The sequence below is a fragment of the Mesocricetus auratus genome, unplaced genomic scaffold, assembly GCF_017639785.1.
Source record: "Mesocricetus auratus isolate SY011 unplaced genomic scaffold, BCM_Maur_2.0 Super-Scaffold_100010, whole genome shotgun sequence".
NCBI lineage: Eukaryota > Metazoa > Chordata > Mammalia > Rodentia > Cricetidae > Mesocricetus > Mesocricetus auratus.
In genome coordinates this window covers 86,166,499-86,237,061 of record NW_024429194.1, presented here as the reverse complement: position 1 = coordinate 86,237,061, position 70,563 = coordinate 86,166,499, and the positions used below count along the sequence as shown (strand labels likewise).

The 70,563-nt window shown below is 54.8% G+C and overlaps 1 protein-coding gene and 1 long non-coding RNA gene across 4 annotated transcripts; both read left to right on the top strand.

Annotated features, from left to right (window-relative positions):
• The first annotated feature begins 20,330 nt into the window (after positions 1 to 20,330).
• On the top strand, positions 20,331 to 44,731 carry Cyth4 (cytohesin 4). 3 transcript variants are annotated; one of them, XM_013111032.3, is made up of 13 exons: positions 20,331 to 20,455; positions 26,036 to 26,118; positions 27,433 to 27,497; positions 28,556 to 28,622; positions 29,896 to 30,014; positions 31,117 to 31,197; positions 32,481 to 32,593; positions 34,099 to 34,247; positions 39,304 to 39,415; positions 41,337 to 41,413; positions 42,157 to 42,228; positions 42,571 to 42,725; positions 43,376 to 44,731. In XM_013111032.3, exons 1-13 carry the CDS (start codon positions 20,437 to 20,439, stop codon positions 43,446 to 43,448), a joined length of 1,185 nt encoding a protein of 394 aa, XP_012966486.1. In that variant the 5' UTR covers positions 20,331 to 20,436; the 3' UTR covers positions 43,449 to 44,731. The 3 variants fall into 3 exon arrangements, with proteins under 3 accessions (XP_012966486.1, XP_040610126.1, XP_040610125.1); XM_040754192.1 differs by lacking the exon at positions 20,331 to 20,455 and adding an exon at positions 22,539 to 22,648 and having other exon boundaries at positions 28,437 to 28,622; XM_040754191.1 differs by lacking the exon at positions 20,331 to 20,455 and adding an exon at positions 22,543 to 22,648.
• Positions 44,732 to 59,734: 15,003 nt separating this feature from the next.
• Positions 59,735 to 62,969, top strand: LOC121142950. Its single transcript, XR_005880109.1, has 3 exons — positions 59,735 to 59,940; positions 60,319 to 60,402; positions 61,626 to 62,969. It is a non-coding gene; the product is annotated as an uncharacterized LOC121142950 (long non-coding RNA).
• The last annotated feature ends 7,594 nt before the right edge of the window (positions 62,970 to 70,563 follow it).

The window sequence follows — 70,563 nt, the reverse complement described above, 5'->3', positions numbered from 1 at the left end:
ATCAACGTGATCAAACTCCAGGAACCACGTTCGGGGGCCCTTCTCCCAGGTGATTCTAGATTCTGCCACATTGACAGTTAAGGCTGAGCACCACAAAGTGCCATCCATTAAACAGAACTCTACCCCTCTTTTCTCTGTGAGTGGCAGTCAGGCTGTCTCATGCGCCAAGACTGTCCACTGCAAGCCAAGCCTGGCCTCTCCATCTGCTGGTCTACACGCCCTCTGGGGAGCCAGCACAAGCTTGCTTCTGTTACCCTAGCTAAGCCTTTACATGCGACAGGGGAACCTTCCAGATTGTTCTAGTGGTTGATGAACCTTTGCTCTTCTGTCTACATGGTGGAATAAGCTGAAGCCAATGACATCAGAATCCCAGGATGCTGCATCCAACCTACAGCAGTGAGTGGGAACCTGACATCTTTGAAACAGTCTGCCTGCCTATTACGGTAGCCTCTCTTTCTCCTTTATATCTTTCAATAAAATTTTGCCATTTCCTCCCAGAAAGGTCAGGCACATTTTTCAAAAGATTTATTTCTTGATTCCTCATTACTCTCAGCACTATTGTAGCTAATAATTTTCAAATTGAATTTCCTATCTGCTCCCCGTGTGTAAGGGAAATGTCAGCCTTTGCATACTAGATTTATGCATGTGGAAACCTGGGCCAAAGTCTCATGACAGCTTTTTAAACTTTTAAAAAATCACCTGCCAGGCTGCATCTGCGGAGGTCAGAGGACAACGTGTGGGAGTAGGTTCTCTCTTTCCACCATGTGAGGTCCTGGGGATCTAACTCAGGTCATCAGACTTGGCAGAAAACCCCTTCACTCTCTGAACCCTCTCACCAGCCCTCGCTACAGCCTCATCTGAGACCTGCTAAAAAGGCTAACAGTGGTCTGCAGTTTGTCACTAGTGGAAGAGTGACAGGGTTGTTTCTTCCTCCCAGTTCTATAATCTTCATTCCTTGGCTCATCTGGGCTCTCGGTAGAAAGGCTGAATAAGCCCACAGAGTCAGGTGTGGAGACTCAGCCCCCCCTTGAGCAAGACGCCTCTGATGTCTTAACGTGAAACACAGGGGACCTGTTGCCCATTAAAGACACTCGCTGCTGTTCTCCACAACAGTGGCTTTGGGTTTTATTCTGTTTAATTTTTCTGAACACTTTTCCATAGAACAGAGATGTTAAGGTGACAGGGACGTCTTCTCTGATGTCCTGTCACCCTGGTTAGTCATTCTTGACAGTCTGCTAGACTGTCTCCAGCCATTCTCCAGTTCACGTAACACCCTTGCTGTGCCTCCACGTGTGCTTATGGGGGGGGACATACACACACACATATAGACATGTATACACACACTCACACCTGCATGTACATGCACGTGTACACACTCACATGTGCACACATATGTACACATGCACACTCACACATGCAAGCACACACCTGTGTACATACACTCACATGTGCATGTGTGAACACACACATGTACATTCACTCACACATGCAAGCATGCACGCTGGTGCATATACACTCACATGTGCATGCACTCACACACATGTACACACATGTAAGCACACATTGTACACACTCATGCATGTACACACATGTGCACACACATAATTTACCAATTTTGACAGATTCATATGCTTGTGACTTTCTTCTTTATAACGTGCCATGTGAAAGTGTATTATTCACACCCTCAGGTCCAGGGAAGGCTGCTGCCTCACTGTGACACTTTTCTTACAGTAGGTCATGCCCTATGTCCTGCTGACTCCTGTTGGGGCTTGAGGGCCGGTCTTGTGGGATTTTTAATAAATAGACGTGAGTTGGCTCCACACCGTCTACCATCAGAGATGCTTGCCGAGCCTGTCCGGCCTTTGGTGATGGCACTAAGAAGACTGGCGAGAAATCAATTCAAAGGCCGGGTGTGGCATCCCTGCTCTGACGGAAGCCCTACACAAGTCCCTGCTCAGCCTTTGCTTCTAAACCCAGAGGCTATATCATCAGGCACACACACATGCCATAGCTCCCTAAAAATGTCACCTTAAACAGCCAACTGAAGTCTTTATCCCACATCTGTCCAGAGCTGACGCTCAAACTGTGGAAATAAGAGGTTTAAAAACATCACTTGGGGAAGAGGAGATAACTCAGCAGGGAGAATCCTCACCACACAGTATGAGAACCTGAACTCAGATCTTCAGAACCCACATAAAAGCCAAGCGGAGTGGGGCGATTTTGCAATACAGATGTTCCTACTGGGCAATGAGAGTGAAAGCAGGAAGGCCCCAGATGAGCAGGAGACAACAGATTCTGCTTCAAAACAAAGGGGAGATGAAGACTGACTCCTGCGCTTGCCCTCTGACCTCCACATGCGTGCCCCTACCCCCCCCCACTCATACACAGTGTACACACAGAGGTTAGAAATAATAAATAGGGCTGGCAAGATGGCTCAGTGGTGAAGGTGATTGCTGCCAAGCTTGATGATCTGAGATCAATTCCCAGAACCTATACATAGTGGAAGAAAAAAAATTGTCTTCTGAGGCAGGGCAGTGGAGGCGCACACCTTTAATGCCAGCACTTGGGAGGCCTAGGCAGGCAGATCTCTGAGTTTGAGGCCAGCCTGGTATACAGAGTGAGTTCCAGGAAATCTAGGGATACACAGAGAAACCTTGTTTCTAAAAAACCCAATAAACAAATAAACTTTAAAAAAGGAAAGTTAACCTACCTACCTAATATCCCCTAACCCTGATGGGTGTGTGATAGAGTTAGCGCTGGGCAGTATATGTATTAGAGTTCTCTCTACCATAAATGATCAATACAGAGGCTCGTGAAAAGAGGATGAGCAGCTCCAGGCAGCACTAGCCTGGCAGGATCTTCCCCAGAGTGCCTGAGTTGGTCCTCCTGACCCCTACAGCCTAAAGACCTCCCTCAGCCATGCTGCCATTCCAGTCACTCTTTCCTCCTCAGCTGAGCAAGAGACCCCATCTGGGAGGCTCCACTAGGAGCAACCAGGGCTCAGCAAGGGGACTTTCTCCCAGGAGATCCCCCTAGAAGAATGCAGGTCTTTCTCTTCATCAGGGACTTTCCTGACCAGAAACCTAGACATGTAACAGAGCCAGGAAAGACAGACTGGTCTCAGGGCCCTCTCGGCAGTTAGCTCCCCTAACCCACCTCATGAATGGACTGATGGACACACAGATAGATAGATAGATAGATAGATAGATAGATAGATAGATAGATAGATAGATACATAGATACGTAGGTAGGTAGGTAGGTAGGTAGGTAGACAGATGATAGATACATAGGTAGATATGTAGACAGATGTGTGGATGGATGAACAGATGGATAGGTTGCGTTATGATGTAGGTGGGAAGATGGGCGCATGCACACATGATGGATCAGATGGATAATGCACAGATGAATGAATACATGGATAGACTGATGGATGAGTGGACAAAGGGGTGGATGAATGGATAGACGGTGTACAGATGAATGGATGTGTGGATACACAGACAGATGCATGGATGGTTAGCTGGTATCCAGGTGCATGGATGGATGGATGGGTGGATGGATGGATGGATGGAGACAGACGGATGCATGGATGGTTAGCTGATATCCAGGTGCATGGATGGATGGATGGGTGGGTGGATGGATGGGTGGATGGGTGGGTGGATGGATGGATGGATGGGTGGATGGATGGATGGGTGGATGGATGGATGGATGGGTGGGTGGATGGATGGATGGATGGATGGATGGTGGGTGGGTGGGTGGATGGATGGATGGGTGGGTGGATGGATGGATGGATGGATGAGTGGGTGGATGGATGGGTGGATGGATGGATGGATGGATGGATGGATGGGTGGATGGATGGGTGGATGGGTGGATGGATGGATGGATGGAGACAGACGGATGCATGGATGGATGGGTGGATGGATGGGTGGATGGGTGGGTGGATGGATGGATGGATGGAGACAGACGGATGCATGGATGGATGGGTGGATGGATGGGTGGATGGATGGATGGATGGATGGAGACAGACGGATGCATGGATGGTTAGCTGGGTATCTAGGTGCATGGATGGATGGATGGATGATGGATGGATGGAGACAGACTGATGCACAAGTGGATGGATGCACATATGTATGTTTATATGCATGGATGGATGGATGAGTGGATTCATTCACGGATGGATGGATGATGGATGGATGAATGATGGATGGATGACAGATGGACAGGTGAGTGAGCTCCCCCTCTTCCGGGTACATCCCTTCCCTATTGTCCGTGTCTGCTGTATCAGCCTCTCACACTCTCTGAGACTGGTTCAGTGTGGCACCCCATTGACCCTCCACACTAGCCTTCACGCATCCATCCCAGGAAGGACGCCATCACTCCAGTACCCGAGTCGGGGTTAGGTAACTCTGATATTTCCCGATGACACTGAGTGGGGAGTATGATTGCACAGTCCAAACTCAAAGGTACTTAAAGGGCTGTGTTGGGAATGCCTTCCGGGGGCTGGAGAGAAGACTTGGAGGGTGAGAGGGAAATGGCTCCCGCAGGGAACCGGAGTTCAGTCTCCAGCGCCTTCAAGTGACTCAACCATCTGGAACTCCAGCTCCCGGGATGTCGCCCTCTTCTGGCCTCCAGGGGCCACTGCACCACCTCCTTCATGTATGCATACCCCGCCCCACATACACATAATTTAAAAATAACAAAATAAAATCTTTTCAAGAGAACGCCTCCGGCTAGTGTCCCCGCTCTCTGGGTTCCAGTACCAGGTGACTTCCAGGGCTGATTCCTCCGTCTAGACTAATCCAGGAGAATACAGCATTACTTCCTCCCCACGTCCTTCTCTGCACCTCCTCGCTTTCCATTAATCATTCACCCTGAACTTTGTTCCCTATTTGTGAATCGCTTCCTCTCTTCCCAGCCCCAAGTACCAGCGTGGGAATGTCTCAGGGCTTCCCGCTGGGCGAGGAGGTGGATCCCAGGCTGGCTCTGATGCAGGGCTACCACTGTGCACATGTGCACTCTGGCAGGCGGGGCTTCCGGAGGCGGCTTTCCCCCATTTTCTGGGTCACGGGATGGGGATCTGGGCCCTTGTTCTAAAAGACTTATTCAGGTTCCTGCAGGCAGTGCCTCAGCCGGGCCCTCCTCTTCCTCCTCTTCCCTCTCACCAACTCTGAGGTGTCCAGGCTGTTTTTGACAGTCGGGCAGGCAAAAAAAAAAAAAAAAAAAAAAAGAAAGAAAGAAAGAAAGAAAAATACGAGTGGGTTGGTTGTGATTTGCATTCGGCTTCCTCTCGGCTCGCATCCTTCCAGCCGGCTTGGAGCTCACCCAGTTTCCGTTCTCCCCCCAAAGCAGTGTCTTCTTATGTTTTTCCCTTGATGTTGGTCTTTCCCACTGATTTCCTTTCTAGGGAAATTCGCTGCTCTATCCCGAGTGACAGGTCCCGCTCTAGCTTCCTGGCGTGTGGGCTAGTTAACCTGCCTCTTCCTTACGGGTTTCTGGGCGGGAGCTTCCCCGGAAGGCTTCTGCCATTCTGGGCCATGTTTTAGAAGCATCCTTCTGTGATGCTTCTCCCAGGTTCCTGGTTTCTCATTTCACATTCGCTCGCCTGGGACAGCTCATATCATCCATCCGTGTGGAGCGCATCCTACTTCCTATTTTCCCAGATGGCCACCCATTAGCCAGCCGCTCAGCCTGGTGATGTATGTCTCCACAGTGACACGTTTCCTGCCTCCTACTAAACCGTATTTGAAGTCAGGCTGGCCTGGGCTACCCTTTCTTCACACTTTTCCCTCTGTGTCCCGGCACCCAGGACACGCGGGGCCCTTAAGGCGACTCTTCTTAAATATTTCCTTTCTTTTTTGGGGCGAAGGGGTGGAGTGAGGGTGGGGAACAAGGTGTCCCCACGAAGCCCAGGTTAGCCTCAAACTCATGATTCTCCTCGTCAGTATTGGGGTTATAGAGCGCACCACCACACCCGGATATAGATATTTTTGGGAAATCTCTCCTCTCACTGTGCCCCCCAAAATGTGGTGGGGGACAGGGCAGGTGCCATCAGATGAGAGGGGCCGGAGCTGGGATCCCAGGATCCACATCGGGTGACTTACAACCATCTTAACTCCCTCTCGGGGGATCCAGTGCCCTCTTCTGACCGCCACAGGTACCTTCATACACCCGCACACACCCACACACGGGCCCATCACCTAAAAACAACAAAGAAACGACCCTTCAACCGGGAATGAAGCTTTTCTTAGAGGAATGTGGAGAGGGCTTGGTGCTGGGGAGGGCGAGCTTTGGGTTTTCTGGGGGGTGAGCCTCCCTGTGAAGGCTGCCGGCAAGACTCAGGGCTGCCCTACTCTGGCTGCGTCAAGCCCGGCTTCCCTCCCCTGACCTCAGCCAGACCCTGGGACAGGTCCTTACCCAATGCCGGGGACCTTTCCCCAGCAACCGTGTCCCTACTTCCTGCTTCCTGCTCCAAGATAGTTTCTGAGGCAGTTGCTCACCTCTCTTTTACTCCAGCCTCAGCCAGAAGGTTCCGCGGGAGCAGAAGCCCCACCCCCAATCCGTCTAGCCACCCAGAAGCCCACCCAAGAGCTGCAGTAACACATTGAACCCAGGAACCGTCTGGATTTGCCGTGTGCAGAGTGGAGGCCGGGTGCCTGCGCAGTCTCCAGTGCACCTCCTCTTCCCTGCAACGCTTGAGGTCTGGGGCATCCCCCCCCGCCCCGTGCGCACTTCCCCTGTGTCCCTCCCTGGGGGCAGCGGAGGGGCTCAGAAGGTTGGAGGGGAAGGGGCCCGAAAGGATTGGTCCCCTGCCAGCAAATCCTATGTGCACCACAGAGCTAACACGCTGCATCTTCTGCTACATATTTAAACAGGCTCGCGCAGGGTCCATTTGGACAAAGCGGCATCTCTGTCCCAGGGAGCTCCCTGAGAGGCAGACAGACATTGCAGTAGGTCAAACTAACGAACCTCACTGGGAAAGGGAGATAGGGGGGCCGGCAAAGGGAAGTAGGAAATCAGCTGTAGGCTTCGGGGTGTCTCTTAGTTCACCGAGGTTGCGGTAGGCTGGAATGAATCGCATGGGGTGCACAGTCCCAGGTCCCAGAGGCACACACTTGATGCTTCTTTGTATTTTTTCTGGCACAAAGTGAAAAAAACCCCACAGGATGTGAATTCCATTGGCGCCCTCTGGTGGTCAAATGAGGGATAGGCCAGAGTGGGTGGGGGCAGAAATAGAGAAAAAGTCCCGGGGCTGCTACAGAATAGGGAGAGAGAGATGTGGAGGATGGGTGACGATGGGTGATGTGAACAGACTGGTAATCTGTATTATAGAGTCTGTGGGACTTGGTAGTGGGAGACTCTCCTACGCTGTGTCCAAAATGCCGGGCTCTGGCTGGGTTAGGGCACTCGCTGCCAAGTTTGACTACCTAAGTTCCATGTCCAGGACCCACACAGTGGAAGGAAGGAGCTGACTCCTGAGTGTGTGCGTGGTCCCTGACTGCGGAGCTGTGACCGGCCGTCTTCGTGTCCATTGCCAGCATAGGAAGGGGTGAATACTGTGGGATCACAGAGTTGCATTTTTAAGTTTGAGGAAGCCCCGGGCTGTTTTCCACAAGGGTTGCTCATTTGCATTCTCATCAGCACTTCAGGGCAACCTTCCCCTCATCCTCCCCCACAGATCTTACACAGGCTGCCTTCCCAGACTGACAGGGGAGGGGGGGTCTCCCTGCAGCTTTCATTTGGATTTCCTTGGCGACTTATGAAGATGAGCTTTGTGTTCACGTGTCTGGGGCCATTCTTGTCTCGTTTTGATTCTTGTCAGCTCTAGCCTTTGCCAGCTTTAAGATCAGATTGTCCTCCTGCTATTGATTTGGGTTTGCTCTTTATATATTCTGGATAGCAGCCATGGGACAGATGTGTGCCTTGGGAATCTCTCTGACTGTGTGCATCCTCTCCATTCAGTTGATGGCTGGTTCTGGCACCTTCCGACTTGATGCGTCCTGTATGTCTTTCTTGCCACCATTGTTCTCTGACTTTTCACGACCACATTCTAAAGGCGTCACAAGATGGATGCCAAGGTGGACAAGACGATGCCAGGAGCTCTCTCCCCTTTTCTCCTAGCACACCTACAGCCCCACACGCATGACCTTTATCCATTTTGAGTCATGACGAAACACTGTGTGAAAAATAGGTTCATTTCTACTCTGTATTATTAGTATACATGCAGTGGTGTTTTGCCTGTATCTGTGTCTGTGTGAGGGTGTCACATCCCCTGAAGCTGGAATTAAATTACAGACAGTTGTGAGCTGCCATGTGGGTGCTGGGAATTGAACCTGGGTCCTCTGGAAGAGCAGCCAGTGCTCTTACCCACTGAGCCACCTCTCCAGCCCCTACTCTGTGCATGAGAACATCCAGTGTTCCCGGTATAATCAAGAGACTGTCCTAGCCTCCTCATGTGTTCCCGAAAGCTGACTGGCTCTCGATGTGTGCACACTGAATTCCGGGCTCGCTGCTGTCTTGTTAGTTTGTGTGTCTGCTTCTGAGCCAGCACCATGCTGTTTTGACTACAGTAGCTGTGTAGTGTTTTGAAATCAGGCATTGTGGTGTCTCCAATTCTTGCTGCTCAAGATTGCTTCTGTGGGCATAATGAGGTGCAGGCCTGTAACCCTCGCACAGTCGAGCGCAGAGAGAAACGCCCGTGAGATTTGGCCATGGTGGCCACCTGTCGATCCAGCGCTCAGGAGATAGAGGGAGAGGATCCAGAGTTTAAGGCCAGCTTTAGTTACGTAGGCAGCTCAGTCTAGGTACGTGAGACTTACCCTGGGGGTGGGGGAGAGAGAGACAAAGAGATCAAGTTGTAAGCATGTGAAGACCCGGGGGTAAACTGCTGTAAGCCACAGAGGTGCCCAAACAATCTGGGGACAGTGAGGTGACTTAGTTGGTTAGGTGACTGCCGCCAAGTCTGATGACCTGAGTTCAACCTCTGGGACCCATATGGCAGAAGAAAACTGACTCCCAAAAGTTGCCTGACTCTTGACTTCCACATGTGTACTGTGACACACCGGCACACACACACACACACACACACACACACAATACCCTTAGGGGAGTGCTCTGGGGGCAGGTCTCCAGGAACGCTTCGAGAAAACCATAGGATTAGACAAGGGAACTACTGCCAAGACACAACCAGGAAGGGAAGGAACCACGGCCAAGCCATCACCTCAGCTGCCACCCAGTGGTCGGACACTGCCACCATCACTGTTTCTATCACCCATCCCTCAGAAAGCATGTGACACCTTGCCCAGTACTGCCACCTACTGTCACCTTTTTTCCACACTCACAGAACCACTGGCCAGCAGCTGCCACCAAGAGCAGCCAGAGCACTCCTGTGTGCGGCCCAATCTATGGAGAGCCATAGCTGCAAGGGATCCACGACACAGTACTGTGACTGCCTATCAGCCATAGCTGCAAGGGATCCACGACACAGTACTGTGACTGCCTATCAGCCATAGCTGCAAGGGATCCACGACACAGTACTGTGACTGCCTATCAGCCATAGCTGCAAGGGATCCACGACACAGTACTGTGACTGCCTATCAGCCATAGCTGCAAGGGATCCACGACACAGTATTATGACTGCCTATCAGGGCCTTGGCCACACAAGTCAGGGTCCCCCTCCCCGCCCTCCACAACACTCCCTGGCTGTGTGAATCAGGGAGAACCCACACACAGGCTCAGCCCCACGCATGGGGCTGGATGGGCTTTCTGTAGGGTCTGAAAGGGAAGAGCTTTGGAGAGAGAACACCAGAGACAAAGGTGTGAAAGCCTGCACCTCTCAGCCCACTTCCTTTTGAGAATCATTCCTTCCATCCTCCCCCCTTAAGCCACAGGCACACGCCAACATATGTGCAGGTGTACGCTGAGGTCATAGCTACACCTCATAGCTTGCACGGGTTGGTCCCACCCTCTCCCCCCCTCCCAAGGAGGCCCTCAGACCCCCTCCAGCCCACAGCCCCTTCCCGGGTTCTCCCCAGGGAAATGTAGCTGCTGTCCCCCACGAGGCTGTCCCATGTGTAGTGGGCTAACCCAAGATCTGCCTGCTCCCAGGGTGGGGTGGACTTCACTGCACCCCAGGTAAGGCAGGACACCGTCTCCCATGTGGCTCAGATCAGTGTCACTTGTGGCCCGCGGAACCTGAACACAGAGCCTTGCTCTGTGGCCGTAGACATTCATGAGGACTAGAGAGGGAGAGCCATCCAGGAGTACAGGGATGCTGCACAAGCGACGTGTACCCCCCCACGGGGTGTGTTCTCACGGGTCAGTAAGGGGCAGCTGGCCACAGAGGACAAGCCCAGAACCACCGTGGGCAGTGGACAGACACACAGACAGAGAGGGCATGATGGAGGCCTGGGGGATGATCAGAGGTGAGGGAGGGGAGAATGGGAGAAGACAGAGGGATAAAGGAGGTGACTGGAAGGAGGGAGGGGAAGAGAGGGAGGAGGGAGGATGAGGGAGGGAAAGCAGAGACAGGTGAGCGGATGAGCACACTGGAGGACCATCACGGGACTCCCTGTGAGACCTTTGCATCTTGACTGTACCCAACATCCTACCTCCCTGCACGGGGAGTGGGGCGGGGTGTGGTGACCCTAAGGAGAAGCTAAAAACGCACACATGGAAATGCCCACACCATACCATTAACCTTCAGAAGTGATGGGGGAGAGAGTCGGGATGAATAACATTCTGAGTAGAGACAGAGTCTGACCCAGACCATCAGAGGCTTACATCATCTGATACAGTCACACCCAGCCTCCCACCCCTGTAGACAGTTTCTCTGCACACACCCCTGCTGCTCCTGACTCCACACTGCCCTTGGCCCCAGGGCCCTGCAACCTTCACCTTGATGCCAGCGATGGAGATTCAGGGAGGAGGCATGGAGAAAGCGAGGCAGAGGTGGGGCCCAACCCCAGGTCCCTTGGGTGAAGGTTGAAGGACCCTCGGAGGTTGGCGTTGACTTGGAGCCCAGTATTTCTGAGTATGGTCCCCACTTCAGCCACACGAGGGCGCCAGGGAGCCAGCTGTGCTCAGGGTAGGCTTGTTTTGCCCCTCCCCCCCCCCCCCCGCCCCGGCTTCCTTCCCGTGGCCCAGGCTCACAGGTGTGCACAGGGCCCAGGCCCAGCCCTAGCCCTCCCTCTGCAGCTGCCCACGGCTGACCACCTGATAACATCTGATAACTGTATTTCATGGACATTGTTCACAAGATGTCTCCAAACTCCCCGTGTTAAAATACTCAGCTCCCTTGTGGGGCTGCTGTGGGTCATTTCTCTCACAGACCAGGGAGCTGGTGCCTGTCCTCAGAAGCTGGGGTAAGCAAGGGAAGAGCTAGCTCTCCATACCACCCCCACCCCAAGACCGCAGAGCACCCCGAACCTGTGCGGGGAACAAATGAGCGACCATTGCCACATTATGACAACTCCATTCTCTTTTTCCTGTTTTTTTTTTTGGAGACAGGGTCTCATGTAGACCAGACTAGCCTTGGACTCACTGTGTAGCCGAGGATGGCCTCGAACACTTCCTGCTTCCGTTCCCCAGATTCTGGGACTGCAAGGTGAGCCGCCACACCGGGTTCTGGGTGGCGCTGGGGGTGGAAACAAGAGAACCGCCCCATCACTGAGCCTGCAGCTGTGGCTCCTCCAGTTGTTCAGCAAGGCTAACCAGTCTGGCTTTCTCCTTGCTGCTAGGGCAGAGCCCTGTTTGGAGCCTGGGATGTCCGACGCCAGTCCCCAGGCCTGGTGCTCCTGCCTGGAGTCCTTGTCCCATACCTGTGAGTCCCACGGTCTTCCGAGGGACAAGTAAGGATGGCTTTATCCACAGGCAAGTCATGAGTTCTCGTTCCCCTGGATGCTGAGTGCGCAAGATGTCCCTCGTGTCTGTGCCAAGGCTGTGGTGGACCCCGTTAGCCCAGGGCAGTGATTCTCAGCCTGTGGGTCACGACCCCTTGGGGGTTACATACCAGATATTTACATCAGGACTGGTTAACAGCAGTAACAAAAGCACAGTTACAAAGTAGCAATGAGGTAACTTTATGGCTGGGGGTCACCACAACGTGGAGAGCCGTGTTAAAGGGCGGCAGTACCAGGAGGAAGGCTGAGAACGGCTGGCCTAGGGTGACACGGATGAGTCAGGTAGCTGTGGTCCTCAGCGTTCTGACAGCCTGGCAGGCACAGGGACAAAGGGCGCGGACCGCACCGAGCAGAGAACCTCTCAGTGGTACAGAGCAGGGGGACAGAACAGGAAGTGAAACCTGACGGGGGCTGGCAGTGCTGGCCAGAGGACCCCCGCCTTTGTTTCCTCTTCTATAATTATAGAGGAGACACTTGGGCCACTGTCAGGGCTCCTCCTGTGGCTGCCCGGCCTTCGAGGACTGCAAGCTCACTGCCTTCTCATCGCCCTGGTTATCTTCCTGCTGCTGCAATAAAACACAAAAGCAGCTAGATCCCAGCCTGAGAGTGCAGTCACTGTCACAGAGGACTCAAGTGACTGGAGTTTGGTGTGTCGTTCACATAGCAGGCACAGTCAAGAACAGAGAGCAATGAAAGTTTGCACCCCGCTCACATTCTCCTTTTTCTACAGCCCAGGATCCCATCCCGGGAAGGGTGCCACCCACAGTGGGGCAGGCCTTCTGCTTTACTTAACCTAATCAAGGTAATCTCCCGCAGGCACGCCAATGGCCATCTCCCATATGACTCCAGAGCTCGAGCTGAACACAGATCTCAACCATCACAAGCTACCTTTCCTCCCCCGCTGGAGTGGGACCCCCTCCACACAGCCCTGGGCAAAGGCAGGCTTTTCAGCAAGCAAGAGCTGGAACCAGCAGCCTCGGTCGGGGGAGGTGTAGAACCCTACCCCACGCCAGGAAGTGTGAAACCTGTGGCCTAGCTGCCAGTGCGGCCACAGCTGTGTTGGGAGGGAGTGTCACCACCCCCAAATGAGTAGGGAGGAGACCCCACCTTTGGAAGTCACCCCTTGCCTTTTGTTGGGGTGGGGTGTGGCAGCTGTGGGTTGTGGGAAACCAGGGGCCAAATGGCCTCAGAGCCATCCACTCATCCAATAGACACTCCACAGACCGCATGCAATGAGCTAGCCAGACAGTCCCAGAGCCTACGGTGAGGCGTGCAGAGGGCAGAGGTCTCGGAGGGTGTGGGGACACTGAAGGGATTTTGTTCTGTTCCCTTTGAGGAAGACTGTTGGAGTTTTGTCTGTCTGGGGCCAGTAGGATGGCTCAGCAAGTAAGGGTGCTTGCTGCCAACCCGGACGGCCTGAGTTTGATCCTCAGGACCCACATGGTGGAAGGGGAGAACTAACTCTTGAAGTTGTCCTCTGACCACCACACACGACCAGGCACGCACATGCTCCTCAACACACATGCCCAAGAGTAATTTAAAATGTAATAAAGCTGTGTTTGTTTAAATTGTGTCAAAATAGACATAAAATGTACAGTTTTTGCCAGTTTGAAGTGTGTGCTTCCTTATTAAGAGCGTTCATAACAGGTAACCACTGCTTCCAGCCCTCTCTAGAGCATTCTCCATCTTTCAGAACTAGAATTACTTTCATTAATTAGCAACTCCCACTCCTCCCCCAATCCTGGCAACCATGAGTCCCTCTGTCTCTGGATCTGATGCCCCAGGGGCCTCCTACAGTGGAACCCTGAAGTTTTGTCCTCTGTGACTGCCTTACTCCCTCAGCTTGGTGACAAAACTGTAACCCATGACAGGATGCCTTCCTTTTGAGGGGTGAATGATATTCCGTTGAATATGTGCACACCACCTATCTGTGGACGCTTGACTCCACCTTCTGGATACCATTAATATCAATGGCCAGATAGCCACCGGAGTCCTATGTGGCTTCAAGTCTAAATAATCAGAATTTAGACAATCACTTCCCATACTATTAAGGGAGGGGCATAGTGGGGGAGGGGGCATGCGGCAAGGCTAGGAACCAAAGGGCTGCCAGGGGCTGTCACAGCTGGGAAGGTGACAGTGGCCCTTGGAGGTGGGACAGCAGTAACATCAGTCAAATTGTGTCCTAGATGACTCAATTTTGTTTTTGTTTAAGGTTCATTTTTATTTGCGTGACTACAGAAGTATGTGTGCAGTGCCTGCAGGGGCCAGAAGAGGGCAGCACATCCCCCAAAGCTGGAGCCTCAGAGGGTTGTGTGAGCTGTCGTCATGTGGGTTTGGGAATCTAACTCAGGTCCTCAGGAGAAACAGCCAGTGATCGTAACTGCTGAGCTACTGCTCCGGGTGTGTGGCCAGCCTGCTGCCAACACATTCTGTGCCCACTGCCCTTTCGCGGCTAGCCTTTGTCTTGTCATTTTTCTCTTCGCCCTGTATTGTAAATTCTGAGGAGAAGTATCTGAGCAACCAAGGCTCTAGGCGCTGGCACTGCTGGCTACAGGGTAATTAGCCGCCGAGCTCTGCCCTGAGCCCCTCTGTCATCTCACAGACCAGTTCCTCTGACGTCTCCAGATGACATTGAAATGTGGCTCAAGGGCTCCCTGATCCTGCTCTTTAGTTAAGAGTAGATGATGCTCATTGCAGGGAGATGGCGTGTGGGTCTGGAGAGTTCTAGGGGACTGGCCTAGGAGCTGAGAGTCGATAGCATCTCAAGGGCACTCCAGCTTAAGGACAAAAAAGATACCGGCCCTGAATAATAATGACCTCTCAGACCTGCGGCCCAATGTCTCCAGCACCGCCTTCGTCCCCAAGAGACCCTTCAGCAGCCTCAAGCCCTCTTGGATGCTCTTTGTGGGGGAGAGGCGGCCTCTTTTGGTCTGTTTTCTGGGGCCCCTGAATAACCGGGATTCCCCGCCCCCGACTGTCCTCCATTGCCGCCACCACCATGCCTCACCTAGCCCGTCTTTCTTTCTCTTTCCTTTCTTTTGATACTGAGAATCTGCCTCCCTATGACCACACCTCCCACACCCACAGAAGCCAGCGACAGGAAATTTGGAGGGAGCCATGCCCAGCTATGGAGGGGGGTGCTGCAGCTGACCTCCAGATTTGCCTGGGCTTCCTGGCAGCTGAGGCAAAAGGAGAAACAGAGCAAGTGACTCAGTTCTCCTCATTGCAAAAGGAGAAGCATGCCAGAGCCCTGGCGAAACTCATTTTCCAGACAGTGTGCTACAAGAAAGTCCTGGTGATGTCACACCTCTAACAGGGCGCAGATGTGGCTTCCTTATGTCTTCCAGTAATTCTGCTTCTGAAGGCCACAGCCCAGAGTGATGTTGACATCTCCACACTGACAGGAGAACATTTTGTCCCTCGAGTCCCAAGCATCCCAGCACAGGGATGAGGGGGCCCCATGGGATATGACTGCAGCTGTGAGGAGTCATCTGCCCTGAACAACTTTCCTAAATCCCAGCCTGGAGGACCCTGGGAGCCCAAGGAGGGCACAGCAGAGACAAGGGACCAGCATCATGTTATCACTGCTCCCCCACCCCCGAGCCCCAGTGAGATGCTGCTGCGTCCCATTTTAGAGAGAGGTACGCTGGGCCCGAAGGTAGTCACAATGGCTCAGGAGCAGGGACACTGAGGCTGGGGCCCGGAAAGTGTTCAGGGTCCCATGAGCTGCAGCTGACACCGTATCTGTCCTTCCCCACCAGCCACCACAACCTGAAGCAAGTGTTGACCACCTACTGTATGCAGATCTGTCCTACTGTCAGGGACTCGGTAAACCCAGCACCTTGTCCCCTGAGGTATCTTTGTTCTGTCTTTCGGATGCACTAAAGACACTTGTATAACGCTGTGTTCCAAGCGGTACAGCGCCATCCCTGTTGGATCGGCTGTTGCTTATAACGAAAGACACGGCAGCCAAGCATGTTGGCTGACGTTCCATCACGGAAGGAGGCATGAGGAGGGTCACGCCACCCTCACCTGAGGCTCCAGCCACTCCCAGTCTCTTGAGGATAATCCTGCCCAGGTTGTGCATGGCCCTGGAGTCAATGGGGGAGGCAGAGAGGGCTCCAGCTATGGGGCAGCCATCATGCACGCTGGATGAAGACGTTCGCTATAGATGCATTCGTCACCCCCACTCCTGCAGCAGCCCCTCACCCCATTCTGCAAGTAAGCCCAAAAGGCACGCTGGTTCTCCAGGATGAACTCCAAGGGAACCATAGGAGAAGGGGGTACATGTTTATATCTCCCCAGAAGTAACTCTGACACCAATTCTCATGTGCAGCGGGACCCCCGGAGCCCATCTTATGCCTGGCATTCTTCTGCTGTGCCAGCCCTGGGCTGAGCACACCATGGGGTCCCTCCCACCACAGCCCAGGCCCAGTGGGGAGAGGGGGATGTGTCCTCACACATGAAGGCCAGAGGAGCACTCTGGAGTCAGCTCTCTCTTTCCAGTTTTATGTGGAGCCCTGGGAGTCAGTTCAGATCATCCGGCAAGCACCCGCGCGCGCACACACGCGCACGTGTGTGTGTGTGTGTGTGTGTGTGTGTGTGTCCATGAGTGTGTGCTCATACAAGCGGAGACCAGAGGTATTTTCCTCAGTCTCCCTCTGCCTTGTTTTCTGAGGCAGGGTCTTTCTCTCTCTCTAAACCTGGCACTCACTGATTCAGCTAGGCTGCTCATGAGCTCTGCCTGTCTCTACCTTCCCAGTGCTGGGGTCACAGATGTTCACCGCCATGCCTAGCTTTTACCTGGTGGTTGGCTGATGAGAATTGCCTATAGGTTCATATGTTTGAATATTTGGTCCCCAGTGGGCTGTCACCAGTCTGTCTCTGTCTCTCTGTGTCTCTCAGTCTGTCTCTGTCTCTCTGTCTCTCTGTGTCTCTCAGTCTGTCTCTGTCTCTCTCTCTCTTTCTCTCTCTCTCACACACACACACCTTGATACTTGGGGACCAAGATGTGAGCTCTCTGCTGCTCCAGGCTATACCTGCTGCCATGTTCCCCACGACGATGGTGATGGACTGGAACCGTAAGCCCAATTAGACACTTTCTTTTATAAGTTGCCTTCGTCTTTCACTACAACAATAGAGAAGTAACAAAAACACATGGGATAGAGCTTGGGTCTTTGTGCTTCTGTAAAAAAGCACTTTACTGCCTGGGATGTCTCCCCAAATCCCACACTTAGTCATTCAAACACAATGGCTCCTTCATCTCTGGTCCAACACATCTGCAAGAATCTGAAAAGTCCTGGGCACATTCTAACCCCACTCTGTCCTCAAAACCTACAGACCCAGTGTGTGCAGCACCTGGAGACCCAGTGTGCAGCTGATTTTGAAGCAGGGGGGTGGCCCAAAGCTAGACCCTGAACCCAGGTCAGTCAGCTAGGCAGTCCTAGGTTCTCTAAGACTCCGGCAAGACCATGGGGACAACAGGGGTGGGTACATGCATAAAACCACTATTTCTGAAGACTCTACCATATGGCTTCCCATTGTGGCCTGAGACTCCCGTTGACACGCGTCACTGATTAGACCCCATATCCAGACAGGGGGCTCCACAGAGAACAGCAGTTGGAGGGTGGATGTCAGCAGGAAGGTCCCTAAACCTTACTCTCTGGTTCCTGAAATGGGAGCTTCAGGACAGGAGGACCTCAGCTCCCAACATTCCGGACCCATTATGGTCCTCTGCCTGCCCATTAAAGCCACCACCTCCTCCTCCAAACCCTCTCTGCGAGATGCACTGGTGACACACAATAGCAATGGAACAGTTGTGGCTTCTCCCCCACACACACTTTGTCTTCTTTTGAGGCAGGACATCATATAGCCCAGGCTGCCTCAAACTCACCAAGAATGACTTTGAACTCCTAATCTGCTCAGTGCTCAGCTCTTCCTCTCTGGTGCCTACAGTGCCCAGCCCAAACCTAGCCCTGTCCCTCTAGGACTGAGCCCATCACTTCCCCTCGAGGCAGGGTACGCTGTTTATTATCATGGCAGAGGAGATGCCTGAATTGTGGCTGGCCATCACCATTGTCTTAGTTGCTATCTTAGCATTTGTTTGTTGCTGTGACAAAATCCTCTGACAAAGGCAACTAAAGAGAAAAGCTCTATTCTGCTCACAGCTCAAGGGTCCAGTCCACCATGACAGAAAAATCAAAGCAGTGGGAGCTTGAAGCGTCCAGTCAAATCCCATCGGCCATCAGGAAGCAGAGAAACGAGCACAGGCTGCCACTCAGTTCCCTCTCTCCACTTACACAGCCCAGGACCCCAGCCAGGGGATGGTGCCGCCCACAGTGGGCAGTCTTCACACCTCAGTAAAATCAAGGTGATCCTCACAGGCCTGTCTCCCAGATGACTCTAGTGTCAAGTTGGCAGTTAACACTAAACATCCTGATATCACCCTAGTCATCGCCCCTTGAATGTCAGGCGCTGACTGCTCTTACATGATGCAACTGATTGCCATTGCCCTGATGACAAGCCTTCATTGTGTCCCATGTTAGCTAATGGTCAATGATGCTAGGAGGAGTCTCAGGGGCAGGGGTAATTCCTAAGTGTTAACTTGGGCACGGCGGCAGGACTTCTGACCTCTGCTCCTCCTGTAGCTTCTGAGTCACCCCACCTCCAGCACCAGCTCTCACTCCCAGCTCCCTGCTGTCTGTGGTCCTAGCTCCAGCAAGCCCTGTGGCTAAACTGGTGAGAAGAGACAGACGTGGGAGACACAGGGCATCTGGGACACCAGAGAGCTGCAGAGCCCAGCCTGTTCTATGCCATGGGCCAGTTGAGTCCGGGCGCCCCCTGCTGTTTACCCACGGAGCTGTGATAGCCCCTCTGCTAGATTCTGTGGGTCAAGAGCTCAGACCCCACGGAGAAGAGCAGAAGGAAAGAGCAGGCCTCACCTCCATATAGTATGTATGTATGCATGTATGTATGTATGTACGTACATATGTATGTGCACGGCCATACCCATGAGCTATGTTCCCAAACCCTCCTTTTGTTTCTTATTTTAAGGCAGATTTTCACTGTCTGGATCAGCCTTCAATTTTCAAGCCTCTGCTTGGTCTCCCAAGAAGCCAGGATGACAGGCCTATACCACCCGGCCAGAAATGCCAGCTTCACTCAAGGAGGGCACTGCATGTGTGCTCTGCGCCTTCCAGGCTAGCTCCCCTTAGTTCATTCATTCATCCGTTCATTCATTCATTCATCATCACTTGAACACTCCCATTGTCCTCACATTTTAAGAGGTCCTAGGACCCAAAGGCAGCCTGTCCCTCAGATCAGTCAGCCAAGATGTGGCCTGAATTCCGAGGAGTAAGCCTTCATCTGATGGATGTCTCCATCTGCCATCCCACTTTCCCCACAGGATTTGAACCAACATGCCAGAAAAGACCTAAGCCATGAGGCTGTGCATTTCAACCAACAATGGGGAAAAAGCTAAAGCCCAAAGGAAAAGTGTTTCTCGAGCACTGTCCTCTCTATGTTCCCAAGATTGAGTGGTCACTCACTTCACAGGCAAGCAAAGTGAGACTCAATGAGAATGCGTGACTAGCCCGAAGTCGCATGAGTCCTGAGTGGCGGAGCTGAGAGCCAAACGTCTGGATCCAGCCCCAAAGTCACACGGAATAATTGAACAGATTTGATGGCGAGTTTCCCAGCAGCCTGGGGAGAAAGGAAAATTGGACACTTCATGAGATGGGGGGCACATTTCTTTGAAGGGAGGAAGCCCTGCCCATCACTGAATGAACTTGTCTTTCCCCTGGTGAGAATTAATGAAGAAGAGTTCAGAGAAGACCCGAGAAGCAGGGACTCCTTCGGCTTGTCTATAAGGAGGTTGCTGGGTAAAGGCCGACACCCCCAGAGAGGGTTTGTTCTCAGCACCTTCTTCCCGGTGGCTGAATGTGTACATGTGCATATGTGTGTTCGTGTGTGCAAGTGTATATGTGTGTGTGCATATGCGCATGTGTTTGCTTGTGATGTATATGCATGCATATGTGTGTATGCATGTATGCATGTGCGTGTGCACGAGCATGTGTGTGCATGTGTGTGCACACATGTATATGCTTATGTATGTGCATGTATGCATATGTGTGTACATGTGTATATTGTGGGCATGCATGTGTATATGTGTATACACCTGTGTGTGCATGCGTATACGTGGGTGTATGTGTGTGCATGCACGTGTGTGTGCATTTGTGTATGTGTACATGTGTGTCTTTCTCTATCAGACCCTCCCACTCCCCAGGTCTGTCTTTCTTCACTCCCCCCTCCTAATACTCATCCGCCAGGGTCCCAGCTAGCTGGTGAAATGCAACTGATTTCGGAAGTATGTGCTGTGTGAGGAGCCTGCGCACAGACCTCTGTGGCCAGGGCTGGCTTCCTCCCACAGGGTCTGGGCGGGGCGGGCAGGAAGGTGTGGTGACTAGCCCTGTCAGCCACCCAGCAGAGCAGCAGCTGAGCTAGCAAGACAAACAGCCGGACCACCCTGCCTCAGGGCTCCAGAATGGACCTGTGTCACGCAGGTAAGCGAACAGAGTCCAGCCATGGACCCCAGCGTTTCCTCCTGCAGAACAGAGAAGCAATGGTAGCCGTGTGGGGAGCACCCTGGAGGGCACAGAAGTAAAACTGGTTTTAACCAGTCCCAAACATCAGACCCTGGGTACAGAGGCAGGCACCAGGCTGAGCTGCTGGTCCCGGGGTCCCACCGGGATCCGAGTGTTCGCTGACCTCCTGGGTCAGCTACAGGATGGATGGTGAGGTAACAAGCGGAGTGAGGGACGAGACAGGCAGACACGGGCTGGGGGAGAAGGCATTGGGAAGCCTGGAGGGGACACAGCTTGAGCCCAGAGAGGATTCCTGGGAGTTCTGAGCGAGAGCATTCAGGCAGAGGGAAGAGTCACCTGCAAGGGCCTGGAGGCGGCCACGAGGAGCAGCTTCTGATGGAGGTGGCACTGTTGGTGGTGGCATGCATCTGGGTGGCACACGGCCCTGCAGCACTTTTTCTGCTCTTGGGCCTGGTGGTCTTTGATGGAGGCTGAGGACCTTGCCTGGAGGAGTAACGTGGCCACCGAGGCCCTGACGCAGGAGGCCGTATTCACTTGGTGCCGGGGTGGTGGATCTGAGGGACAGAAAAGGAGGCTGCCAAGTTGATACGGGAGGGACAAGCTAGTGTGGCTCTCGAGGGGCAGAGAGCTGGGCTATGGAAGGAGTCAGGTCTCTGTACCCTGCGCTCCAGAAAGTTCCCCTGGAGCTCTAGGCTCTGAGGGACAGTGACAGCTATATGAATCTCCCGGTCTATGTGACTCTGAGCCGGTCCAGACTGATGCATTTCTCCAAATGAAAGCTAATCGTGAGCAGCCTGGGCCCACCCACAGGCAGGGCATCCACAGAAGCTGTGCCCAGTGCTCTGCATCCCAGAAACACAGAGACCCATCAGGATCTTTCAACAGCCATTCACTGGTGGACAGGACACAGGAGGCTGAGGGAGGGGACGTGATGTGACTGGAGGCCCACCTAGTCTCTCTGTGTCTCTCTGGGTTCTGTGGGGGAGGGGGAGGTGAATTCGGCGCTTCAGAGTGGCTAGGCTGAGGCTGCGGGCAGGGAGAAGGCAACGGGAGACAGGTGACAGGCAGGCCCCACCCCAGGTCACTCAGGTCAGTCAGAGGCACAAGGCAAAGATGGAGTCCCTTACTCATTGGGCCCTGACAATTCAGGGTTACAGGACAGTCCACACTTGGTGCAAAGGAGGAGGCAGAGGCTCCCAGAGGGGAGGTAAGGGTGAAGACGCTCGGGTCATAGGGCCAATAGACAGCCCAGCAAGAGGAGCGTAGGGAAGGGGCCACCTTAGGCTCGGGCTGCAGAAGGCGGGGATTCACTTCATACCAACCTAGGATAGACAGATGGACAAGGGCCAATCTGTGGGAGATTTGGGGTCTCCACGGGCTGGTTTGTCTTTTTGTTGGTGGCTCAGCTATTCATTTTACAAACATTCCTGCAATGTTCTTCAAAACAGCAGGGACTGAACAGGAGCTAACATTCCAGGGTGCTGGCTGGAGGGAAAGGGGACCCTGACCCACTCCTGACCACACCCACCTCTGGCACAGACGTGGAAAGGGAGAGAAGGGGCTTGGGACTTCCTGGAGGAGGCAGCTGGGAAGGGGGTGATGGTTATGTCACACAGAGAGGGTCCCACAGAAGTCCATGGTGGCAGGGGACGTCCCTCAGCTGCGTTGTCTGTGGACAGCTGGCCCTCTGTCCTCCTGGCCTGCCTCTGAGGATGTGGACACCTGCCCGGCGGGCGCCAGGGCTGGGCCTCTTCCTTCGGCGGGCCTCAGTTTCCTCGTGATGTTCATGGATGGGGACGGTGACAGAGACTCTCCCAAGCTGCCCTGCCTCACCCCCACTCCTGCCACTGTGGGGAGAGTGAGGGCGGGTAAGCTCAAACTGCAGGCGCTGGCAGGGAGAGGAAGCTGCGCCAGTGCCCTCCACCTGATGCCCCTTCTACCCAGTGCCCTCAAGAGCACCCTCCCTGTGGCCCCAGTGGTGCCCCTCCACCCAGAAAGGGGAAGTGGAGGCAGCTGTCCTGGAAGAGGGGGCTGCAGGCCCTAAAAATAAGATGGGAAAGAGGAAGGGCAAGAGGGAAGTGGGGAGCAGGCGTGGCGACTTCGGGGCAGTGGGCACTGGGCACTCACTGGCCTGAGACTGCAGCACAGAAGGTACAGTGGGCAGGGGCGAAGGGGGCGGGGGGCTGGGAACGGAGCAAGCAGGGCAGGCAGGGGTGGAGGGGGGCGGGAGGCTGGGAATGTAGCAAGCAGGGCAGGCAGGGGTGGAGGGTGGCGGGAGGCTGAGGAGCACTACGAAAGGATTGGATGCTCATGCTGTAGTGGTGTGTGTAGGTTTCCAGTGCTTGTACTGCTTCCAAACAGCCTCTCCCTGGACCGTTACCAATGGCTGAAAGCCACCCTGGACGGGTTGCATCAGAGTGTCTGCATTGCCCTCTGACCTCGGTTCCGAGGATCGGGATGGTGAACACCTGCGCTTTTTGATAGGCAGCCTGATGAGAGGGTCCTTGTGGGCCACACGACCTGCATTGGGGCAGCAGGCCTGCTGTGTTGTGGTTCACACGCACTTGGACAGCTGAAGCCCACTAGAGACAGGGCTTGGACAGAAGGGGACAGTTTCCTCAGAGGGTTCCTGAGGACTGCCACCACAGAGCCTGAGAAGAGCTGAGAGGGGCGGTTCAGGCCACGCCTCACGGCCCCTGCACTGTCCACTCCACTAGAGACCCCATTTCCCTGTATCTGTTTCCACCCACTCCCGTGCCTCAGTTTCCCCACATGCCCATGGACTTGGAGGGTCAAGGGAGGTCCTGCTGCAGGCAGCTTCCTGCATCTCCATCATTTCACAATGCGGTGGCTGGCACAGGGTCAGGGCACCCAGGCTGTGGGTTCCACGGCGCTGCAGAAGGGTTGTCAGCTCTGGCGCCAGGCGGGGAGAGCGTGAGTCCCGGCTCCGCCACCATCCGGCTATGCCGGCTGAGGGAGGTCACAGAGCCTCTCTGAACTCCAAGAGTGTCACATACAGGAGGAGGAAGCTAGAAATCCCTTCTCCAGGGGGGATTGAGGGATGGACGGAGAAGTGCACACCGTGGTTTCTCAGTTGAGGAGGAGGACGGGGAGCACTCGGGGCTGGCAGACAGAGGGAAGCCGGCTGGCACTGGAAAGCCCAGCCTTGGAAGTCGGATGACAGTGGCGGCCATGGAAATGGAACATTGCCAGGACCTGGTGACGGGGGGAGTTCAAGGCTACAGGGAGGCGGCATCGAGGTGCTTGGGGTAGCGGTGCACCCCTAGAGTCGGGAAGAGGCGGAGTGAAGGGAATTCTGAGTTGTTTGGGGCCCAGGTGGAGCTTGCTGGCTAGCCAGACTGGACTTGGCCAGAGACACTGTCTCAAAGAAGGAAGATAGAAAGTGATTAAAGAACACACATGAAGCCAGGCATTGGTGGCGCACGCCTTTAATCCCAGCACTTGGGAGGCAGAAGCAGGCAGATCTCTGTGAGTTCAAGGTCAGCCTGGTCTACAGAGCGAGTTCCAGGACAGCCTCCAAAACAATACAGAGAAACCCTGTCTCGAAAAACAAACAAAAAAAGACATATGGTGTCAGCCTCTGGCCTCTATGCAGATAAACACACATGCTCATCCCCCCCAACACAGACATGCAGGCATACACACACACACACACACACACACACACACACACACACCTGCCTTGCCTGGGCAAAGCCTTGTGTCCATAACCATGCTGGAATCCCACACTGCCTCTTGCCAGCTGTGTGACCTGGGATATGTCCCCTCACCTTCTTGAGTCCCTGTGTCTTAACCTGAAATTAACCCCTATAAAAAATGCACAAGGACTAAGTGACTTTGTTTCCTTGGGTGTCTGGGAGCTGGGACTTCATGAGACTTGCATCACACTCCTCTCTGGCCCGCCTTGAACAAGACCTCTAGCCTTGCAGGGACAAAAAGAAAGTCCCATCCAGCCATCAGGACAGTAAGCAGTCCTGCTAAAGGAGCCCTGCAGCCAGCCGCATGTACAATGGGGGAGGGGCCATCCAAGCAGGGAGCCTTCTCCATGCACCGCCATAAGGCTGCCCCGTGCTCCAGCAGACCTTGGTGGTGGCGAGTGTGGGGACAAGCGGTTCCCACTGCACACGGCCTTTGCTGGGAAAGAGGCTCTTTGCTTGCCTATGGCCCCGTGTTTTGTGAAAGCCCCTGAGTAAAAGAAGCGGCGCTACCCTTGTCTACCTGAGCCTCTGCGGGCTCCCGACAACATGAATAGCAGGGCCAGGATGGGGCTCAGCGGCCGAAAGTCTGCCTGGCACGTTCAAAGCCGTTTGTTCTGCCCTCAGCAATACAAAAATAAAAATAAAAATAAAAAGCATGGGCAAAGTCTTTGCTAAAGCAAACGTTCAAGTCCATGGAGGGCCGGTGTCTGCAGCTGGCTGGCCAGCCAATGATGGGTGGTAGTCAGGGACTCAGGAAGGAGTCCAGCTTCTTGCCACACCATGTGGCTACTTCCCTCACTGTGCCAGAGCCAAGGCAGGCGAGTCAGCTGGCCAGGTCATTAGCGGAGTTGTGTTTTCGTGCTCTTCTTGCAAACCTGCCTGCTGGTGACTCCTGTAACTCTGTGCCCACTCCCTCCATAAACCCACCCATGTCTCCTCCCGATCCCTGGCCCCTCCCCAACTTTCCACTGTCCTTTCTCTTGACCTTGGCCTCAGCTGCTTCCAGGAACTCAGGGGTACCCTCTCTTCCTGAACCACAGGAAGTGGTAAGCCAGGTGTCCCAACCAAGATGTTCACCGTGGTCTTTCTGGGAAGGACTAAAGGTCCTTAGCTGCCCACATTGTTGGTCATAGTTTGATGTTTGCTTTTTTTTTTTGAGACTGAGTCTTACCCTATAACCCAGGCTGGCCTCAAACTTGTAATCCTCCTGCCTCAACCTCCTAATGCTTGGCTCTGTGGAGGCTCTGACTAGAGTGTAGTAGGTGAAGTGAATGAGGATTGTCCTGGCCAGGAAGTCAAAGCCACACTAGCTCCAACGCCATGGACCTCACTTTGTTTCAGGAGCAGGTGGGATGGCACGAGATTGGAACCCTGTTCAACCCAGGGTCCCAGCTGGTGTGTGGCCTCACCCCTGTGCAATATTAGCCAGTTAACTTCTCTTTTCTGAGCCACAGTGTCTGAGAGCAGGGACCAACTCCCACCTCTCACTCTGTTTCCCTTCTTACAAAGTCAGGACAACAGGACAATCTTAGCAAGGCTCATTTGCCAGCCTCCCTTGCAGCTAGGTGTGCCCAGGTGACCCCACAATGGCTACAGGAACTCTCTCCTAAAGGGAATGAAAGGAGTTAGTGGAGAAGTGGGGCTACTCTGGACAGGGATGTCCAAGAATGCCCCTCAGTGGTGGCAGCACTCGGTCAGGCCCGAGTGGTAACGGCAAGTTACAACTGGCTCCAGTACCATAGGCCTCACTTTGTTTCTGGGGTCTCCCCAAGAAGAGCCCTAGAATACAGAATCCAGCAATCTTCTCTTCTCTTTCCAGATCTAGCTGAGCTCAGCAGTGGGGAGGTCAAGGAGCTACAGCAGATCAAATGGCACCGGAAGCAACTGCTGGAGGACATCCAGGTGTGTGCACACATGCTCACACTCATAGACCCGCATACATGCTCACCAGACCCACAAATTCACACTCCTAGACCCATACATGTTCACACACACACTTACAAACCCACACATGCTTATACTCACTGATCTATAGTCACGATAATCACTAAACCACACACACACACACACACACACACACACACACACACACAAGTCAGCACTACACTATCACAGCCCCCACTCTCTACCCAAATGCTTGAAAAGCCAGCCAATCTTATCCTCTCCTTCCCGAAGGCCCAGGCACCAGCCCCTCCGGCCCCCAGATCCAGGCATCAGTCCCTTGCCCAGCAGTCCCAGATCACTGACTCCTTTCATCCCAACCCCACGTCCCGGAGTCCCCCACCCTAACTTCAGACCCCAGCCTTTCTCCCATCTCAGACACAGAAAGTGGGCTGAAATGGCCAGCCGAGATCCCTAGGAACAGGATCTGTATGACCTCAGAGCAAGAGGCACTGCACTGGTTCTGATTTCCAGAAACACCCCAGGAGTACCACATCTTGGGGAGAGGGTGGGTGCCTCTTGAGTCACCTGCCCTGTTCATCTGCTGCCTGCAGGGGATACCAGGACATCCCCCCCCAGTCCAGCAAATGTGGTTGGTGGGCAAGCTGGGGGCCTCCTTTGCACTGGGCAATCCCTGGAGTCAGGCTGAGGCAGGCTGGGGTGGAGTGGAGGGCATCACAGGCCGGGAATTGGAGCTGCAGACATGTGATCGCCTCGTCAGCCATGACTGTTTCCTCTTCCCTCTGTTCCACTGAGCTGCACAGCTTCTGAGGGGCCTGTGCTGCCCAGGTACCCGAGGGTACCTGGCATGTGACAGGCACTTACTGACAAGTGACAGAGAGGATGTGATGCCAGACAGGAGGTGCAGTCTGTTCCCTAGGAGGCCAGAGAGAGCCACAGGGGGATTCTGAGTGGAGGAGCGCGGTGCCATGCTTCTGCGGGAAGGGCTTGTTGGGGGACAGAGGGCCCTGCGGTGCCATGCTTCTGTGGGAAGGGCTTGTTGGGGGACAGAGGGCCCTGGCTCAGTGCACGGGAGGAGAGAGCAAGCTGTAAATAGGGTCAGGTGAGGGCAGAGTGACTCCCACCCCAGAGGTGGTGACGAGAGAAGGGACACAGAGGCTCTGAGCTCCTGCTCTGAGGGTAAGAGGGCATGGGGGGGGAGGGAAAGACTGTGAGAAGGCCAAGGCGAGCGGGCAGTGCGAGGCCGAACCACAGGCAGAATGGGAACCGTGCGGCCTCCTGACCTTCAGGCCGACCCTGTGTGTGTGTCCACAGAAGCTGAAGGAGGAAATCGCAGATGTGTTTGCCCAAATCGACTGCTTCGAGAGCACTGAAGAGAGGTGAGGAGCCCGGGCAGGGGGAGGACGATTTCTGGGCACACCTCACTCCTCGTGAGCCATGGGTGGTGGTGGGACCCAAGGAGATGCCGCAGCCCCATCCAGACCGCCTGGACCACTCCCCACTGACTCCCGAGAGACCCACCCCCTCCCTCTGCACCCCACCTCCCCACACAGCCACCCCACATACTATTGATCATGATCAGCTGGAAGCAGATGAGCAAAGAAACACCCCTGGGCGAGGCTGAGGAAACTCTGGTCAATGGAAGCAGAGGCCTGGCCTGGAGCAGGCTCCACTGGCCCACCTCATCCCACGACCATCATCCCTCGCACAGGAAGGCTCCCGCTGGCTCCTTGTCCTAGGACGGGGCCTTCTCTCTGGGCCTCAGTTTCCCAGTTTGTATAAAGAAAAGGTCAGGGCTTCACATAATCTCCTAGATCACAACAACCTCTTGGCACTGTAAAACTAACAAAGTGACATTTCAGCTACAAACTGGAAAAAAAATACCCTCAGTGTTTTCAGTAGATTTACCTTCGTGTGGGTGTCACTCACAGTTCTCTTGGGCCAAACGCAGCCACATGTGGCCAGCAGGCTGGATATGCCCATCTGAACCCTAGGGCACCGAACTACAGAACTACATGTGGTTTGCTGGTTACTGAGGCCTCTGCCTCCGCAGCATCTCACGCACACGCCCACCATGTATGCACATGAACACACGCGTGCCCTGGGGGTGAGGGCAGCAGGCGGTTCTTGCACAGAAGGGACCTGAGGGATGAAGGGACTCAACCTCGAGTGCCTGGCCCAAGACTTAAGCTCAGGAGCAGCCTCTGGGGCGCATGTGCCCACGGGCCCCATCCTACCCCAGTGAGGGGGCTCAGAGTTCAGTGCTCAGCGTGCAGCCCCGCCCCTCGACACCTCCCTTCCTGTTCTTGCTCTCCCAGGTGGTCCAGACCCAGGGGCTGGGGACACTGGTGGAGTTCTCTCCTGAGGAAGGCCCCCTGAGGGATTGTGGGGGACAGTGGCATCTGGAGCCACCATTTTGATCTTCCCCTGTTCACAGCCGGATGGCGCAGAGAGAGAAGGAGATGTGTATCGGGCGGAAGAAATTCAACATGGACCCTGCCAAGGTACATATCCAGGGGAGGGGACATGGATCCCACCAAAGTGGGCATCTGGGTGACCACAGGGGGGTGACGTGGGCCTCACCAAGGTTCACAGCTGAGCTGAGGGGGGAGGCTGCCTTCTGGGTACCTTTGTAGCTAATCTCACAACCCAGCAGAGGAGAGAGCTGAGATCCCACAGGGCCAAGCCTTTGGTCCCCAGCTGAGGCTAGCCTCTGTCCACTCCACAGCACGGGAGGCCGTGAAGTCCCCCCACTTGGATCTGTTCCTTTTCTCCCCTGGCCCTACGCCCTCCTCTAGAACAGGGCTGAGTCAGTGAGGCCCTTAGGTGGTGAACCCTGTCCCTGGCACATCTTCCGAGTTCAGGCTGCAGAAGCCTGTTCTGAAGCTTGGTCGCCCATGACCTCGGGGCCAGCCTGCAGCCCTACACTCTGCCAGGCGGCCATGGGCTTCCTCTCCAGCAGGGGCAGCCATAGGAGGAAGCCATACACCGCACTAGGGCAAGAGCACAGGGAGCCACAGCTGAGACTGCCTCAGCCGCGTGGATTCCCTTGTCACAGCAACAGGCCCGGGACCGCCCGCCGCTCCACTTACCTGCCCTCATACAAATGTTCCCAGTTCCGGCCACAGGGTGCAGGGCATCCTCGTCCTTCCACCCAGGAGCAGCAGGGACACAAGATGCCAGAACACCAGAGACCAGTCCCTGACCTCAAAAACTCAGAGGGGTGGCTTTGTGCCTGGGCAGCAGTGAGAGGGGTTCATGAGCTTATCTGGCAAGGCTGGCTTCGAGGTGACAGGAGGCTGGGCATGCCCTCCTTTCTCCTGGAGAAGGGGAGTGAAGGTCATTGCCGTGGAAGCTGGCTACCTCCCAGGTGGGGTCTGTACCGTCCCCCCACCCTTCTGATTTAGCTGGCTTGTGTGACTTTTACACAATGGGCACAGATTGTTAGTGAGAAGAAATAAAACCATTTGAAATTAAGAATTTGGAGAGAAGGAAGGAGAGGCTGAGTCACCGAGTCTTAGCACCGTGACTCCCAGCAGCCGCGGGAGGGTATAGTTGCGGCAGGCCAGGCTGGAGGGACCTGGCATGCCTATGCTTCACTGAACTCTCTTAGCATACCTCCAGAGACGTAGAGCTCACCACCTCCCAAAGGCAGCCGGAGGGCACTGTCCCAGAACAGCCTTCGTGGAGTCCAGACCACAGGCCTCCCTCCTTCTCCCCTCCTCCACCAGGGGCCTATGCTACAGGGGCTGTACGTGGGCTCTGTGTCACCTCCAGGGCATCCAGTATCTCACTGAACACAAGCTGCTGACCTCCGATGTCCAGGACATCGCCCAGTTCCTGTACAAGGGTGACGGCCTCAACAAGACAGCCATTGGCACCTACTTGGGAGAAAAGTAAGAGGACCCCGAACAGGGAGCGGGAAGTGGGGGTGTGGGCGCCTGGAAAGCCCTCATGCTTAGGGCTTGAGATGAGCACTGACTCCCGGGCTGACATATTCATCCATTCATTCAATATGCTGTTTGTGTCTACTCTGCTCTGAGCTCTCTTCCGAAAGCAGACTGTAGAAGACAAGGTGGTCAAGCTCCTGTCTTCAGGGATGGGTGCCTTCTGCATGGGAGAGGGACAGAAATGAGCTCTGTCGGGTATGCAGAAAACAGAAGGGAAGCCAAAGAGCACAGGGCTCTGAGCTGGAGCTCCTGTTTCAGTCCATGTGGCGGGGGGCGGGGGCACTGCACACTGGAGGCTTCCAGGCGGTGAGAAGTCAGTGCAAAAGCCTGCAGGCAGAAGCAGCGAGACTCACAGCAGATTGAAGAGAATGAAGGATCAGGAGGGGGGAGGGAGGGAGGGAGGGGGAGGGAAGGAGGGAGGGGGAGGGAGGGGGAGGGAGGGAAGGAGGAGGGGGGAGGGAGAGAGAGAGGGGGGAGACAGGAGCATCTGACTGATGGAAGAGATGGGCCATTGTGGAGGAGGCTCAGGGAGTCCCCAGCCTCCTCCACACTTTCTGAGTGAGATGTCGCACAGGCTTGGGAGAGGGAGGAAGCGGAGAGCCCTGCTTCTCCTGCAGCTGATGAGGAAACTGGGGTTTAGGGAAGTTCAGAGACTTGAGTAGGGGCACCAGGCAGGAAATGACCAAGGGAGAACTTGACTCAGGGGGCCCAAAAGGTCCAAACACAGAGCTTACCTCCTAGGGGTGTGTGTGTGTGTGTGTGCATGTGTGTGCGTGTGTGCGAGCATGCGTGAGTATGTGTGTCTGTGTCTGTGTGCATGTGTGTGTGTCTGTGCATGTGTGCCAGCGTGCGTGAGTGTGTGTCTCTGTGTGCATGTGTGTGTGAGTCTGTGCATGTTTGCGAGCATGCATGAGTATGTGTGTGTCTGTGTGCATGTGTGTGTGTCTGTGCATGTGTGCAAGCATACGTGAGTGTGTGTATGTGTGTGTGTGTCTGTGTGCATGCACGCAAGTTGCCAATTGTTCCCCCTTCTCCTGTCCCTCTCCAGGGACCCCATCAACTTGCAGGTCCTACAGGCCTTTGTGGACTGCCACGAGTTTGCCAACCTCAACCTTGTTCAGGCCCTCAGGTGAGTGGTCCAGGAAGGAGATGTGGTGGGGGGGGGGAGTGGAGAATCCAACCAGGGCTGCGTGCAGAGGAGGAAGCTTGAGGGAGCACAGCCCTGAACAGCTGAGGCGGGAGAATCCCAGGCTCAGAAGCCCGCAGCTGCCTCTCATTGCTGCGCCGCCATTATTGAGGCCTGAGATATTTGCAGCCACCCTTCCTCTGGGCCATCCGGGGAGTCCAGTTCTAGCACATTCTAGACTAGCACACATGTACTTTGTCCCCGCATCTGGCCCCGTGTGGAACATGGCTGCTAAGACTTATGACTGCCTGATTCCAATATTCATCGTTATTTGTGTTTTCACTTCCACGGGCACAGTGTGGCGCCCGAGTTAGCAGCAGGTGTCCCCAGACCGTAACACCCTCTCCCAACCCCAGCTTTGCCATCCCAGGTGACCCAGGGCAAGGTACAAATAAGAAACTTCACAGCCAGGATGGCGCTTCACACCTGTAATCATGGTGCTTGGAAGTCTGAGGCAGGAAGATTGCTGGGAGCTCCAGGCCAGCCTGGGCTGCATAGTGGGTTCCGGGCTAACCTGGGATACCCGCTCTTAAAATAAAAAAGAAGAAACAGAAAAGGGCAGGAAGGAAGGTTGTCTGAGCCAAGTCAGTGCCAGTCTGTTGGGCAGAAGGACTAAATGAGGAAGGACTTGCAACCATCCCGAGCCGGCCACTCCCACGTGTCAGCTCCAAGTCTCAGTGAAACTTCATGTCACCTAGCAGCCAAAACTGCTGCTGGAAGGCCTAGAAGTCTGCTCCCAAGAGAGGCATTTGATCTGGGCTTTGCAGGATGAGTAGGAGTTCGCAGGGCAGAGAAGGACAAGGTCACTGCCATCCATCCGAGGAGTACTAACTTCTAGAGGAAGTTCATTCATTCATTCATTCACTCGATAAGTTTGTCTGAGCAGGTTTTAAGGGACCTGTGGAGACAAGAAAGCTTAGCTGACACCAAGTCTCAAGCTTCCAGAACTGGGTGTAGGCTCGAGTCCCAGGACAAGGAGGCCCATTCAGGAGAAGCACTGCCCAGGGTCCCACAGACAGAGCCTGTTGCTGCACACCACATCTCCGTAAGAAGTGCGACTCCGCCTCGTCCTGTGCCGCTGGCAGCTTCACATCTGATCCCAGCCACCCATGTCGGGGCCTGGAGGAGGTCTCGGCTCCCGTTCAGGGGGACAGGGGCAGAGCACTCACTGCCTGGTGTCACCGAGGGCCCCACCCGCCCCACTGACCACTGCCCTGTCCCCCCAGGCAGTTTCTGTGGAGCTTCCGGCTGCCTGGCGAGGCCCAAAAGATTGACCGCATGATGGAGGCCTTCGCTGCTCGTTACTGCCTCTGTAACCCAGGCGTCTTCCGGTCCACAGGTGACGAGCTCCCCGTGGCCCCCAAACGCTTCCACTCTTCGGGCTTCTACTGAACCCTCGCTGAGCGCTGACTCCACGCCAGTCTGGAGCGTGGTCCTGGGGGAGCGGACAGGGAAAGTTACAGGGAGTGTAGAGTGCAGGAAGGCTTCTCAGAGGAAGCGTGGTCTGGGTGAGGTTTTAAAGGATTACTAGGAGTTCTTGAGGAAGCTATAAGGGGAAATGCTTTAAATGTCTCAAGTGAATCCTTGGAAGGGCAGACAAGGGGCAAAGGCCACAGCAGATGACCAGCAGGTTCAGTCACCCATGCCTCCATCTCCAAGACAGGGGCAGGATGGAGAAGGGGCTGCCACAGCCAACTGGCCACGGTCTCTTCTTTTGGCTCTGGAGCTACCGTGACACAGCAATAGCCAAGTTTGTCAGGGGGCTCCCGTGTTCCCGGCGCTTTATACACGCAGGGCCTTTGTCTCTGTATGCACAGGGCCTTTGGACGCTCTGGTCAGGGTCATCGGATCTCAGCACCACTCTCTAGGTTCAGCAGCAGATTGTCCCTGGTGAAGCAAGAGGCACTTGTCCCGGGCAGACTGCTCCCTCCCTTCTGTGTGGAGGACAAAGGCCCCTGGAGCATCCCCACACTTGGCCATGACCTGAGCCCCTGCAGCGTCAGCCATGACCTGAGAGCTGGCAATCGCTTGCCTCCAGGATCCCACACCTAACACGTGACGAGGGCACCAGCCCCCCTTGGCCACCCGTGACTTCCAGCGGTGGCAGCATACATCCATAATACCAGCACTAGGGAGGCTGAGGCAGGAGGATCACTGCCAATTCAAGGCCAGCCTGGGTTTCAAGTGAGACCCTGTGTCAGTCAATCCAGTCAATCAGGCTTTGTAGAATGAAAGGCGTTTTAATCAACCAATCCGTTTGTCACTGTGGGACCTAGGAGCGTGTGACTCGACCTCCTTGTGCCTCAGCGTCTCATTAAGCTGGAGGTGTAGCCACACCTGTCACCCAGGATAGGCCCGGGGACGCTGAGCACAGGTGCGGGGGGGGGGGGTTGGAAGGGGGGAGAATCACGGAGAGGCGTGTGGGCAGGCTGAAGGTCAAGCGTTTGGAACTGCCTCCCTCGGGTTCTGGATCCTCAGAAAACCCGGAACAGCAGCCACACCCCCAAGCCTGCGCACGCGGGTCTGCACAATGCAGCAGGCTGCGGGCAGCACAGCCCACCAGGCAGCTCAGAACAGGCTACTGACTAGCAGGGCGGCTAACAATGAGCTCCGGTTCCCAGGAGGCAGAGAACAGAGTGGGCGGACCTGGACGGGCTGCAGCTGATGGCAAAGCGGGATCTGAGAGGGAAGGAGGGCGCAGCCACAGGGGGCGCAGCCGCAGAAGCTGCAGCTGAAGTTTGCAGGAGTGGGAGGGGGAGGCTGGGCCTTGAGTGTCTGCCAAGCTCAGCCAGGGGCGGGGTGGACCTTCGAGGAGGGGGCAGTGACCAGTGCCGGGTTCCACAGACACCTGCTATGTGCTGTCCTTCTCCGTCATCATGCTCAACACCGGCCTGCACAACCCCAACGTCCGGGACAGACCGCCCTTCGAGCGCTTTGTGTCCATGAATCGCGGCATCAACAACGGCAGCAACCTGCCTGAGGAGCAGCTGAGGGTGAGAACACTGCATCTGATTGGTCCTCTGGGAGTCCCGCCCCTCAGAGTTGCAGCAAAGGCAGAGGGCACAGCTAGTTGTGAGGTGGGCCTCCTCAACGTGGCCTCATCTCAACATGGATGGCTGAAGGTGGACCCCAGAAGCCCTTCAGAATTAGACTTTGGGGAACCTGGCCAGCCATCGTTCACACCTCCCCAAACAACACTTCAGCCTGGGAGTGTGGGTCAAAGGCATGCATAGGTTACAGGCTCCATCCTGAGCCCCCCAGTAAAAGGGGACAGTGCGTCCTAAGCTCAGAACCCCAGCTTCTCTGCAAGTCAGGGGGAAAGATGCTTGGCTGGGGTGCTCAGAGGGAGAAAGACAGTGTCCTGCAAGCCCCCACTGACTCCACAGCAAGGCCACTTGTCCCCTTATCCCAACACCCCCTGCCCACTGCACTGCACCAAACCCTGTTCTGGGTACGGGGACCCAGGAATGACTCCATGCCAGCCTGCGTAGACCAAGTCCAACTCTGTTGGGAAGGGATCTACACATGAATTACACCCCCACTCAACCCCCTGAAGCTCTCTGCTGTCACCCATGCTGACTGTGGGAGCTTTACTGCAGAGAGATGGGCTGCTGCCATCTTGAGGGACAGGCAAAGGTGTCATCCCAGAAGCCTGGCCAGGGCAGGTGACTTCCGAACCGGGCTTTGACTGCTGGGTAAGATTTGCCGCAGGGTTTCTATTGCTGCTACTGAACACCATGACCAAAAAACAAGTTTGGGGGGAAAGGGTTTATTTGGCTTACACTTCACCAAAGGAAGCCAGGACAGGAACTCAAGCGGGGCAGGAACCTGGAGGCAGGGGCTGATGCAGAGGCCGTGGAGGGGGGCTGCTTACTGGCTTGCTCCCCCTGGCTTGCTCAGCCTGCTTTCTTGTAGAAGCCAAGACCACTAGCCCAGGGATGGCACCACCCACCATGGGCTGGACCCTCCCCCATTGATCAGCAATTGAGAAAATGTCTCAACAGCTGGATCTCATGGCGGATCCTTCCTCACTGATGACTCCAGCCTGTGTCAAATTGACACACAAAGCCAGACAGTACAAGAGTCTTCCTGGAGAAGCAGGGCAAGGGCATTGTGGGAAGAGAGAGCTGGGAAGGGGTTAGCATACAGAGTGATGCCCTGAGATGGGGTAGGTCTGAGCAGCGTGCCTGGTCCTCAGAGCTCCCAAGTCTGGCCAGGATTAAAGTCATCAAGGACCTGAGCTCCAGACCAGAGCCTGGCCCCTCAGAGCTGAGCATCCCCTTAGCCCACAGGACGTGGGTCCTGCCAGAGTCACTCCACCTGTAAGGAAGGTTCCAGAGCCACCCGGAGCTCTGGTCAGCCCCATCTCCCTTGTGCACCTGCTCCCTCCTGGACTGGGGGTGAGCAGTCTGAACCACGGTGGCTGTGGGTAGTCATTTTGTTTAATGTTAAGGGCAGGCCCTACACTGCTCATAACCCAGGCTTAAAGGCAGCGCCTGTCATCAGAAAGAATAATGAAGAGAGCGCTGGGGACGTGGCTGCGGTGGTAGGAGCGCTTGCCAAGCACGCACCGGGCCCCGGGTTCAATCCCCAGTATAAACCAGGCAGTGTAGCACACTCCTATGATCCCAGCCCTCAGGAGGCAGAGGCAGGAGGGTCACGAGTCCAAAGGCATCCTTGGCTGCACAGCAAGTTTGAGGCTAGCCTGGGCTACAGAAGATGACATCTCAAAACAAACAAATAAAAACAGCCCAACCCTCAGAGCAGGCTGGAGCATACGGGCATTAGAGGCTTCACACTTACCGGTACCGCCAGCATGCCTCTCCCAGGTGTCCTGACCGTCTGAGGCCTCCCCCTGACCAACCATTCCTGCCTTCCACCCAGAGAGCCTTCCTCTGCTCATGTCCCCAAGCTGGCACTTTCCTGCAGGTGACCTGTCACCCACCCTGTCAAGGAGGCCTGGGAGGGGTCAGGTACCTTGGCCAACAGTGTGGAGCCAGGCAAAGAGCAGAACTTCAGCCAGCTGGCTGCCTGCCTTTCAGCCCAGAGCGGAGCCTCTCCAGCTGGAGTTAGCAGAGCTCGTAGGGAGTGGCTGCTGGATGGAGCTCTTCCCAGCTGTGTCACAGAGTGCCCCGGCCTACTCTGAGAGCCATTCCAGGTTTTCACAGGCAGCCACGCGGACCCAGGATCTCCTCACCTTCTCCCCGACTCCATCTTAGAATTTTTAAAGCCAGAACCCAGTGTCACGTCATCTCTTTGCGGAAGTGAGTTCTCCAAGAACCACTGTTGCTCGACTACCTAGGGATCCCCCAAAGGCTTTAAAGGACACCATGAGACAAAAGTAAATTTACACAGACTGGTGCCCCGAGACAGGTCACCCCGAGGTCACACAGTCCTGGAGGGTGAGCTTGTAGGAAAGCTAGGAGAAATGTATTGAGGCTGCAGGGGACAGGCAGCCCAGGACACAGTACTTAAAAGGTTCTTGGGTCAGAGTTAGGAGCCCGGCACAGGGGCAGGGGATGAATCCCAGCTCCTCGGTGGGCCATTCTGGGACTCCCTGTCAGACGGGCAGTGTCCTAGACATGCTGTCATTGTGTCCCCCCCCCGTGCCCAGGGTCCAACTAAGGTCACAGGGTGCCACTGGAGGAAGCTAGCCTGAGGCTTCACATTTGTAATAAGAGAGTCCTAGCTTGAGCTGTGTCATTGTGGAGCTCTGCTCCCCGCAGAGGCTAGAAGGCACTAGCCATCCTGAGGACAGAGGGACCCCAAGCATGCCACCACCCCCGTCACAGATGAGGAACTGGATCCGGAAGGCATACCCACTAAGGTTTCCAGGCTCTTGTGTCCTAGAGCCAAGAACTGGGACAGGGACACATGGAGAGAGAGAGAGAAAGAGAGAGAGAGAGAGAGAGAGAGAGAGAGAGAGAGAGAGAGAGAGAGAGAGAGAGAGAGAGAGAGAGAGTTTAAGGAAGAAAATAGCGTTTCTGAGAATGGAGGTGGGCTAGGGAGCTGGGACAGGACTGGCAGTCAAGGGCTGCAGGCGACCGGTCCTTTGGGGTCCCTTTGGGGTCCCTCACACCTTCCCCAGCATCTGGAGACGGGGTTCTTGTGTGTCCTGTCCCTTAGTGTTGCCACAGCGCACGTGTGAAGGCAAAAGGACAAGGTGCGGGAATTAGCTCTCTCTCCCTCTGTGGGCTCGAACTCAGGTCATTAGGCCTGACAGCAAGCGCCTCTACCCCCTGACCCACCCAGGTGGTCCATCACGTGCAAATCTTGATGTCTCTTTCTTTATACTTTTCTGTCTTCCACTCTGGCTGGGAGAATCACAATATCACTAAAAAGAACAGGGGTCCCGTTGGCTTTGGGTGTGGCTTCGTTGGTGGCCTGAGGAGGCAACATGTCACAGCAAGCCCACCCTGTACACTGGCTGTCTCTTAGACCCTGGCTATTGCAAAAGATGCCCAAGTAGGTCCAGGCTGCCAGCTTCTCCCCTCAAAACTAAAGCCCTAGGATTAAGTCCTACTGACTGGCGGGGCCATGTGTCTCTATCTAAACTAGTCCCTACAGCACACAGGATGCAAGGCTCTAAACAGCCAAAGGGGAGTGGGTCACTGTCCCTTCCTGGAATGGAGGAGGGTGCCCACCTCACTGAACATCCGAGACAGAAAAGAGAGGAGAGGGCTCCAGAACACCCCGGGAAAGACAGGCCATGTTGTACACCCAGGGCCCTGAGAGCCTCTATGTGGTGGTTTCTTCGGAGATAAGCACTTCAGGGTGTTTTCAAGACACAGGAAGCGTGGGTGCGCTGCTTTTCTGCGAGGCAGAATACACACAATGATACTGTGACCACAGAAACTTCAGGTACTCCTGTGGGTTTAGCAGAGGCCGAGGCCCTGTCTGCCACCCCGAAGCCTCCGCTGGCCTCCCTAACGCTTGTCTGAGATGACAGCTCAGCTACTGCTAGGACCTTCCTGTCTCAGACCCTCATTCCACCAGCCAGGCCACCTGGGGATTCCCAAGGTAAAGACTCCACCCCCACATCCATGCACCCCGCCTCCGCCCCAGCCGAAAGGAAGCTGCCCCCATTTCTCTCCCGCCCCACACCGCAGTGAGGTTGAGAGGGACACTGGAGGCTTGTCTGGAGGGTGCTCCAGACCCACCTCCACAGACTCAGGAAAACCAGCTTCAGGCCTGCACCCCGGGGGGACCCCTGGACAGGATGGCAGTAAATAGGGGGAGTCAGGTCTCCATTCATCTACCCGACCTATCCATCTAGAGATATCCACCCACCCATATACACATGAACGTGTGAAATCTGCCATTACAATACTGGGAAACATCAGCCAGACGCGCTGATAGTTAACAGCTGCGTGTTGCCGTCTGGCTTTAACAAGCAGGAACAAGTTAGAATCCACTGCCCCAAGAAGATTCAAAATACTCTGGAGGGTGTGAACCCACACCTTGCCCTAGGGAGTCACATCCCTGGCTGGCATACCTTCCATCCCTCCAGGGTCACTCCCTGTATATTTAAGCACCTTTTTACCAGACAATCATCCGCAGAGCACTGAAGTCAGCTCTCGGGGGGACCCTCTGCATCCCAGTCCCTGTAATCAGAGCCCATCCTGGTAGACATTGGTCGGAGCCCCACTGGGGACCTCCCCTTCTACTGGGTCTCTGAGTCTGAAGCAGTCAATTCCTTCCTCCCCAGGGCCTCCTCTATCCTCACCCCAGCATGCTATCTAGAAGGTTCTACCTAGGTAGAAGAGGGGCATCTTCCATCATGAGCACTGCCTGAAGCAGCAGGGACTCTGGCCCCTGTACCTGGGGAGGGTGTGTCTGTGTTTCCATGTGCGAACCTAAGGCACCCACCCTGCTCCCTCTGCCCTGAGGCAACACAGGGAAAGGAACCTAGGGTATGGGTTTGGCCGGTGCAAAGGAGAACACCAGTCACCTGTGGGGACAGGACCTTCCCAAGGCCACCCAGACCAGGGTGGACCAGGCCCCAAACTCAGTGGACCAAACCCACTTTTTCCATCCTCCTTTGGACAGAACCTCTTTGACAGCATCAAGAGTGAACCCTTCTCCATTCCCGAAGATGATGGCGGTGACCTCACCCACACCTTCTTCAACCCTGACCGTGAAGGCTGGCTGCTCAAGCTGGGTAAGGCCCGTGTACGTACTCTGACAAGCTCACGTGCGCACGTGTGGCTGACATTCACACACACACCTCGGAGTGGAGCTGAATGGCACTGGGTCACCTGACCCCGGGCCAGCAGTCTACCCAGCTTTCCTATCCCTCTTCTCGCTCACCTTCCAGCCGCCATCTGCCCACCCACTGCCCTCTCCATCCGTTCATCTGCCTTGTCATCCACCCACCCATCCACCCATCCGTCATCCGCCCACCCACTGCTCCACCCACCCATTCATCCACCTCGCCACTCACCTGCCCATCCATCCGCCCACCCTCCACTCTTTCGCCCATCCACCCCTTCACCTGCCCACCCACCTATCTATCCACACACTCTGTTTACCCATCCATCCTGCCCACCATCCATTCGCCTCTCTATCCATCCACCAACGCATCCATCCATATATCCATCCATGAAAACAACTACCCTTCTAACCATCCATGTGTCTTGGGGTGCAGGGGAGGCTGGATGTAAGGGGGCGTGGGGAGACAGAGGCTCCATGGACAGTTCTGTTTCTCTCCAGAGGGGTGTAGAGAAGAGACTAGTAGAGTCCCTGTGTTCAGAACATGAGATGCTGGTCCTTGAACAGCCCAACCTTTGGCTGGCTATTTTCAGGAAGCCAAGACTCAGAGAGGTTAGGGCAACTTCTCAAAGCCACACAGTCAGCAAGTACCATATTTAGGGCAGCAGAGGGCTGGATGTCCCTGAAGCAGGAGGAGGGAGAGAGGGGATGCAGGGAGAGAGGGGTACTCCAGTGGTGGAGGGAAGCAGCCAGCCCTGCCTCCTCCAGGAACACTCCCCGGAGCCTCCCCAGCAGGACCAGCCAGTCCTCATCTTGGAGGAAGGGCCTCAGCCAGGCAGCCTCCATCACTTACTGTGTACCTAGACTGTGGCAGACTCATCCATATCCTAGATGACCACCAAGCCTTCTGTCTGTCACCATGCGGCAGCCTCTCCTCCTACAGACCTCAGACACCAGCTCCCAGCCCCCAGAGTATCCCCAAGTCACAAATCCAGACAGCAGAGCCCATGGGGGAGCTCACATCAGTTTCTGCAGCTGGACTGCGGACACTGACCCAGAAAGTACTAGCCACGTAGCAGCATGGCTGGGAGCTTGGGCTCCAGGGCAGCGACAGGACCATGGACACATGACCTAGCTTTGCCCAGCCTTGGTTTCCTCATCTATCAAAACGGGGTTGCCAGTGGCCCTCCTCCTCCTGGATGGCCACAGGGATTCACTTCCTCGTTTTTTCCCAGGCCTGATAATCAAAGCTAGAATGCTGTGTTAGCAACTGTCCTCAATGTTGCAACAAAATACCTAACAAAAGCAAGTTCAGGGAGGGGAGGTGTGTTTGGCTCTAAGGGCAGGGCTCCTCGCGGCAGGAGCTGGGGGTGGCTGGTCACATGGTACCCGCAGTCAGGAAGCAGAGAGTAAGGAAGGCTGCTGCTCAGCTCCCTTTCTCCTTTCTCAGTCTGGGACTCCAGCCCCTGGGATGGGGGCTGCCCACCTCAGTTGACTCAGTCTAGAAACTTCCTCCCAGTCATGCCCCAAGGCTCATTCCAGATGACTCTAGATCCTGTCAGTGTGACAGTCAACGCTAACCAGTAAATACATAAAGCAAGCGTGGGTCCTAGTGGGCTGGGGCGGGGTCAGGTGACAGTGTCCTGGAAGAGCAGGGAACAGTGCCACCGTCCCCTCTAATCTGATCTCTGGGACCCAAATGCAAGGAAGTGGGGTGGGGAGCTGCTAACTTCTGGAGTATAGAAAGGATGGATCTGGAGGCTCGAGGAACGGGGGGGGGGGGGTGCGCGCAGGGCTCCGGGGCTCGCCCATGGGGGAACGTGGTGGCCCAGGGGAAGGAGATGCCCTGCCATGCTGCCGGCTTCTTGCAGGGGGCCGCGTGAAGACATGGAAGAGACGCTGGTTCATCCTCACCGACAACTGCCTCTACTACTTTGAGTTCACCACTGTGAGTGTGTGGGGATGAGGGTTAGAACACAGCCAGTCGCCCCCGACCCCTCCCCTCCAGCTGCTGCCACCACCTGAGAGCGCCCCGCCCTTTCAGAGTGCTCACGAGGGCCAAAGAGGAGGAGGGGCTGGGCAAGGGGGAGCACTGATTTAAAGTTGGGTTTCCTGGGATCAGTGTTAGAGTGTGGGCCTAACAGGTGTGAGGCCCCGGTCAATTCCCAGAGCTGAAAAAAAAAAATCATTGTTCAAAGATGGCTGGATCACCTAAAGGCTATGGGTGTATGTATACCCATAATCCCAGCACCGAGAAAGCAGAGGCAAGAGGGTCCTAACATGTTTAAGGCCAACCTGAGCTACACAAGACCCTTCAGAAGACAGACAGACATCAGACAGACAGACAGGATGGAGAGATGGCTCAGCAGTCAAGAGCACTGGCTGCTTTTCCAGAAGATCTGGGTTCAATTCTCAGCACCTACATGGCAGTTCACAACTGTCTGTAATTCTAGTGCTGGGGGAAATCTGACGCCCTCTTCTGGTCGTTGTGGGCATTTCATGCATGTGATGCACTTAATGCATTCAGGCTAAGCACCCATACACATACAGTAAAAATGGAAAAAAACGTTTGGATATCCCAGATCCCAAACAGGGTTCTAGCACTGTGACAGTCTGTGGCTGGGCTGTCTGGACAGAAAGTCTGGGGAGGCCACAAGCTCACATTTCCTGTCCTTGACTTCACTTCCTTAGGACAAAGAGCCTCGGGGCATCATCCCTCTGGAGAACCTGTCTGTGCAGAAAGTGGATGACCCCAAGAAGCCGGTGAGAGTCCAGCTGGGGATTCCCAGCACAGTGGAGGGAAGGAGCCTGCATGAGACCCTCCACGAGGCTGGGTCACTCTGTAGGGCTCCCAAGGAGCTATGGACCCAGGATGGCCAGCGTCATTGAAATGGCTCAGTTGTCTCGTGGGGCTTGGCTAATTGGGGGACTTGTAAGTCACAGCTCTTTCTGAGCCTTGGTTCCCCCATCTGTTACATGGGATGTTAGGGACCCTGGGACACGGTAGGTGCCTGGTGTCGTCTCCCCCGTGGGCCGTTGGGAGGAGCTTTCTGTGAGAGCGCTGCTCTGTCCCCTGACCTTCCCCTCACCTGGCACCTCCCACAGTTCTGCCTGGAGCTGTACAACCCCAGCGGCCGGGGCCAGAAGGTCAAGGCGTGCAAGACTGATGGTGACGGCAGGGTGGTAGAAGGCAGACATGAGTCCTACCGCATCTCAGCTGCCAACGCTGAGGAGCGCGACCAGTGGATCGAGGCCATCAGGTGAGGGCAGCCGGGACACCGGGCACCGCCTGTCACCTTCAGACTTCTTTGGGGTCTTCTTTCCTTGTCCGTAAAGAAGGGCATTCCAGGTCTCCCTCCTGTTGGTGGCCTTTGGTGGGCAGGCACCAAGTCAAGCCTAGGGGACACAGAAGGAAGAAACCAACTTCCCGGGAGCAGTGGGAGGGCCCAGGCTCTTGGTGCTTGCAAGGAGCTCAGCCAGAGGAGAGGCATGGGCCAATGGAAGCCTGTCAGCTAGAAGGCATGTGTGGCCGCTGGACAAGGACCACGTCCTAGGAACTTGAAGGGTTAGAGAAGCCCAGAGATGGCAGAGCCTTGCGCAGAGCGACACTCAGTGAGGGGTCCGGGGGGCTCTACCACTGACTCTCCTGGTTCTCTACAGAGGCTGGAAAAGGAGTCTGGGCGTGGGGTCTCTCTGTTGGGCTCCCCACCTCCTAACTGAGGTCTTGCCCTTGCTGGGCCTGCCTGTGGGACAAGGCTATCAGAGTAGAGTTTCCATACATCAGTCCCTGGCCTTTCCCTTGCAGTAGGATGAGCCAGCCCCTCCCTGGGAATCACAGACCCCAGATCACAAGTCCAGGAGTCCTACCCTCCAGCAAGCCCTGAAGTCTCATTTCCTCCCACACCCCTAGGGCCAGCATCACCCGTGTCCCCTTCTATGATCTGCTGTCTGCTCGGAAAAAGAAGATTGCCAGCAAGCAGTGAGTCCTGGGAGAGGCTTGGCAGCCTCGCAGGACCTGTGGCACCCGGATCCACGCCTCTCAGCCACTGCGCCTGTCCCCACTTGTGAACTAACCCTCCCCGTGACTGGGACTGGCTATGAGGGGTGGGGTGCCCTGGAGAGCGAAGAGCTTGCAGGGAAGCCCTAACATCAGCGCTGTGCGCCAGGAAGAACCTACGAGTCTCATCCTGAACCGCGACAGCCTCGGGTGAGGGTGGGGAGACAAGGCAGCCCAGAGCCTACGACCAGTGTGTCCCACTCTCCCCCTCCCCGGTAGAAGGACCATGGATTCTCTGGAAGCTTCCAGTTCAAAGGCATCCTGCCCCTCAGATTGGGCCCGGCCCTCCCTGCCAGCACCAGGGACCAGCATACTCCCAGCTCCAAGCCTGAAGCTCCAGGCAGGCCCCTCCGCGGACTCACAGCCCTTCTCGGGTCTTATAAAAATGCAGGGTCTGGACAGGAAACATCTTGGCCCAGCTGCCTTTGGTCAGCTTGGTGTCCAGGGGAGCTAGGACACCAGGTGGCTGAACCAGACAGACTGTTCTGGGAGGTTCTGAGGACACCGCTGGCACCATTCTCAAGGGCTTTAACGTGACCAGGGGCGCAGGGGAAGCCCCGAGGAAATGGCAGCATCTATGGCTGGCAGATCTGAGCTACAGCTGAGAGAAAAGGGAAGGCTGTAGGCTATGCCCACCGAGAGGGCTGCCTGGAGGCCACAATGAGGCATCTGGTGGCACAGGGCTCATGCTTAACAGACTCCTGCCCATGGCACCGCTGCTAGATGCCCGGCCAGCAAAGCTAGGGGGGTGGGGGCCGCAGAATGGGTCCTTGTTCCTGCCTCCAGCCAGAACAAAGCCAGCTTCCCACACACAACAGGCCCCTGTGTCCCCCGGGGAGGCCCTGCCTGGAGGAAGCTTCTCCCCAGAGCACCTGTACCCCCTATCCTGCCTGAAGTGCCCCCACACCACAGGGGAAAACTCCTCAGCAGGGCAGCAAGAAACGGGGCTCCTTGTGTCCTGGGCCAGCATGGACCCTGAGCAGGAGCAGCAGGGGGCCAGCCTGCCTCGCTCTTCTCAGGAGCCCACGGGTGCACACTTCCCACAGGGTCAGGAAGAGAAGTGCCGTGGGGGGTTGAGACTCCTGTCTCTGGATGGACACACACTTGGGAGCTGGGTACCAGCAGACAGAGCACTTGCTGGACAATGGGGACTTGAGCTGAGTCCACCTCAGCTGCCCCCATTTAGGAATTAAAGGACCCTAAAGTGTTCCTCTGGGGTGTATGTGTGCGCACAGACACTGTGGGACCCTTCCTGGTCCTGAGTTTCTTCCCCAGCACCAAGGTGGGGAGTATCAGTTTATTTCCTGCTCTGACACTGAGAAGCAAGTCTCATGATCTAACTTGTGGACAGAAAGCTGTCCTGTGACTGTGTCTGCCATCCCTGACCCCTCCCTGCCCCCCCATCCTGAAAGAGTGAGCACACTCAGTGGTCCCTAGAACCTTATCTTCGGGATGCTGCAGGGAGGTGCTGTGCTGGGCAGAAGTTCCCCCAGGAGGTGGGCTTTTCTCTGGGCTTCTTTGGGTCAGCAGTAGGAGCTAGGCTTAGTTGATTCTCCTACATCCAGGGAAAAACAGAATTTTCCAGAAGGCAGGACTATCTTCAGATAGAACCACTGACACAGAAGATTGGTAGTGATCCCACTGCCTCCAGAGGGAGGCAAGCGCAAACTAGCCCAGGAACCAGTGTGGGCAGGATTGTGTGACCTTTGCTGACTGTCTTCCCACAGATGTTTTTAAAGTGTCCCTGCTGTGCCAGGCCCTGTTCCAGGCGCTGACAGGCCAAGCCAGGATCCCTGCCATCTGGGCTCATAGTCCAGTGCTCCAGAGTCCTAAGGCCACCTCCTGCCTCCCTCACCCAACCCCCTGCCAATAATCACACCATTAGGGTCTTTCTTGAAGATCGTTGTGGCTGAACTAGCTCAGCTTTCCCGTTCTTTCCTTCTTTTGACCCACGTACTGAGTACTTACTGTATACCAAGATCTCTGTAGCAGAGCCAGGGGTCCAAAGAGCCCTGTGACCATGGTCACATCCTTGCCTTCGAAACAAGTTCAAGTCTGGGGCTTGGAGAGATGACTCAGAAATTAAGAGCACTTGGTGCTCTCCGCAGAGGACCCAAGTCTGGTTCCCACTCCCATAACTCAGGGGACCCAACCTCTTCTTCTGACCTCTATAGGTGCGTAGTAAACACACACATACCCAAGCATGTGCACACACAAGCACACACATGCATATAAATAATAAAAGTAAGTTACAAGACCCAGCAATTCCACTCTTAGGCATACACCCAAAAGATGCCTATTCATACAACAAGGACGTCTGTTCCACTATGTTCATAGCAGCATTATTTGTAATAGCCAGAACCTGGAAGCAACCTAGATGCCCCTCAACTAAAGAGTGGATAGAGAAAATGTGGTACATTTACACAATGGAGTACTATTCAGTGGAAAAAAACAATGGAATCCTGAGATTTGCAGGCAAATGGGTGGCACTAGAAGAAACCATCCTGAGTGAGGTAAACCCAGTCACAAAAAGACAAACATGGTATGTACTCACTCATATATGGATTTTAGATATGAATCAGGGGAGTGCCAGCATACAATCCCACTGCCAGAGAGTCTGGGAAACAGGAAGGACCCTAAGAGAGATACATGGTACCCCAGAGAAGGTGGAATGAGGCAAGATCTCCTGAGCAGATTGGGAGCACAGGGGTGGGGAGGACAGGGGAGGGGAAGAGGAAAGCAGGATGAGAGACACCATAATAGAGGGAGTCAGTCTAGATTTGAGGGGAGATCTGGCACTAGTGAGATCTCCAGAGATCTACAAGGATGACACCAACTGGCAAACTGAGCAGTAGTGGAGAGACTTCTTTAAATGCCCCTCCCTAATAGCCAGAACCTAGAAGCAACCTAGATGCTAGGATTTTGATGACTATCTTACATACCATCCTAGAACCTCCATCCAGTGACAGATGGAAGCAGAGACAGACACCCACAGCTAAACACTGAACTGAACTCCTGGAACCCAGTGACAGAGAGGGAGGAGTGATGAGCAAAGGGGTCAAGACTGGGCTGGTGAAACTCAGAGAAACAGCTGACATGAACAAGGGGGAGATCTTGGACCCCAGATTGATGGCTGAGAGGCCAGCATGGCACTGATCCAGATCCCCTGAATGTGGGTGTCAGTGAGAAGACCTGGGCAATCTATGGGGGTACTAGATCAGTATTTATCCCTGGCACACAAATGGACTTTGGGAGCCCATCCCACAATGAGAGATGCTCTTTCAATCTGGACATTTGGGGGAGGGCCTGGGCCCTCCCCAGAATGAAATTACAGACTCTAGAGATCCCCCATGGAGGGCCTCACCCTCCCTGGGGAATGGATTGGGGATTGGGTGGGGGGCTGATGGGGGAGCAGGCGTGGAGGGGAGGGAGAGGGAACTGGGACTGACATGGGAAGCAAGCTTGTTTCTAATTTAAATATATAATTAAAAGGTGTTAAAAATAGCATGCTGAGTGTAGTGGTGCACACCTTTAGTCTCAGCACCAGGTAGACAGAGACAGGTGGGTTTCTGTGAGTTCAAGACCAACCTGATCTACATAGCAAGTTTCAGTTCAACTAGAACTACGTAATGAGCTCTCTCTCTCTCTCTCTCTCTCTCTCTCTCTCTCTCTCTCTCTCTCCTCACACACACACTCACACACACAATATATATATATATATATATATTTGTGTGTGTGTGTGTGGTGGTGGCATGCATATTTAATCCCAGCACTCAGGAGGGAGAGGTAGGTGGATCTGTGAGGCCAGCCTGGTCTACACAGCGAGTTCCAGGACAGGCTCCGAAGCTACAAAGATAAACCCTGTCTCAAAACAAAACAAAACAAAACAAAAAAAAAAAAAAACAAGAACAGAAGAGCTCCATTTTAACGGGAGAGGCAGGTGAGACCCGCCCAGACTGTCACGTGCAGGAACGGTGCGGAAAGGGCTGGACCCATGGACAGACCAGGAGGAGGGGGCGGGGCTTGGCAGCCACCCCATCCCACCAGACTGTGAGGTCCACGGATGTCTGACTGTGCACTTGCTGAGTCCCGGCATACAGGGGTTTCTTAATAACTGTGAGTCACCTGATTAAAAACAAAAACAACCCGCACTAAACTCCGGGCCTCAGCATCAAAAGGCTCCAGGGTACGGCTGCCTCTGAGACTGTGAGGCTAAGAAGATAGATATTTTGAGGGACAGGAAAGGGTCCAGGACCACATCACTCCCGTACATTGGGAGGTCCCTCTTCCCAGGGGTGGGTGGCTTTCACCTTTCCGCTTCTCTGTAGTACTAAATCTGGCCAGCAGGGAGCGCTCACGACACACTGATGAGCACCTTCCTCTGCAGCTGTAGCGACAGCCCGGACCAGTACAGAATCTGGTATGGGCATCGCATGGTGGGTGGGGAGGTACCTACTCCACTAGGGCCTGTGCCCTTAAGCAGCCCTAGAAGGCCTCCTCCCTCAAAGGCATGCTCCTGCTTCTCCCACGTCTTCCTGGCTGTGCACCTCAGAAGAGGCTGCAGCCTCTTTGGATCAGATTTTCCACCCTGGCACTAACATTTAGCGGAGATGTCTACAGGCAAGGGGGTCTCAGACGTGGGCCCGGTGCGGCTCCCACCGCAGTGGTGGGATCCGGTAACAGCAGGTCTCTGAACGCCACTTACTGCGAGAGGCTGCAGGGGCAGCCATGGGAGCCACTCAGGAGGCTTGGGTCTGGTTCTCTCCATTTCTTAAGTAATCTCTTCAGCATTCAGAGCCTTGGACTGCCCACATGTAAAATGGGAACTAAGTATATATGAAATGCTTAGGTCAGTGGGGCCAGCAATATGGCTTAGTGGGTAAAAGCACTTGCCACCAAGCCTGAGGATCTGAGTTAGATCCCAGGGACCTACGCTGTAGAAGGACAGATCAACTCCTGAAAGTTGTCCTCTGACCCCTGTGTATATGCTGAGACACACATACATGCATAGATGTGAGAGTACACACACATGCACACGTGCACTCGTACGCACACTTGCACGTGTGTGTGCACGCACACGCACACACAGAAAGCTGAAGACAGTACTGTGCAGCTCCTTGGGGTTCTAGTACTCGCTGTTTGTTACATTACCCCCACAAGGCACACTGGCTTCATGCTGCCACAGAGAGACAAAGGGACCCTGGTTGGGGGAGAGACTCCCTAAAACGGGAAAGCAGCCAGGAGGTCTCCGGGAAGAGGCGCCATGAAATACAAGCCCAGTGAAGGCCTGACGTCCTCCAGCCAACCTGACCTGTAGGAGACAGGGTGAGGTAAGGTGTTTGGGGAGCTTCCCTGGGCCCCAACACAGGCCCCCGTGGGCTGAGGGGGCACCGGGGTGATGGCCAGGGTCAGGGCTGAGCTGCTAATCCCTGTATCTATGCCAGGCAGCTCCTAGCTGCAGGAAGCTCTGAAGGGCTCCAGGAAGGCAGCTGTTGAATGCAGGTCAGCCCAGCACGAGGAGGCCTTGCCTGGCCCCGAATGCCTGGGGAGAGAGAGGAAACAGCAAGGGGACCACTGCCAGGAGCCTGGAGGCTGGAAGTCTCTGTAGTGCCCAGATGTCAGGCGACAGGAAATGGGGCAGGCAGCCTGGAGTTGGAGGCAGGTATGAGAGACCTGGAGAAGTTGATTTATTAGGGATGATGAAAGAAGCTAAATATGTTTGCTGCTCAGCGATGACTCAGGCATTCCCCAGGGGTTCGAGAGAATGAGCATCAAAGAACCAAAGGCAAGCCTCCTCCCACCAGGGCGCTGCCAAGTCCCTCCCCCAAGCAATAACACAGCCGTGCTGGTCCACGGGGGCCCAGGCACCAGCTGACCTCCCCCAGAATGGCTGAAGAAAGACCCCCTCAGGGAGACACAGTTAGGTCCACTCCTGTGTTTTCTCCAAACTGCTGTGTGATCTTAGTCCAATGGCTGACCCTCTCTGTACCCACCGGAAAGCACTCTGCAGTGGACCAGGCCCTATCTCCTCTCCTCCCATTGGCTTCTCCCAGACACCGAAGGATGCTTCCTCTATCAGAAAAGCTCCCAACTGCTATCCAGGAGAGGAGCCAGACTCCACAGAGCCTGGGAAAGGGAGGGCAGCTTTCAATGCCAAGTTGCAGGCCTGGCACTGGGACCCAGGAAGAATTGTGTGCAGGCTAGAGGTCACAGAGATGGGGAGCAGGGAGTGTTTGGGGGACACCCCAGCCTGCGGGAGTGCTCTAAGAGGTGTGGGAGTCCCCCCAAACAGCAGCCGGACACGTGTGGAAGCAGGCAGCGGATAGGTGGGCAGCGGGGACCTGCCTTAGAACGACAGGATGAGGAAAGCAGCAGGGCGGCCTGTCTAGACAGGTGCACACAGCCACAGCCTGTGTCTGCAGCCTTTCTGCGGATACTCCATCAGGACGGAGTAAGAGCTGGGCAGCAGCAGCCTGAATGTCAGTCTCCCCAACAGCCTGGTACGGGCCAGGCTCAGGATAAACAGTCAGAGGAAGGAGCTGGAGGACTGTCCTGGGACTGTCACCCTGGCTAGACAGGAAGCCCACCTCTTCCTCTGCTGTACCCCCTTTGTCCATCCACTAGTCTCCTCCTGATCCTGTCCTAGCTCCCTTTCTTGGCCACCCTGCCCTGGCCCAACGGCATATCTTAAGCAATTGCATACCTGAGTTCAAATTCTGGCTTCACAATGACCATGTGGATCTGAGCCTTGTCAATTCATTTCCTGCCACTGGAAGCTGTAACCTGGGACCCAGAGTCTGCAGCTGGCCTACTGGCTCAGGCCAGCCCCCAGGGGACAGTAGAATTTCTGTGGGTCTCAGAAGTCCCTGGCCCCTCCCCAGCCCACCAGTTTCTCTGTGGTGGAGTAGCCTTAACAAACCTGCCCAGAATTGTTTTGTGGTTTTGGTTGTTTGAAACAGAGTGTCATAATTCTAGGCTGGCCTAGAACTCATTGGGCAGTCCTCCTGCCTCAGCTTCTTGAATACTCACTCTGTAACTCAAGCTGGCCTCAATTCACGGTGACCCCTCCTCAGCTTCTGAAATTCTAGGGTTCCTAGCATGAACCTCCTCACTCAGCCTGTCCTTCATTTCTTGAAGACCCAGGGTTCCACATTAGGGACAGACAGCCCAGCCCCCACCACCTGAGCCAGCATTGCCACAGCCCAAGATGCCAAGTATATATCAGCCGCTCTACAGGGCCTCTGCCAGCATGTCCTGCTCCTCCTCCTGCACTCTCCAATGCAGGGACAGTCACCCTGTGACACAGGGTGCCAGCCCAGCTCTTCCACATACGGGGTCACAGCTCAGCCTCTGCTGCAACACTGTGGAGGTCTAGGGCTTCCCTCAAGGAGGGTGAAAGCACTGTGCAGCTGTCTCTGAGACACTCCGTCCCATCTCCTGTCTAACCACAGCCCCATCCAAGGACGCTTTATCCAGTACCAACAGCCTTCTTTCCATCCTTCCTTCCTACTTCCTCCTCCCTCCTTCCCTCCCTCCCTCTTTCCCTCCTTTCCTCCCTCCCTCCCTCTTTCCCTCCTTCCCTCCCTCCTTCCCTCCTTCCCTCCCTCCCTCCTTCCCTCCTTTCCTTCCTTCCTGAAGACACAAAAGCTCGACGGCCCCTTTGAGGAAGTCAAAGCAGAAGGTTCCTCCATCTTCTGAACAAATTGCTTCCTCCAGCAGCCCACAGGGAGACAGGGCCATTCCCATCCAACCAGTGAGTGTGGGAATGGATTGCTTATCACAATGGTGTCAGTGAATTGCGGGCTGGGAGGAAGCTGAGGGTCAGATCCACAACCTCCACAGCCTGTCCATCCCCTGAGGCTAAAGTCTATCCATCCCATCTCCCTAGAGCAATGGCTCTCTACCTTCCTAACGTTGTGACCCTTTAGGACAGTCCCTCATGTTGTGCTGACCCCAACCATAAAACTATTTCACTGCTGCTTCATAGCTATGATTAATCAAAATGTACACATCTGAGTTTTCCCATGATCTTAGGAAACCCTCTGAAAGGATTGTTCAGACACCCATGGGAGCTGCGACCCACAAACTGAGCACCACTGCCATAGAGGCTATCCCCTAAGTAAATGAAGGCCCAGAGAGGGTCCATCTCTGCTGCAAAGAAGTTATTTTTTTTAATAAAACATCCACCATCGAAAAATAGTAAGACATTCTCCACGTAGAAAATTGGACAGTGTAACAGAGAAGAAAATAAAAGTCACGAGACTTCCCTTAGGACACCTGATATCGCCGGTATTTCCCAACCTGTCCAGCACGCTCGCACGTGTAATGAGTTAGGTCTCCAGAGTGGTACAGTGGATCCAATTCGGTGGTCTGCGTCTGCCTTTGTCCTGTGGAACCCCCATGTCCCACAGGACCAACCAGTCAGAGCGAGTGAGGGCATCCTGCAGCGACAAGCCCAGTTCCTTTATGTTGTGTAGCAATTTCCTGCGAGGTAAAATGTTCCGTCTGGGAAGGAAGCTCCTCATGACATAGGTTCTTCTGAAGAGCGGCCAAAGGTTCCATCCTGCCAGGAAGACCCCTTAAGTTCGGAAGTAAACCACTCACGGGCTTGAGGGACTTCTCAAAAGCTTCAGGAAGTCCCTGAAGCTGACCAGATTCTCCAGGCCCCTCCTTTAGCATATATCAGTAATAAGGGCTGCCCTCCGAGCTGAGCTGCCTAGGAAGGACGCTCTGGAGCCCGCCCAGCTGCCTACAGGCTGTGCAGTGAGTTCCAGGTTGCCAGCTTTTGTGAGCTGTCACCGTGCTGGGGTGGGCTTTGGTGACGCAGCTGTCTTTGAATCATTTCTATCCTTGTAAGCAACTCTTCACCCACACTCCTGCAGATAACCTCAATAAACTCATTGGCTCACCAACTAGACTAGACTTGGTGGTATTCATACTTTGGTCTGTCATTGGTTCCCTATGTGGGATAAGTAAACCTTTGTCCATATCACCCCAGGAATAGTGTCACACAACGCTTGTATTGAAGGCGTATCTAATGCTACCTTGTAAGGAGTTGACTAAGGGTCTCTGTCAAAGGAACTTAGGGACCTAGCCTGACTAGGTGCCAACCTGGCACAGACCACTAGGAACCCTATCTGGGAAGGACAGCCATTTCCTCTGATGTTTCACTGGCAACTAAAAGTCATATAGTCACCTAGCTTCAAGAGGAGTGAAGTGCCATGCTACCCCTGCCCAGAAAGAGGACAGAATGGAACATTCTGCCTGCAGCGTTAACATCCATTACACCTCGGGTGGCCGTGTGTCCCCATTGGCTCAGGGCTGAGGTGGTTCTACGATCAGGATGCCTCGTGCTAACCCCGGGGCAAGCCTTGGGCGGAACTGAAATTCACTGTACCATACCATACATCCTTCCTAAGTCGCCATTTCTCTGCACAGCAGTCGCTGCCCGGCCCCATAGCTCTCACGGTAGAGACCTAGGTTCTTTCCAGTTTTACACGTTTCTAAACCCAGTGCCAGCCCGCGGAGATGGCACGGCAGGTCAAGGAGCCTTCGGGGTAAAGGGAACAAAGAAATCAGATGTTGCACACTCACCCAGAAGCCAAGGGAGCCATCCCAACCACACCATCCCAATGAGAGCTTGAACCAATAGATGTACGGTCCTCAGAGTTTCCACCTAGTCTTGGGTGGAGCTTACCACCGAGGTTTCCAGCACGGTCCTAAACCATGTTGACGGATCTGGGTCTAAGACCACACTTTAGAGATCTACCAGCTTAGCCATTCCGTGCCACCTGCTTGTCACCAGACAGCTGACGGTGAGGTGACTCATTCCTTCTCAGTTCCCTCACCTGTGAGTTGGGGCCCGGCTGTGCAGTACCCACATGGCAGGCTTTGAGGGGACGCCCAGGCTTGTGACGAGCTGTTGAAGACAGCGAGTGTTCTTCAGTGGTAGATTAAATAACTTCATGTTTTAAAATATTTGTTCATTTGAATGGAATTGCATTTATTAAAATTTCCATGGCTTTCAGAGTTGAGTGGGAACGAATTATCTCTGTGCCGTGGCTAAGCGCATGTGTTTCCTCTCTCTCGTGAATCACCAGCTCCTGCCTTTTGCCCGTTATCCACAGAGCCTCTGCCCTTCCCCACCTGCTCCATGTGGAGCAGACAATCCACACCCACAGCCTTCCTGCTTGCTAAGAAGATGTGCACAGTACAGGAAGCCAAATCCACTCACTCTGTTTCAGGGTTTATGCCCCCTGTCAAGGTCAAGTGGATGACTCGGTCTAGAATGTGACAAGCAGAGAGAGAAAGTGGGTTTGAAGGATGGGACTTCCTGCCTCGTGATGGCTGCAAGGAGGAAGGGAGTGCCCTCCTGGCTGGCTCCAAACTATCTGGTCACGATTGGAGGTCAGGAACGGGGGTCTCTGTCCTACCCCACCCACCCTGACTGTAGCTACTGCAGTGTGCTGCTGCCTCCTATCTCCTCCCACTGGCAGGCTCCTTCCAGAAAGGCTCCTGGGAGCTTCCGTTGCCCACTACCAGCTGGAAGCAGGGGCATGGGCTTTAAGAACGGTCCCCATAGGCCCGCACTCAGAAGGCGGAGACAGGTGGATCTCTGGGAGTTCTGGTCAACATAGTGAGTTCAGACCAGTCAGAGATGCATAGTGAGACTCTGTCTCAAAACCAACAAGCAAAAAGACAACTGGCCTCATAACCCAGAATGGTGCCGCATGCCTGTAATCCCAGGAGTCAGGAGATGGAGGAGAATCAGAAGTTCAAAGTCATACTTAGCTATATATCAAGTTCTAGGCCAGCCTGGGCTACAGGAGACCTTATCTCAGAACAAACAAGAGTGGCCCCAGCTTTAGGAAAGTCAGTTTAATTAGCTGAGTCCCATGAGCCTTGGCTCTCCAGGTCCCTGTTCTCTTGTATTTCCTATGTCCAAGTAGCTTAGGAGATAGATGAATCAGTGGTTAAGATTACTGGTTGCTCTTCCAGAGGACATGGGTTCTATTCCCAGCACCCATGTGACATCTCACAAGCGTTTGTAACTCCAGTTCCAAGGAGTGGGATCCAGTGCACTCTCTGGGCTACGCAGGCACCAGGCAGATACATATACAGGCAAATCACCTTACACATAAAATGAAATACTGCAATGTCCAAGTGAGCAGGAGGAGTTAAATAGACCCGCAGCTACCATAGCTTGCTGTTCTGGCCAGTTCTGTTCCCACGGTGATGGCCTTTTCCTCTATTTTAACTGATAATGGCCAACCCTCCAGGCAAGCTCCTACAGGGTCCCCTGCCACTCTGCCATGGAGGGAGCCCTGTGTTTAAGAGCATTTGAAACACCACCCTGAGTCTACAGAGATGGCAGGATGACATTCTTTAGTCATTAAGGAAGACAAATGAAAAGATGGGAGACTGAGACCACTTGGGAACTGGGCACTTTCCCAGGCACACCCTGGTGAGACCTCACAATGGCCTGCAGGTTGAGGTGTGCTGGAGATCTCAGGTCTCCCCACTAGGGAGTGGCTGAGAAAAGACCCTCTTCTAGGTGCCGCATGCCTGTAATCCCAGGAGTCAGGAGATGGAGGAGAGTCGGAAGTTCAAAGTCATACTTAGGGTTGGTTTCCTCACACTGACTCCTGGGTGGCCTGCGAGTGGGCTCACTGTCCATGCATCTCAAGGTGGGAGAAGGGAGTAGCCAGGACAGACAGCTTATGGAAGGGGACTCAGTCTTGGACGGCGCTTGGGAGGACATGTCTACTCTGGAAGCTAAGGATACTTACAGACCATCACCCAAGGAGCCCAGTCCTGCAGCCAACTGCTTTGACATAACCACCCATCAATCATGGTTTTTATCACTGGATGGTGGTGGCGCACACCTTTGATCCCAGAACTTGGGAGGCAGAGGCAGGAGGATCTGTGAGTTCGAGGCCAGCCTGGTCTTCTGAGTTACAAGACAGCCAGGAAACCCTGTCTGGAAAAAAACAAAAACAAATCATGCTTTTTATTTTTTTCTTTTAAGATGATATATTTGTTCATTTTTTGTTGTTGTTTGTTTGTTTTTGAGACATAGCTCAGGCTGGCCCTGAACTCACTGCATAGCCTAACCTGGCCTCAAATTCAAAGCAATCTCCTGTTGCCTCAGCCTCCCAAATTGTTTCTTTCATTTTTATTACATTTATTTAGGGGGAGTGCCACAACCCAAGGCCAAGCTTTACTTGGTCATTTTGTTTTCTTTCCCATTTTCTTTTTAGATCGGATCTCACTATGTAGCCCGGGGTTGGCATCTATTTCTGGATAATTCTCCGGCCTCAGCCTCTGTGTTGGAATCACAGGCAGGCAATGCTATGTTCAGCTCCTGCCTTGTGAAATTTGTATGAGACTGGGCTTTCTGTGTTCATATCCGTACCCAAAGTAATTGTTTTATAGTGCAGAGGGTGGGGCTGGGGGCCTCTGTGGTGCTGGGCCAGCGCTACCCACTGAGCTTCTGCCCCGCCCCGCAGCTGTGTTTAAACACAGACCATGACAATAGCCAAGTTGGGTAGTTTTGCCCACAAGGTATAACTCCAAAACCAAAAATGAGGATTGTCCAGTCCTTTCCAGAATCTGGCTGCCATCCCTCACTAATGGGACAAGGGCACATTTCCAGCCTCAGTTTCTCATTTAAATGAATGGGAATGGGTCAGTGAGCATCAAGTGTGAAGTCTGGGAAAGTGCCCAACACCGAGCCGTGTGCCCTTTCTGAACCTCCCTTGAAAACCCGTGTTCTGTAATGGGTGGCCCTGGCTCCTTGGGAGACAAAGAGCCCCACATGTTCTCGGATCCCTAGCCGAGCCTCCATTGTGGCATGCCCAGTCTCTGCCCAAGCCTAGCTGGCTTCATCTTCAGCATCCAGAGCATGCATTTCCGGCATGCTGGGGTTGCAAGAGGCCTAACTGGCTGCCCTTGTCTCTGCTCCTCTCTTTCGTGTGTATCTTGTTTTGCTGGCAGAGGTTGGTTGAAATAATTTTGCTGTTATTATTTTGGTGGAAAAGGCAGGGTCCCATGTAACACAAGCTGGCCTCAAACTCCCTGTGTAGCTAAAGACAACTTTGAACTTCTCAGCCTCCTGCCTCCTTCTGCCTAGAGTTGGAATTACAGGCATTTGCCACCACATCTTGTTTATGGGGTGCTGAGACTTGAACTGATGGCCTCACGCATGCTAGGCAAGCATTCTACCAACTGAGCCATATCTCTAGCCCTTTCTTTTTCATCCCATACTCTCAACATAGGTGGCCTGTACCCCTCTGGGTCCTCACTGCCCTACCCCTGGAGACCGTGTCCTCCGTCAGTACCTAAATGTGAAAATACTGTCTTTCACTACAGCCTGCTCTTCCTGCATGGGTGGATGGGTCTTTGTCCTGGAATTGTCTTCTTTAGCCATTGTTCAGTGTGGCCCCACATCCTCTGCTTGTCCCCCCAAGTCTTATAGCAAGCTCCAAGTCTAGGACGCGTCTATAGATCTGCCCCCCCCCCACCTTCAGGCTGCCCCTGGTGAGATCTTGCAGTTGTTATGAATATGCATGAGCATCTCCTGTTGCCCTTATGAATATTCATGCACATCTCCTGGTGCTGCGGTTAGCCCAGGGAGCACCAGGACTTGGACTGGTATTTCTGAATCTTTAGTCCCACAGAAGTGTGGGCCAACCTGGGCTACAGAAGCAAGGCAAGCGCTCTAACCAACTGAGCCCGTGTCTCCAGCCACCTTCGATTTCATCCCCCTCCCCAGACTAGGATCCCAGTCCCCTCTTTTCTCAACAACCTGATTCCTGCTCTGAAGGCTTCGAGCTCTCCGTGAAAGGGCATGGGTCCTCTCTCTGCCTTTCTTCCTTGTTCACCCCCATTTGTACCTGTAGGGACCCTGGCTCTCCTTGGAGGCTTCACAGGACTTCAGGAACCCAGGAGCATCAGAGAGTACAGGCAGCTGGGACACCGATGTCAGGATATCAGTCTGGGTGAATCCTGCCAGCTGCCCCACTGGGGATGGGCCTCACCTCCTGAAAGATCAAAAGGCCTCCCTAGCTCTGGGTTTAACGAGTTGAGGTTTGAAGTTCCAGGTCCTCAGTGCTCAGTGGCAAATGTGATCTGCCAGCTGGCAAGATCTGGCCTCACCTGTCCTGCTCAGACCCCAGACTGAGCTCAGGCAGGCACTCCAGAACATCCCACAAGCCCCTCCCGGCCCTCAGCCCAACCTTGCTACCTTGTTCCTTCACATGAACAGCTCCTGCAGCCAGCATGTGGCTAAGGCTGCTGTGGGGGGAATGTCAATGAGGCCAGGCCGAAAGCGCCCGTCCGGGGACCAGAGACCAGGCAGAGGTTTAGAATGAAGAGGGTGAAGTGGTGGGGGCCAGGGCAGAGGGCAGGGCTGGGACTGGGGCCAGGCTCACTGTAAAACTGCCCCCAAGGGCAAGGAAGGAGACAGGAGACAGGGGCTGTCCCAGGACAGAAAGGAGGGCGTTTTAGGGGTTGGGGAGACAGAGGGACGCAAGAGCATGAAAAAGAGAGGAACTACCACCAGGGCCTGGTACTCCAGCCTTCTTTACCTGTAGTCAGGGACACTAGAGATTCGCCAACCCTAGGCAAAGGAAACCCGACCTCGAGGCAGCAGGGCGGAGGGGAGGGCAGTTAAGAAAGCATCTGTGGCTGGAGCTGGCAAGTCAGAAAGACAGCACCAGCCTGCCACGCTTACTGGTGACCTCACCCGGGGCTCCAGGGCAGACCCCTGCCCAGAGCCCGGCTGGCCACCCCCCTGCCTCTGCCAACCCCGCACCCTGCATGATCCCCTTCACTCCCACCCCGCCCCTCTCTCAGCCCAGATGTACCCTGACTCATGCATCGCTCCAGCCTGGCCTCCCTCAGAGGACCATGCTTCCGCCCTTATGTCCTGGTGGGCCAGGGGTGCAGGTTGTCCCCCTAACTGCTCTACGTCCTTGAAGTGCCACAGAGAAGCCTCTGGGTCTGCTACTTAAGCTCCCAGGCTTGGGGTATACCTGGACCAGGTTCAGTTCAGGGCCCTGGGACTTCAACTGCACACAGTAGGTGCTTCATATATGCTCGGGCTCTCCTCCTGCTGCGTCACCACATGTGCACACAGCAGGTGCCAATGATGGCTCGTGAGTGGAGCTAGGGTGACTCCACTGGGGAGGCATAGGTGCCACCGCTGTTGGTGGCCTCCCAGGCAGCCAGGCTTGGGAGAAAGCTCATTCTCCTTGAGTCTGCAGCTGGGGCAATCAATCGGTTGCCATGGAAACGAGCCACAAATCAGAGGCAGGCACTTCTTGGCTAAGCCAGCGCCACCTACCCACCCACTCAGGCCTGGCTGCAAAGGTCCCTCACTTAGAGCTGTTGGCACAGAAAGGGGAGGAGGGAGGCTCTGATATGACTTGGAGCATCAGTCTGCACCCCCAGCCTCTGAGGTCCCCAATGACTAGGTGGTATCTTGGGGGAAATGACCCTTCCAAGTAGTCCTCTCTCTTCAGATTTTTACCAGGCTCACTCTTCCCTTACAGCAGCAGTTCTCAGCCTGTGGGTTTGCAGGAGGTGTCGAATGACCCTTGCACAGGGGTCGCCTAAGACCATCCGCATACCAGATATTTACATTGTGATTCATAACAGTGTCAAAATTACAGTTATAAAGTAGCAACGATAATAATTTTATAGTTGGGGGGCCACCACCACAACATGACGAACTGGCTCAAGGGGTCACAGCATTAAGAAGGTTGAAGAGCACTGCATCATAGCTTTATCCCTTGGTACCTAGAGGGGAGGAGTCATGGGCCCATTGGGCAGAAGAGAAAGATGAAACGCCGCCTGGGACCCCGAGCAATGTCGTTCTAAGCCTTCTCCCTGAAACCCATCTCCCAGTCTGTCCTCCTCAGCCTGGGGGATGAAGGCAGAGAAGGAAGAGGGCACAGAGGAACTGTGCCTTCCCACCAGATCAGAACTTGAACTTAGGACTTCCTGTTCCCATTCATGACAGTCCTGCCGAGGGCCGTTAGCCAAGCCTGTGGGCCTACCCCTCCTGCCCACCCACGCAGCTGCAGCCTCTGACTCCAACACAGCGGCCAGAACTGGACAGAGTCCTGGCTCTACGTCAACCCAACCAAAGCCATCACTAGGCTTCTGGCTGGGAGAAGCCTAGATTCTCAGTTTGGAAAATGGGAGTGATTGTCTGTCTCACCCAGTAGCAATGAGAAGTCAGCCCAAGGGCAGAGAAAACTTAACGCAGTATCTGGTACGCCATGTCTTCTCCACAGAGGTGACATGAGGTCAGTTCATCCACTCAGAGTCCACAACTGCCCCTGGGAGCGGACACTTGCCGGAGGGACAAGAAGATGAGCACTACCAGTATCCACCACCAGCCAAGGGCAGAGGTAATTGCAGTGTCATGCAGAGATGCCCCAACAGCTCCAGTCACGGCTAGCAAGGGGTCTGACGCCCCCCAAGTCTGTGTGGTTCTGTAAGCGATGAGCTGTGGCACATGTGACAGAGTTGAGGGGTCCCAGGTGCTGCGGAAGGAAGGGAGAGACTAGCCGGACTCCTATAGAGCTTCGGAGGTGCCCTGCCACCCACGAGTGGGCTGTTGCCGACTGCCTAGAAGCCACACTCCCTGACCCCAACTGTCTGCTGACATCCAGGGTGTGTGGCCCAGAGAGCCATCTGGCGCTTCAGCCTGCCGGGCCCTGCTCAGCAGTGTGCATGGGCCCAGCCCCGCCCTAACTGACCCCCCCTTCCTCTCCCCCTCATTGTAGACCTACTAGGATCCAGGACAGTCGGAGGCACACTTACGTGAGGCTGGCATGGAGACCTGTGGATGTCTCACGGTCACGTGGCTGGTGAGTAAACGGCACGGGCGGGGTGTGGACGCAGGTGTGGGAGGTGGAGTCTCCCTCCTGGGGCTTCGCTCTCCCCACTCCTCCCCACGGCCCCCACGGAGCAGGGAGGAGCAGCGGGACCCTGCTATCCACTCTCCACACCCCATTCCTTTCTTCCAGAAAGCACATGGCTGCACCAATTACACTTTAGTCTTTGGAGGGGGGTGGGTTTCCTGACTGACACTCTGGCAGGAAGCAGGTCTGTAATCAGCCCCGGGGCCAGGTGCCCTCCCCAGCCAGGGCACTTTTCCACATTCTAGAACCTCCCGTGATTAAACACTAATTGCTGCCATGCTCTCAAATTGAAGACTTTAATTTTCCCCCGAAACGAAAAGTACATTTCAATCAGTTCCTCTTCCAAACCATTCCTCCTCGGGAGCCAGAGTGGAACACAAGCCCCCAGAGACCAAGGAGGAAGCAGCTCCCCCCACCACACACACACACAGATACAAACACACAGATACACACACATACACAGATACACACACATACACAGACACACAGAGATACACACACATACACAGGTACACACAGACACACACACAGATACACACACAGGAATAAACACATACACAGATACACACACATAGATACACACACACAGATACACACACACACACACACACACACACATGCCATTCCCTCCCCCCCACTCCACCCCTCACCTGCCTACAGCAGGATTCTGGGCACTTGGAGTATGGGAGGAACATTTGAGAGACCCAGGGAGCTGTTTGAGGTAGCACATACTTGTGACTCCAGTATTCAGGAGGATGATGCAGGAGGATTGCCTCAAGTCTAGACCAGCCTGGGCTACATAGCCAAAAACATCACCTCAGCCTCTGGGAGCAAAGCTGAACCAGGGTCCCAGCAGAATGGAGAGGCCTGGGCCTGGGGTCCTCATCTGTCAGGCCAAAGCTGGGCCTGAGTCAGTATCCAGGGTCCTTCTGTCTGCACTCCACAGAAGTTTCTGGGCCTGCAGATTCTCTCTGGGGAGCGAGTGTTCTGACTTACATTGGGTGTGAGGGTCAGGAACAGGCAGGGACTGAAAACTGCTAGGTTGGGTCACAGGTGTGAGTGAATTGTGGACCCAGAGAGGATGAGTATAGATCCCAAGATCACACAGCAAATCGGAAGGTTCGGCCTGATGGAGGCTAACAATCTCTCCCCTTTCTGGACATTTTCAGAGAAGCTGGGATCAGAAAGGATGGCCAGGCTCCATGGCACGTGCTCGATCCCAGCTATTGCGGAGGATGAGGCAGCAGGGTCCCTGGCGGCGGGAGTTCCAGGACCCTGATTTTACATGGTGTGGGCGTCAAGGAATCAAGGTCTCTCCACACAGGCTCCAGAGTCTCCAGCATCAACCACAGCCACCCATTGGGCCCTGCCAAGGCCAGGAGCTGGGCTGGGCAACTATTGTTCAAGATCACTTCCTCCTGGATCCTTCAACTCTGTCCTAACCAGGTTCTCAGGCTGTTACCCAGCTCACAACAGCTGAAAACATCCCTCCCTGCAGGGATCCAAACCTGCAGCAACTCTGCCAGACCACACTCTAGGACCCAGAGTGGGCTCGCCCATGGCGCAGCCGGGACCCAGAGTGGGCTCGTCCAGGGCGCAGCCGGGACACAGAGTGGGCTCGCCCATGGCGCAGCCGGGACCCAGAGTGGGCTCGCCCATGGCGCAGCCGGGACCCAGAGTGGGCTCGCCCATGGCGCAGCCGGGACCCAGAGTGGGCTCGTCCAGGGCGCAGCCGGGACACAGAGTGGGCTCGCCCAGGGCCCCGCCCTCAAAAGCTGTAGCCTCAAGCTGCAGTGAGGCTGGACCATGATCGGGTCCTGGAACCTTCGCAGGGAAGGAAGGACGGAGCATTCACAGGGAAGGGGTGACACCATCTCTCCACTTTCATACCCTGATACTCCTGTGTCCACTATGCACCCATTTTCCAGATGGCACATGCCAGCTCCAGTGGTCTGCAGGGGAACTTGAGCAGGGATGGGGCAGGGCAGGGTGGGAGGTGTGGTCAGCCTGATACCCTACTCCGGGGAAGAGATGAGATGAGAGCCCACCTGAAACACTGCCCACCCACCCATCTCCCCACCCTCAGCCATTCCGTTCCTCTTGCTGTTTCTTCCATCCCTTGCCTCTTTCTAGAAAATTATCCTGACCGCTAGCCCACACCATAGGTGTACTATGATGGCTGGACATCCTGCCACCAAGCTGTGTGACTCCAGACCAGTGTCTTAACCTCTCTGGACTTTCAGTAGTGTTCCTAGCCAGTAACTGAATACTGGTAGGGAACTGCCACAGAAGCCCCCGTGACAGGAGGCTGCTGTCTGAGTTAAGGGAGAACATCAGGTCCTGTTTGCTTTTCTATGCCTGTGTTTGTTTCTTTATGCAGACACCTTGGAGGGGAAGTCGTCAGCAAAGCAGGCTGCCTCCAGGGAGGGCGTCTGGTCCCTGGGGGAGGGGAGGGGAGCCTCCGTATGGCACACTTACCTTTTAAATATTGAATGTATAAATGCACCGGTAATTTCAGCAGATAAACAAATAAAGCACAAACGTTTACAAAACCAAACTTTAAAAATGACACCAGTGACGGGAGGATGAAGCCAGGTAAAAGTGTCCTATGAAATAGACATTGATCACAGTGAGGCCGGCCCTCACTACATCCGCCCCCCCATGCCCCACCCTGGGGTGCCATACCTGCCATTTCCTTGGAGGATCTATTACAGGGAGCAGTTGATCCTGCCACTGACCCCAGGACTTGAGAGGGGGTTCCCAGCCCAGCTTCAGGGATCTGCAGGTACCGCCCCAGAGGACCCCAGTACCCTGTCCATTACCCAACAGGCCCTGGTGTGCACACAGTGGGTCCCAGCATCACTGGAACGATCCAAGGCTCCCACACAGTCATCGGCTGCTCCCTCCCCCATCTCAGTGGCCCTGCCTCCCGCTCTCCCTTCTGATGGTCTGGAATGTCCTCAGAACCCAGGGCTGGCCACCAGCCTGAGAGCGACAGGTAGGACAGGCAAGCCCTTGCCTTAAGCATCTCCCAGGTCTCTGGATAGGGAGTTCCAAAGTGACCATGGGGCACTTCAGGGACCCCAGAAAGCCTGCCCAATGGGTGGAGCTGACTGGGATCCCAGCACCTCCAGCCCTCAGTCCAGGCCTCTGTCTCTGATGACTGTGAGTGGCCCGATGCATGGACTCCAATACTCGTGGGCCTGACCTTTTATTCTCAGGAACCATCCCCCTCGGGCTGGAGAGATGGCCAACAGCTAAGAGTGAGCACTGCCCTCCTAGAGGGCCTGAGTTCAATTCCCAGCCCCCATGTTAGAGGGCTCACACCCATCTGTAACTCCAGTTCCGTGAGACAGGAGACAACACTTCTAATCTCCACAGAAGACCCCATTCACACACACATAATTATTTTTACTCTCTCTTAAGTTTCAAGTCACAGGCTTAGGTTGACACTCAGGCCTATTACTTGGCCCTGGTGGGCACCCTTGGGCTGTGCACAACTCTGTCTACAAGATTCTGTGACCAAACAGCTCTTAGAACCTTCCCACTGCTTTTTCTGCCTCTTTGGCTTGGAAGGTTCTTGAAAGTCCAGCCTCACCCATGCCTGCTCTCCTCCCCCTGCTGGGGCTGAGTGCCAAGCCTTTGGAAGAGCCTATGAAAACTGCAACCCCATTTCAACCCTAGTTGGAACCTGGAGGCCAGAGAGATCCTGGAAAAGTAAACAGTCAAACCTCAGGCTAACGAGGGCCTTGCAGGGCCAGGCCACCCTGGGAGCGGTGGGCAGCACCCAGCAGAGAACAGCAGCCCTGTGCTGTCCTTGGCAGCGGGAGGCTGGCGGAGCTGATCCCCCAGCAACTGAAGATGCCTGGACTGGGGCGCGTCTTCTTCTGGACCCATGCATAGTTTCCTGTGGGGTTGGTGTGAGGCCAAGCAGGAGGCCCTGGGATGGGCTCTTGGGGGAAGCTGGGAATCTCCCATGGGTTTGCCCCAGATGAGCTTGGCCCAAATCTACTGCTCCCACCAACTGCACCATGAGGTTCCATGGTCTTAGCCTACAGTGATGCCACTTGTCCCTTCCCAGGGCCTCGGCTAGTCCCCTTCTATCTCCTAACTCCTGTGCCGTAAGCTCCCTCAGCTTCATCCAGCTGCATATGGCGCTCCTGAGGAGGAGGTTCTTCCCGAAGCATGGTGTCGTGGCTGTCCACACCTCTCATCTGTGGCTTCCTAAGACAGTCCCCTTGAGAGCCCTCTCCAAGTGGTGACCTGTCCTTCAGAGAGCACTGGGTGTGGCTGGCGCATTCGTCTGTCACTCTGCACACTGGACTGTGTGGGATCCCAGAAAGAGCAGTGGGGGAGTTGGCCTCCCTTGCAGCTTGGCATCTGGGTCCAGCACCGTTCCTGGGTACAGCTCTCCTCGGCCTTCAGCCATCCCCACTGAAGGGACAGATCTGCAGAGGTGTCACTAAGCCATGGCAGGACCTGACTGGGAGTGGACATACAGTCAGGCAGGCAGACACACACACATACAGACACACACACACATACAGAGACACACACACATACAGACACACACACACAGAGACACACACACATAGACACACACAGACACACACACAGACACACACACACACACTCACACGCACACACATACACAGACACACACACAGACACACACACGTACACACAGACACACACACACAGACACACACACACACACACATGCACAAACCACGTATACACACTCTGAACCTCAAAGGCCAACACATAGGAATAGGGCGGGGGTGTCAGCGATGGAGGTCACATGGAGGCCAGGGCCATATCAGACTCTTTTTTGCCTGAGGTTCCCCCTCAGGCCCTGTTGCTGACTACCAGCCTGTCCCCTCCCTTAACCACACAGCCCAGGAGAAGTGATGTCAGCATTGCCTGGGGCAACCCGCAGGGCCTGATCTCAGGGTCAGCCTCAGGGAAATAAACGCTGGGACCAGCAGAGACACGACTGTCCTGGCACCTGTCACACTCCACCTGGAGAGAGGGCCCAGCGACTCCTCCAGTATCTAGCGTGTCAGCCGGGGCTCAGCTCACCCAGCCTCTCTCAGCGAGATGGGGCATGGCAGGCACCAAGGGGGCAGAAGAAAGGGTACAGGAGGGGCATGCAGCTTAGGGAAGCACCAGAGCCTCTCTGTGCCTCAGTTTACCCATCTGTTAAGAGGTCACTGGAACATTCACTGAAGGACAGTTTGTGATTCTACTTTGGGGGTGGGGTTTCAGGAGAGGAGTGTTGCCGTCTTTGATGAGCACAGGGCTTGGCTGGTAGTCAGGGAGGTCTCCAGAAATGCATTATTAAGACTGGTCTCTCTCTCTCTCTCTCTCTCTCTCTCTCTCTCTCTCTCTCTCTCTCTCTCTCTCTCACACACACACACACACACACACACACACACGCTCCTCTTCTGCCCTTCCAGGGTTGACTGGGTCACTTGTCACATCAGTGAAGAATGGATGGAGTGTGAGGGCTGATGGGTAGGAAGGCCTCTTGACCTTGGCCTTCCTTACCAAATACCTAGGTACAGGTGGGATATTAAGGAGGAACCAGGATCCAGTGGATACCAGTCCCGGAGGAGTATTGGAAGTTCTTGCCCCTCCTCTCCCTCAGGAGTCTGTCCTCGACGAGGTCCTGTGGTCACATGGCCACCCCATGAAGGAATTGAGCCCCCGGGCCTTTTGAACTGTTCTGGGAAACCCCCTGCCCCATCCCCTAGGTGTCTTCCATTAGAATATTCCTCTGACCCTCTCTGTCACAGCCAAGGAAGCCAGACAGAGGTGGCTTCTAAAAGGCCAGATGTCCGGTTGAGATACTCATACCCTGGGGAACTCAAGCAGGAAGACAGCAGGGGCCGGAAGGTGGCTGAGCCTCTCAGCCGCAGAAGGCAGAGTCAGGGTGCGGGCAGGGTGAAGGGTGCCTGGGGTCCCAGGACTGTCACCTGTCTGGAAGGAGTGAACCCCTGCAGGCCCTCAGCGGCAGGTGTACAAGACCCTGAGGATCAGAACCGTAGGTGTGAGCAGTGAGGTAACTAGGCTGAAAAGGGCCTGGGGGAGGGGGCAGGAAGCAGGGACTGGGAGATGTCAGTGTGAGGCGAATCTACCGGGAGGAAGAGAGAGACACAGAGAGAACAGCCAGAGAAGAGGGAGATGACAAGGGGAGACCCCCAGCCATGTTGAGTGTGGGAACACCAGACCTTGAGCAGAGACCCACTTCCCCTTCTGCCTGGGAGTAGGCAGCTGTAAGACAATGTTTAGTAAAAACATGTTTACTAAAAACGATACAATAAGTTCCTGGAAAAGGCCTTCCCACGGAAACCGCCCTGACCTCGACCTTGTCCAAAGACTAACCGCACCTTCAAAACCCACACACATCCACGTCTGGGGTCAGAGCAGAACCAGCCAGGGTAGAGGAGAGAGCAGAAGCTTCTCTGGTGGGAGCCTTTCTTAGGAAGTTTTCTTGAATCTTTTTGGAGCCTGTTTAAAGTTTTCTTTATATCGTTGAACGAATCTCTGTGTTGTCAATCCCCGACACCCTCCGCACGTTCTCGGACACAGGCCGAGCAGCAGACGTGACAGTTGAGTAGCCGCCCTGGTAGAACCAAGGCACTAGAGAGCATGTGGCAATGGAGAGAGGCTGGAGCTGAGGCCTTGGAAGGCTTAGGTCCCCCATGGATGCTCTGGTTGCTCACCTGGGGGGGGGGTTGAAGCCCCAAGAGCTTAAGGGGGGTCCCGCCCTCCTGCCCCACTGACAGGCATTTTGTGTTGCTGTCCAGGGCCGTGGCAGGTTGCCACAGCCCTGAGCTTCCATACCTGCCTGGCTGGCTCTTGCCATGCAGTCATGGAGTCAGGGAGACTTCAGCCCAGTTGGGCACTGTTTGTTCTGCTGGTACCCTGCATCCAGCAGACCCGACTAAGTGAAAAGGTTCAAAGATTTGGTTCCGACACATAAAGTGGTGCAGCCATGTAGCCTGGTCAACTCAGCCTCCCACACCTGAGCTGCATTTCCAAAGTGGATGTCTCTATCTCTGAGGTTTTGATGAGGGTGGCCTAGTCTGGAGAGGATCCTGGGGTTGTTTACCCAGGAAAACTCCAACCACCCTCCATTCCTTCACTGCTCCGGGCCGGACACTGACTCAGAGGCCGGGGATGCTGATTTCTTTGGTGGCGTCCTCGTCTGATAATAAATCTGTGCAGACAAATTCCCTCCCTCAGAGTACGGAAGAGGCACAAATGAGACCATTAGGGAAAATCTGCCCACCCCTACTCCCCACCCCAGCCCCTCCCCCACCCCCAGGCCAGAGCTCCTACCAGGCTCGGGCTCCACCCCTCAGCTATGGGGTGAGGGTTTGGGACCCCAGAGGCTGGCCAGACCTACCCCAAAACTCCATACTGTGGAAATAGAGAGACAAGGAGGAAAATTGTATTTCCTCCCATCTGTCCTCTCCTCATCGCTCCTTGTTGTCCGGCAGATAATCCCTTCCCTCCCAGGCCTGTCAGGGTCCCCTTCAGTGTAGGCCCCTCTTCCTGGCACTGCAGCCAGACCTGCCGCCCTGCATCCTCAGAGCATCCTGAAGGATGGGGAAGGAGGGCACTTCCAGATAGACTAAGAGGGTGATGGAGAGGGCGGGCCCCTCCCGGTGCTGAGTTTAGCAGTCCCTCGGGCCCTGCCCCCGGAGCCCCTGGGTTTTCCCACTCTGATCCACTTGGATTCCTCCAGGGCCAGGGAGCCACTGGACTTCAGTGTTCATTTGCCACAGGAGATTATTGGCAGCAGGGTCTGTCACCTGCACAGTGACAGGAAAAGGAACCTCTCATGTAGCAGCCCAGGGCTCTGCAGCTGGGTGTGGGGCAGGGCACGAATACAGGGAGGAGAGGAGAGGGGAGGCACAGCGCCCAGCCACATGCAGGAGGGAGACTGAGGCACAGACCACCAGAGAGTAACCTGAGGGTCAAAAGCTGAGGCGGTTTCTCTGGGGCCCCTCAGTTTCCGCTAGGACTCATCACAAAAGATAAAAGCAATGACAGGTATCCCAAAGCTGTCTCCATTTCACTGAGAAGCAGACCGAGGCCCAGAGCAGTAGAGACTAAGCTTGCTCTCCTGTTCCTCAGGTGTCTTCTCTTCTGTGTCCAAGGATTCTCTGGGGTGGGGCAGATGGGGGTCCCCAGCCCTAAGGATCTGTCATACCCCCTACTGCCCTCTTCCAATGCTGGGCTCTGGAATCCCAGCTCTCACTATTTGGCTTCTGGACAGCCTGCTCTCCCGAGCCTCAGTTTCTCCACATGGGTGGGTGGTCTGCCAGCGCATTTCTTGGTGTGCTATGAGGATGGCCTTCACAGAGAAGGGGTGGGCTACCCTGAGGCCCTGTTTCCAAAGCCTCCCACCCGCCCCCACCATGGCCAACTTCCCTTGTCACCCCCTGCTGCCACCCCTGCTGCCACCCCTGCACTGTGCACCCATCGAGCTGTCTTGCTCCCTCCCCAGTGCTCGATGCTCGGCTGAGCAGTATTCAACACCCACGCTGCCAGCCAGAGCTGAGCCAGACAGGGAGCAGGAGGGGCCTTCACAACTGCTCCCCCTAGTTCAAAAACCACCAACCACAGCCCACCTCCCCCAGGGTCACCCTCTCCAGTCCAGGTCCCTTCTCTTCCCCCTCCTGCTGCCCCAGCCTCCGTGTCTTCCCCAGCCTGCTCTGACCTTTTCCTCTCCAACCTTTCTTGGGATGTCCAGTAGAGGAAGCAGCAGCAGCAGCCTCGGAGTTGGACAGTGAGGGAGGGGCCAGCAGAATGGACCTCCCACCTGACAGGGCTGAGAGTTACAGTCAACTCCTGCAATACAGCAGTGACAAGACCAACCCTGCACAGTCCTGCCCCCAGACAGAGTGACACCCTCCTAAGACAGACATCTTCCGACACTGGGTCGGCTGCCCCACATCCAACACACACACACACACACACACACACACACACACACACACACACACACACAACACACAAACACACACACATACGCACACACATATATGCACACACACACACACACACCCTGTTCAGGACTGGTTGTCCCACATCCAACACACACACATACACATACACACACACAAACACACACACGCACACACACATACACACACATATACTCACACACACACACTCTTGTTCAGGACTGGCTGTCCCACATCCAACACACACACACACACACACCCTGTTCAGGACCGACGGTCCCACATCCAACACACACACATACACGTACACATACACACAAACACACACACAAACACACACATACACACACATATACTCACACACACACACACACACCCTGTTCAGGACTGGCTGCCCCACAACCAACACACACACACACAAACACATACACAAGCACACACACAAATACACACACACACATACACACACACAAACACATACATAAGCACACACACAAATACACACACACAAACACATACACAAGCACACACACAAATACACACACACAAACACATACACACAAATACACACTCACACATACACACACACAAACACATACATAAGCACACACACAAATACACACACACAAACACATACACACAAATACACACAAACACATACACACACACAAACACATACATAAGCACACACACAAATACACACACACAAACACATACACACAAATACACACTCACACATACACACACACACACACACACACACCACGAGATGTTGAAAGCAGACAGGATGAAGAGGAGGCCACACACAGGGCGCTGGGAAGTCCTTCCTGAGAGCTCACTTCCAACAGCCCTTGTGTCCCCGAGTCCTCGATTGCCTCCCCACCATCAGGAAAGATCAGTACCTGCCCTGCCCCCCAAGCCCTCTGTCCCTTCCTCCTCCCCTCCACATTCCTCCTCTCATTTCTCTTTGGAATCGCTTCACCAAAAGTTCATTTTGAAAGAAATCGATTTCCAAGCTCTCGGAGATGCAATTTGGTTTTTCATTTTGAAGATAGGAAAAGTTTGGAGACTTAATCACCATAGAAGGCTTGGGAAATAAGGGATCCTCTGCCCTCATCCAGGGTGA

Coding starts and splice junctions, on each gene's coding strand:
- Cyth4 (XM_013111032.3), top strand. Junction 34,248..39,303: donor TGCCTGAGGAGCAGCTGAGG/GTGAGAACACTG, acceptor TCCTTTGGACAG/AACCTCTTTGACAGCATCAA. Junction 41,414..42,156: donor ACTACTTTGAGTTCACCACT/GTGAGTGTGTGG, acceptor TCACTTCCTTAG/GACAAAGAGCCTCGGGGCAT.